Source organism: Papaver somniferum, chromosome 2 (genome assembly GCF_003573695.1).
Source record: "Papaver somniferum cultivar HN1 chromosome 2, ASM357369v1, whole genome shotgun sequence".
NCBI lineage: Eukaryota > Viridiplantae > Streptophyta > Magnoliopsida > Ranunculales > Papaveraceae > Papaver > Papaver somniferum.
The window spans coordinates 119,840,643-119,912,731 of record NC_039359.1 but is presented as its reverse complement, the minus strand read 5'-3'; the positions used below and the strand labels follow the sequence as shown (position 1 = coordinate 119,912,731).

The window sequence follows — 72,089 nt, the reverse complement described above, 5'->3', positions numbered from 1 at the left end:
CCAAGATGTATGGGAATTCGCCGGGCACTTCTTCATGTAGTCTTGTTGTGTCTTCCCATGGAAAAGAAGCGAGCAAGTCTGCGACCGCTTGACCTTTGATGGATTTAGGTGGCGTGCAAGCTATGTCAAATTCTGACATCTGGAGTAGCCACTTCGCTGGTCTCCCTATCAAGGCTGGCTTTGATAGCAAGAACTTTATGTGATCAGCTTTGGAGATCAGTACGACCATGTTAGATAGTAAGTAATGTCTGAACTTCTGGATTGCATGTACCAATGCCAGGCATGCCCTTTCGGCCTTTGGATATCGGAGTTGAGCATCTCTTATTGTGCGGCTGAAGTAGTAAATCGGTCATTCGACGCCTTATTGTGCGCCGATGGCGACTTCACTGGAGGATGTGTAAAGAATCAGAGGTCGTCCCTGCACTGGAGACCTCATGACGGCCGGTGACAATAATATCTGTTGTATTTTATGGAAAGCTTCTTGTTTAACAGTTGTCCAGGTGAAGCTTGCTCCTTTCTTCAGCAAAGGTGTGAACGAAGCAATGAGTTGAGCTAATCCAGGAATGAAGCGTCGAATATGATTTACCTTGCCCATAAATATTTGTAGTTCCTTCACGGTACGGTGGTTATATATTTTGCCTTGTCTGCGTCGACTTTGATCCCTTCAGCCGTGACCAGGAATCCTAAGAATTTTCCGGAAGAAACTCCGAATGCGCACTTTAAAGGATTCATTTTTAATTTGTATTCTCTGCACCTTTCAAACACCTGCCTTAGAACTTCGAGATGAGATACTCGAGTCTTCGATTTTACCACCACATCATCAACATAGTCTTCTACTTGCTTGTGCATCATATCGTGGAATATGGAAGTCATGGCTCGTTGATAGGTGGCACCAACATTCTTTAATCCAAAGGGTATCACAGTGTAGTGAAAATTCCCAATGGGAGTACTGAACACAGTCTTGTTGGCGTCATGTTTATACATCTTGATCTGGTTGTACCCACTATAGCCATCCATGAATGAGAACATACCGTGACCACTGGTTGCATCGACGAGCATGTTAATGTTGGGTAGAGGAAAATCATCCTTTGGAAAACATTTATTCAAGTTCCTGAAGTCGACACAACATATGATTTGACCATTTTTTTTCTTAACAGGTACCGCATTTGCTAGCCACGTTGGATGAAGAATAGGCTTGATGAACCCTGCTGCCAACATTTTCTGGATTTCGACCTTGATTTGCTCCTCGACTTCGTGTCTAAATTGTCTGGGCGATTGTTTGACATCTTTGGAACCAGGGACGATGTACAGGTGATGGGTGACGAGTTTGTCATCCAGACCCGACATTTCTTCGTACGTCCAGGCGAAGACATCTTGATATTCTTTCAATAATTTTATCAGCTCGGTTCGCTCCTCTGGTGATAGCGCTGAACTGATCAGGATAGGCCTTGGATCTTCTTCAGTCCCAATGTTGATTGTTTCAAGATCGTCAGTGGTAGAGTCAGTTCCGTCCTGTAGTTGTCGTGGGGCATCTTGGACTTCTTCTTCAAGTGATAGCTCACTCTGACACGAATCTTCATGGTGGGGAGACTTTTCATCGTTCTCCCCGATTAATTGCTAATCTTTCCATCGGCGATAAATGACTCTCCCTTCTACGTCTCGATCGGTTATGAAGTTTGTCCCTGGAGTTGAGACTTGATCATTATAGCGTTTAGTCGGTGTAGTAGGTGACTTGATCATTTTAGCAGCTGAGGATGACAGATCGTTATCAGCCTTCTCGATAGTATTCCATATTGGAAGTGGAGTACTGCGAATCCTGCTTGGAGGTTCCAGGACGCCTTTTTGAGATTCAAGGAACTCAGTGTCATAGACGGGAGCATAAGGAGATGATGCGAACGATCTTGTTGTCGAGAAGGGCCTTCATGCATTGATGGTATGTTGAAGGAACAACCTTGTTATCATGGAGCCATGGGCGTCCCAGTATTATGTGGTAGTCAGGTTCTTGCTCGATCACATGAAACTTTGCTTTCGATCGAATCGGCCCCACCCTCAAATCTATGTATGCATATCCATATGTATGGCTTTGACTTCCTTCAAATCCTGTCATTAGGATGGGATAGCGAACGATTTTTCCTTGTGGGAATCTGGCCATCCTGAGAGTTTTCATAGTGACAATGTTGGTGGAAGCACCAGTGTCAACAAGAGCTCTTTTAAATTTGGTGCCTTTGATGAAACCAGTGACATACAATGCTCGGTTGTGTCCTTCATCCGTCATGCGATCTTCTTCTCCAAAAGAGATGTTGTCGATCGAGTGCCCAGGCACTAGGGAGACTTCTTCAACTGATGGTGTTGGTGGCGTTATTTGCGCGCTGGATGATATCTGGTTGAGTGCTGAAAATGTGTCTGTGCGCTGATCCATGGAGAAGTGCAGGAGTTCACATAGATTTTAAATCAAATGTGTGACCTCTTGTTCCACCAGCTTCTCGTATGTGGTGAAGATGTTGATTTGAGGGTCAGATGACGCTTCAGTCCCCGATGTTGAGGCTTCTGGAGCGGAGATACTGCCTAACTCGGATGCTAATATGATGAGAAAGTCGAGGATGTGGTTTATCGTCTCCTTCATCAGGTCCATGTTCCTGGTATGAACCTCTAGGATTTGAGCCAACTCTGCCAAATTCGGGATCCCTCTGCCTTCCATGCCGCCAGGTGTAACATGAGGAATGTTGTCGTTTGAAATATTCTGATCTGAATTAGTTGAATTAGTCCTAAGAACAACCATCTTGTGATATTGTTAGATTGCAACCGAGAGATTAATCTCCCACTGTGGTCGCCAATCTGTAGATGGGGAAAAACGATTTGCTGGTTTTTAAGGAATTGAGGAGACGACCGTACGGAGGAGACTCCTCGAACCGAGAGAAATGTTAAACCCCACACAGATGCACCGCTGCAAAGTGGGTGCTTTAGATTCGAGAGATCAATATGTAGTACTCCGGCCTAAATCAAGACAATGACCGTTCCAGAGTAAAATCCGTCACAAGAGAGGATGTGTTGATCTGTAGGAGGGAAGCTGGGAAATGTGTGGAATCAATGGTAATCAAAGATTGTGGATGTGTGAATTCTGAATATGATAAGCTCTGAATGATTGAAATTGCTCAATTGAGAGTAGTTGCTCAATTGATGAGTTGATGATCTCGTGTTGTCGATGAGACGTGAGATTGATAATACTGTTGATGCTGATGATTCAATCATGATTCAGAGACTTATTTATATTGCTGGAATTTTAGACACCATGATCCGATGAAGTGTGACAATTGATGGAATCAAGGAGTGGGGAAGTGGAGATCGTGTTTGAAACCAGTTTCTCAACGTGTGGAGACTTGGTCGATTTTCCACCCACTACCTCGTGAATTCCTTCAACTGATTGCACGACTTGCTCACATTCCATCGTGTGTTTGAACACACGTGCCGTAGACCGCCAGACCAAAACCCTAAGTGATATCCCCCCAAAGTGACACGATTGACGTCTCGTGGTATGTTAGTCAATTGATGACTTCGTGGTTTGATGGGACGATGATTCCATGTAGTTGTTGAGTTGAACATGATGTTCTGAAACTCATGAATTGAACATGTCATGAGACAGAGGTATAATTCTTACGATGAAGTGAGCAAGTATTGCTCATTCGATGGATCTTTGAATATTGATTGTTGAACCAATATTCCTTGGTTTGAGAACATATTTATCATCTGAGAAAGTGTTGCTCATGTGATGAATTTTTGAATATTTGATCGTCTGAGCATGTGTTGCTCATCTGATGGATTATTGGTAGCGCACCGAAAATATTAATTAGAATACTGGTCGTTGACCCGAGCATAATTAATAAAATTAATGACCACGAGGCCGTCGTAAAATTATTAAGGTTGGAATCTGGAATAATGATCCTTGGATTCAGAAACCCTAATTTGATCAATTGATGATCAATTCATGGTTCGTCAGAAGTTTAACCATAGGACGAAGGAGGGAGCGACTATATGGGACCGTGGGTCAACCATGTAGTGTCCATATGCTCACGTGAGCAAATACGAAGAACTCCTAAAGAGTTGACGATTTGTTGGTGGAAGAATGATTAAATGCTGGCTTAATCATTTATTCAAAAATGCTCGTCTGAGCCTTAGGTGAGAAAACCTAATTAATTGTGACGAGGCGAAGGACCGACCATGGAGTCATGAAACCAGACCTGGGTTGTCACGTGACCTCCTGACGATCACTTCATGAAAATCCAAATTGTTTGGAAGAGATTTGGACCTAATACGAGCAATTGTGCAAATTAGGTCAAAACTGTGAAAATTGATGGGACCGGATTCCGTGAGCCAAAGAGCCAATCTTGGTCGGTCAAGATAGCGTGCTCGTGTACCCAAGGCGTCCACATCTCAGTCCTGAGAATTTTGATATTTTCTGGCGTGCAATTGAGCATCCATTCGAGAAAATATGCCAAAATTAGTGTTTCGACGAAACTGAGGAAAACACCATGATATGATGAAAAATAATTATAAAATAAGGAATGAGGAGGCGTGGGACCGCCGTGGTCAAGGCATGGTCGGCCGGTCGTGACCTTGGTCTCGTGGTTCCTTTTCCTTAATTTTATAATATTTTGATGATTTTATGAAAAATTCATGAATTTTGAGAAATTTGATGAATTTAGGGAGTTTCCATGAATTGAAGGAGTTTTCATGAGTTCATGGAAGCAAAATATTAAAATAATAAAAACACGGGCGTGTGGGACCATGGAGGCATGGCCGGCCGGCTATGGACCGGTCCCACGAGTTTTTCATAATTTTTTAAATATTTTTAGGTATTTTTGATGATTTGAGGGAATTTTTCCTAATTTGAGAGAAATACCATAAAATCAAGGAATTTGATGAATTCAAGGAAAAATAGGATAAATAATAATAAAATAATAAAGCAAAGGGCGTGTGGGACCGGCTAGGGCATGGCTGGCCGGCTAGTGGCCCGGTCCCACAAGTTTTCATTATTTTATTTTATTTTATTATTATATGATGATTTGTGTAAAAATACCATGAAATCAAGGATTTTTTTTATGAAATTAGAGAAATAATAATAATAATAATAAAATAATAAGGAACCGTGGGGTGTGGGGCCAGCTGGGACCAAGGCATGGCCGGTTGGCCAATGGTCACGCCCCACACTCCTTTTCTTAATTTTATATTATTTGTTATGTATTTATGGAAGTACCATGAAATCGAGGAGCTTCCTCGAGACGAAGGAGATTTGATCAGATGAGAGAATTTTCATCAAATCATGGAAAATAATAAAAATGTATTAAAAATATAAAACTGGCGTGGAACTGACCACGGCACGGTCGGTAGGTCGTGTGTCCGTGTTCCCAGCACCTTGGTCAATATTTTTAATTATTTATTATTTTCTTCCCTATTTTGCATAGGTTCATCGTTTCGTTGTATTTTGAAATACTCGTTCGTGCGGTGACTCTTAGTGTATCGTCGTTGAATACACTTTCACCATTTGAATCGGGGCTTACTTAGACGTAGCTCAGACGCCCGGTTGTTGATTATTTATTACTAACTGTGGAATTCAGTGGAGAATAATTCACAAAACTGAGTAATAAGATGTTTATTATTAATTCATAGGATCAGCTGAGGATTCGACTACGAATTCAGAATAATAAAGTGAGCATTACCATTCCATGGGATCGTAGATTCGACCATAGAATCAGAGTAATTAAGATTTATCTATTACCATTTATGAGACCAGTTGTGGATTCGATCATGAAATCGAAGTAATGAGATAATATAGTTATTGTTATTCTATGAGATCAAGCCGTGGATTCGATCATAGAATCAGAACAATTGTTTATTGCCATTCCGTGGGACCAGTCGCAGATTCGACCATGGAATAGGAGTAATTGTTATTGCCATTCCATGGGACCAGTCGTGGATTCGACCATGGAATAGGAGCAATTGTTATTGCCATTCCATGGGACCAGTCGTGGATTCGACCATGGAATATGAGCAATTGTAATTAGGAATGATTAACTTTGTGGGTCTATACTAGCAGAGCAAGCTGTCTAGGAGCATTAATTATGCTGATATGAGCTTGTCGGTAAGTCATATCCTTTATATAGTCAGGGTAAACTCGTTGTTTGTTCCTGAAGACGTTATCGCTCTATACTAGCAGAGCAAGCTGTCTAGGAGCCTTCCATCTCGTGATACTATATAGAAATAATCACTGAAAGTATTCAGTATTCATGAGATATGTCGTTGTACAGTCGTGAGACTACATATCTACATGTACTCTGAGAGAAAGTACTCTCCGTTGAGAATTCCATGAGAGACCCGTGTATCGATACTCACGTCTGATTGCTGGATCATAGCTTCGTATAATTATGATTCTACGATTTTAGCCCTTGTCGATAATCCACCATCTACACCTCCCAATCAAATAGTCACTTAGACGGGTATACCACATCCGCCTGATTGTTTAAATCAATAAGTGAGTGTTCAAGTGTAATTGCAAACACACTCCGTGGTTTAGAGTCATTTGACTTGGGAAGAAAAAGGCCATCATGCACTTTTGCAAATATCTTTGAGTCTAAATCTTCAGAGATATAACCACATTTACTATGTTTCAAGTTCTTTTGAAACTACCAAGCAAACTAATTAATTGAACATTATAATGTTCAAAAGAGTAAGCGATCCAGGGGTCTGTGACAAGCCTCGCTCCACAAGGTGATTCTTTATACTTTAAGACCTCATTCTTCTCACTACACTTTGTGACAAATAGCCACATATGTCCCACAGGATTTACACTAGGTTGGTTAGCACTACCACACCAAATACCCGTATATTTGTCAAAGAACTAAGTTCTACCTGGATTGTGTAAGCCAAATATGCTATTTATTTGAAATTAATCAAAATAAAGCATGGTTCGATCTCATTGTGCTCTACTTATGGAGAAACTATTTATGGATTATATCATCATTGTGCACGCATGATCCTTCCATTGACTCATATGCATTCTCAAAATCCGTCAGGATTTCATTTTTCTCTAGAATCATTTAAAAACTTCGGAGCGTCCTCCAGTTTGATTCATGGACATATTCAGAGACAATCTTATGAGATGATTTCTGATGATATAAATAAGTTGTGCCTTACTCACCTACTTCCTTTCTAGGTGAGGATTGATCGAACCAAGTGGTCTCTCCAACTTCCTTTATGGAGCCACAACCTCAACCACACTTCCACTGAGTGAAGTTGCAACACCTTAGCCTATGATGTATATCAAGTATTGAGGATTTGTAACTTTGAAGGTAGGTTTTCAGCTGGTATGTGTGATCTCATCACTTTAGCAACATCAATGTACATTCTGAAAATCGAATATTCTTTATCACTTCACATACATTTGTGGAGTACAAGAATCAATATGAGACACATTTGGGAACACACCACGATAATTCCCGTCGTTCTCTTAGAAAATACTTTTTCTTATCTCCCCCTAACGATGGGAAGACTATCTCATTAAAGTGATAACCTGCAAATCTAGCGGTAAGAGATCTCCTGCCAATCGGTTTAAAGCGCGGATAATTGTTGGGAACTCATTTTCAACATAACTACTTAACAGTTTTGAAAACCCATCATAGTACGATATGTGGATTCGTAATGGTACATATATAGTGCAACCAAAAATGCGTAAGAACACGAATGTCAGGCTTAAATCTCCAGTTACCATCTGGTATGCAGAAAAGGTTGACTAATATTAGGTTAAAAAAACTAATTAAGTAAAGATGCTTGTAACATTGCATATCCCCAAAGAAATAAAAGGTAGGTTGGTACGCATAACATATTCCTTAGACACCATCTATAACCTTTGATGGCAGCCTCTGCGAGATCATTGGGTATAATATGTTCCATATTGATCTTATTTGAAAAAGCGGGGGTCTAACAACACCACCCAATATTTAGATTAGAAATATGTATGGACTAACTCCGAAATACTTTGCTAGAGAATAAACTAGACAATCAGACTCAATCTAGATAAAAAGTACCTCAAGGAGTTATTGTCTCAATCTCTCAATTTGATATTTACTCAAGCAAATATAAATCTGCGAGTCTTTATCAAATAGTGATAACTTGGACGGTACCAAAGACCAATGTCCAAGGATCAATCAACTACAATCAACAACCAAAGGTTGGATTAGAGAAGTTGATGATATTAACGCACAACCTGTATTATTTTAATTATATAAAATATAATGCGGAAAAGAAATAACACATACACCAGAAGTTTTGTTAACGAGGAAACCGCAAATGCAGAAAAACCCCGGGACCTAGTTCAGATTGAATACACACTGTATTAAGCCTCTATAGACACTAGCCAACTACACGCTAACTTCAGACTGGACTATAGTTGAACCCCAATCAGTCTCCCACCGATCCAAGGTACAGTTGTACTCCTACTCATCTGATCCCAGCAGGACACTGCGTACTTGATTCCCTTAGCTGATCTCACCCACAACTATCGCAGACTTGATAATAAACAAATCTGTCTCACACATAAAAGTCTATCAAAGAATAAATCTGTCTCCCACAGATAAACCCTAGGTTTTGTTCTGTCTTTAGATATAAAATCAAGGTAACAAGAACCAATTGATAATCCGGTATTATATTCCCGAAGAACAACCTAGATTAATCAATCACCTCTCAATAATCCTTCCTGACTACACAAGCGGATTATCGAGGAATCACAAACAGTGAGACGAAGATGTTTGTGACTTCTTTATCTTGCCTATCGGAGAACTCTCACGATCTCAAACCAATCACAAATTGTACTCGTACGATAGAAGATGCAAGATCAGATCACACAACTACGATAAAACTAGTATCGGTCTGGCTTCACAATCCCAATGAAGTCTTTAAGTTGTTAACCTGATTTTAGAGAAGAAAATCAAAGGTTAATGGAGATCGACTCTAGCGGGCGCACTAGTATCACACAGACGCGTGGGGATTAGTTTTGCACAATGCTAGATGTATCCTTTATATAGCCTTCAAATCAGGGTTTTGCCTTAGTTACAAAGCAATCCATATTCACCGTTAGATGAACATCTGATTTAGATTCAAGCTAATATTTCTCAACCGTTAGATCGAAAAAATAGCTTGTCACACACACTTGGTAAACGTTTACTGGGTTTGTGAAAGCCATGCCCAAACGTGTACGCGTATGTTGGTTCAACATAGTAACCCAAAAGGTTAACCATATGAGCATTTTATATTAACCTTGTTCTTCTTCACCATAACTAGTTCAATTGACTCAAATGAAATAGTTAGAGAGTTGTTCAGTTGCTATGAGATCTTATGTAACTACACAAGACACAATTGAAACAAAGATGATTCGGTTCACAGAATTGGCTCATGAACTTATAGCCACGGTTTGCATAAAGCATTCCTTAGTAATTTAAGTTTCATGTTCAGAGCACATCTTTATATCATATCCACTTAAGCTCACAAACAAGTTCGCGGACATAAGTTAATCGGTCAAGTTTTCCAAACTCAGCAGAAATTCTCGGAAAGAAAACTTCCGCCAGTTCGCGGACTTAGCACACAAACGAGTTTTGGAAAATCCAGCAGAAATTCTCGGTCGAGAACTTTCGACAGTTAGCAGACTGAGTCTTCGGACTAGGTTCGCGGACTTGGCAAGCCAATTCCACAATCCTTCCGATTACTCTTGATCAACAAAGTTTGAAAAACTTCGGTTCAAGGAATACATGGTTATATAATCTAAACTCTAATTCCAAACATTGAGACATTCTCAGAGGACGCTTGTACAGATCAGTTTAATATTCACCATGGATTTAATCAATTGATTATGAGATACACAGATTGACTTGAACAGGCATATAAAATTAATTTTCACCACGGGAATTGATTATGGGATATGCCCATATCAAAAACAGGTGACGAAAAAAAAATATAGGAGAAAGTAGATCAACTTAGCTTATTTGATTCCAGTAATTTCATCATTAGTTTGACGATAATCCGTGTACAGAAAAGGAAAAAAATCAATCAATCCGATATAGCTCCGTGGTATAGCATCGTGCATGATAACATGATTTAGGGGAATTATAGATGGAGGAAGGAGATGTAGAGACAAGAAGGAGAACCATCATATTAGAGAGATTAGTAGTACAATTACATAGGTTACAATATATACATATAAAGGGGTAACTAGATGGACCGCACATCCATTGGCCGTAGGCCCTGTAACATCCATCAGTATATACGTTTATTCTTACACAAATTTGTTATTTGTAAACAATTTATTAGCATTTTCGAGAAATTACATTCATGATATATACATTTTAGTGGGAAATATTACTAATTCATAATGTGTCCTCATCCTAATTTTTTGAGAATTTTTCATGTTTGCGTCCACGTCAGTGTTACCCGTGATATTTAAGAATTTTGGTGCAACCCTAAAACGTGAGATATTGTCCAGCCTTTATCACTTTAGCAAAAAAAACAAAACACATCAGGAGTGAGTTTTTCGTTGATTTCGACCATTTAACCAGTATAGTCGAGACTACATCTATGTGGTAGACATTTACTGAAATATTTGCAGGTTATCGATAAAAAATAGATAGGACTTCACACTTATAACTTAAGCTTATGAGAAGTTGGACCAAAATGTAGAGAAACTGAGAAATGAGGCTGTTGAAATAGAAAAAGAGATGCAAAGAGTTAGCAATTCAATGTCCACCAAGATGGAAAATCTGCAAAACAAAGCTAACGATATCGGAAACGTTGCAGGACTTTCTTTAGATAAGCAGAAACAACTCCTGGATGGACAATCTACAGCTCTGGAAGGACTTGATTTTTTGACGAAATTCCAGTCCCAAGCGCTAGAAGAGAGCAGGGCTTCTCTGCAAACACTTGCCGAGTTTGGCCAAAAGCAACAAGAAGAACTTTTAAGACGGCAACAACAACTTCAACAGCCATTTGATAGAGAATTCGAAATCCATATTGGCAGCTCAGGAGGAATTCGAATCGAAGCAGGCTAGCATGTTTTTGGCACTTGACAAACTCTTCACCTTGCATAATGCCATCTTGCTCGAATCGCGTTCTATAAAAGCTTTTCTCTTCTACTCTTTTGTCATCTTTTTACTCTACATGCTAACCAGTGCTAAGCAGACGTACGGCATGAGGGCATGGCTCTATTTAGGACTGTGTGCCATATTCCTTGTTGAATTCATAATGTGCCGGTTCGGAGTAGACCTGAATCAACAAGTATGGCTAGCGTCAAAAGTTACGCTTGCCAGGTCATCGTTTCTAGTTGCTGCGGCTGTTCAACTTGTATATTCCATTTTCACTCACAGGGATTATGAAGTGCTAAACCATCGAATGCTAGAGACTCTGATAGACAAAGTTAATACAATTGAAAGGAAAAGAGCCATGCCCTTGGAAATTGATGAGAGCAGTGATGATATCGACTTTTCGACTTGGATAGATGAAGATTTGCCAGAAGATGAAAATTTCTGTAAAGATCCTGACTTCTTGTTACCAGAGGAGGTTGCAGAAAATTCAGTGACAGCAAGTTCATATTCAAGACAATACCATCTTCGGCCTCGCCGTGTATGTCAATGAAGTAGATTCTCAAATAAGTTGTTCTTGATCAATTTTTTTTTCGTTGCGTCTACACCACAATCTCTTGGTTTGGCAATACGACTTCTAAAAGTAAACTCAAATATATAGAAACCCTATAAATGGAAACACCGTGTCCTATAAATAGTTCATCTTTATTTTCTTTCCTCTCAATCTCTCTAACTGACGCCGTTAACAAAACACGAACCCTGTTTAGGTTTTCACAATGGCAGCCATGAAAAGCCATGGTAATACTTGTTCGTGCATCTCATGCATAGAAAAACGGACTACAAAACACTATGTGCCGCAAAACCTACAAGAACCTTACGTACGGCAGCAGCAATTGCTCAATTATGAATCGCTACAGCAGCAAGAATTCCAGCTACAAGAAAACTACATACGGCAACTGCAGCAGCTAAGGCAATTTCAAGAAGAGAGCTCAAGGCAACCGCAACAGCAACAGCAACAAATACAGCAGCAGAAACAACAACTATCGCATAGATATGGCGTTGACGATCCTCATGGAACATATGAACGGCAAACGCAACAATTCAACGAAGAAGAATTTCAAGTAAAGGAACCTGAAGAACCGTTGCAGGATAAATATGCAAAATTGACTTCCTTTTTGCATTCATTAAGTCGGAATCCTGGGAGACACGTAGCAGTACCTAATGATAGTAGCTATACGGTGAGTTCTAATTGTAAACGGATGAAATTCGAACCAGGGTCATTCTTCGACAAGCAAGTTTTGGCTTTGCCAACTTGCCCACGCAATCATCCAAAAAGGAATATCAGGAGAGTTGATCAACCAAAAATTGCAAGATTAAAAAATTATCTACCCCTCTTTAATGCAAGCTAGCAAAATCAAAAATATTTACCCATTTTTGGTTCACCAAACGGAATATAACCAAAATGCTTAACGGAATAGGGGCCATTTGGTTAAAAAATTTCAATATGGACTGAAATGTTTAACAGAATAGAATAGGGACTTAAAAATAATAATATGTGAAATTATTTATTTACAAAAATACCATTTTTATAAAATTGATGATAAATATTTTAAAACTTCGTATCTTTCAAATGGTACGTCGGATTTTTGTGAATTTTATATATTTGGAAATCTCTTTGAATCACCTACGCAACGAGTATAAACAACCATATCAAATTTTTACTTTTTAATATATTTGTAGTTCTCCAAAACAATAGTTATAATTTAAAGGTAAATTGAAAGAACCTATATATATATACTTTTTACATGTTGTCTATATGATGTTCAAATACTTCATTAATATACTATAAAATTACTTATAAATTTTAGTTTCGGATACGAAAGATTGCCCAATAATAAACCAAATTGAAAAATAAAATGAAAGTACTACTTTTTCAGAAATGGAAAGAAAAATTAATGTTACCGACGTGCATCACACGTGCTCACTACTTGTCAACTGTAGAATGATTTTATTTATTTTACTTTTTCAAATTTGAATATACTCCGTGCAATATAACATGTATTTTCATGTGAACAATATCTTGAATTTCATAGTAATGAACGTTCTGATTCGCCTTTATTGAATGTACTCATTCCCTCGACCTAAACTTATTTGTTGAGTATTTGATCACTCTCTGCAACTAGTTTTAGGATACTCTCAACAATTTTTTGGTTAAGCTCTCCACATGAAGTTGATGTTAGATGACTTGTGTCACACCAATTTTTATCATATTTTGCCAAATAATCTCGGTTCTCCACAACTCTATTTTCTTCATACCGAAAATCAAGGATTCTTTTTCTTCTTAGCAATCTCGAAATCTTTTCCTTTGTTCTGATCATGTTTTGTACTCTTATTTTGGCAGTGCGATAGCTAAGTTATTATGTTGTACTGTTTTTGTTTATTTTCTGGGAGATCGGTTTTTGCTTATATACTCTATTTTTTCGTGTATTTTGACATTCTAAAAAGTATACTTTTGCAGAACTCCTACATATCCTTCCTGCCGGTTGAATCCCGTTGGATATCTCGATATAGAGAGTGAGGTCGGATCTCTTGCAACACGGTGATTTAACAGGGGGTAGGTTTTGTGTGAGTCTCACCCATTCTTTCTATTCGGATAACCGCGGGAAATAAACTATTTTCGATACTTTTAAATGAAGGAGGGGAAAACTACCCATAGTGGACTCTAATCAGAGCAAATTGGTAGTTCACTCCTTCAAATGAAGGAGTGACACTACTCATAGGATTTGCTCTTACAAGAGTAAGGAACAACAAAAAGGAAAACTAACATCTCAGATAAGATTAGATAGTTAGAAAATCATCTAAGACTTTGGTTTAAACAGTGATGTCCAACAGAGCAATATATCTCTTGAATTTTGACATCATTGGATTTTTCTTCAAATGTTCGAGGTTACTTTCATTCCAGATAACCAAAGGGTTATTATAGGAATCAACGATCATACTTTTTTTGTCATCTGCAGGTGCTTTTAGAGACGACCAAGATGGTAATAGAGAAACCCAAATTCTTCTTTATAACGAGCATTTAAAAAACAAATGTTTCACACTCTTCTCAGCATTTCCACATAACAAACACTTGTTGACACGATAAACTTATCAATTACGACAATTCTGTCGTGCGCAGCAATCTACAAGAAATTGATTTTGGTAGGAACTTTGTTATTCCATATATCTTTACGAGGAAATTGTGGGTAATCGAGAGCTTGATCTAGTGCAGTGTATATAGAACTGGTAGAGAAATTAGGGGGAATCCATCTTTGCCGATCATTAGAATCACACAGCCGTGGATGAAGTTCTTACCAATACTATCCAACAGAGATATCAAATTCTCAGCCTCGGGGTGGGAAAGTGCCATCTTAAAATGAAAATTCTAGTTACCATAAACGATATGAGATGATATTGTGCCTTTTTTTTTTACTGTTGTTGAGCTTGTAAAGAGAAGGGAATGTGGACTTGAGAGATTGATTTCCACAACAAACATAAAACTAAAAATAGATTGGTTCACCATTTTGAACTGTCGGAGAAGAGTATTTAGATACCATGCCAGCATGAATAACATTTTCTTTCTAGCAGGAACATCTATAAGAGATTTTAATTTTGTTCGGAAGCCATGAAGACACAAATGAACCATGTGTTTCCAAAATAACATAACTATAGTGAATCTTTTTCATTATCAAATCTCCAAATCTATTTAGCTAACTTAGCTTGATTAAATTTTTTTTTAAATTTCTCAAGCCTAAACCACCCTTTGCTATTGAAGTACAAATCAACTCTTGTTTTCTTTTAGATTAGTCACAATCATTCCAAAGAGAATTTCTAACTCTTTTTTCAAGTAATTTGATGATTGAAGATGGTGCTTTAAAGGTGCTGAAATAATATAATGGAAGGCTAAAGAAAACATGTTTAATGAGTGTAATTTTACCTCCTTACGATAGTATGATTCTTTTCCACGGAGCAAGCTTACTATCTAACCTATCCACAACAAGATCCCAAATGTCCTTTGAATTAGATTTGGCACCAAGTGGCAGTCCTAAGAACAAAAACGGTATCTTATCAGTCACACATCTTAATTATATTTCCCAAGAGTCTAGTAGAGGAGTATCTCCCAGTCCAACCAGGCTTGTTGTTGAGTTGTTAGCCCTAAGACCATAAACAACTTGGAAGCACTTTAATGCACTAAACACAAAATGAAGCTCATCCCAATCGTATTTTACGAACAATATCGTATCATCAGCGCAGTGAAGATGTGAAATACTTTGACCACTATTATGGACAAGAAAACCACTAAGAAAATCATTGAAAGAAAGCTTAGTACAAAGAGGATTACCTTTTGATTAGTTGTGTGATTATTATCGATGTACAACAAAGCTTTTTAAGGATTGTCTTATACTTTGTGCAGTGCGGTTAGTGTTGGTGTACAATAAGGATGGATTGGCTTAAATATATGGACATTTAGAATGTTTGGGGGTCAGTTAAAAAAATGTTTTACGACTTCTAGAAACAGAAGACAATTACTAAATACAATCCATATTTGGATTAAACGCAACCGAGATACCACGCTTAAAATTTTGATTTTTTTTTTAGTTTTAAGAATAACTAAATACAATCCTAAAAAGTCAAGTCAAATTCTACTCATAGCCCAAAAAGTACTAACAAAATATAACTAATCGTAAGGTTTTATATAGGGTTTATCCCATTTAATTTCCGCAAAAAGAGGGTAACGAGACTGTTGAGGGATGTGGGGGGATGAATATCCCAAAATAAGTTTCCGAGGTTTTTTTGATTGATTAAAGATGTTTTTTTTCTGCCTTAAGCTTCAATTACGAGCATCTTGGTAATTGTTTCCATTATAAAAAATGCCCGGTCTTTAACCATACAAAAATCAGTAGTACGAGGTAGCATGGAGCATTTAGAAAACCAGTTAGAGAGATGTATCCACGTCAGACTCACGGTCGACATATGGAAGCGCGTGTCTCTGTGTCAGACACATCGATGATGTCACATGCAACTGTCCATACTATTTTAATATAAATGTTTAAAAATTCCTGAAGTTTTTTGCATATATATTATTCCATTAGTATATATGTTTATTCTTACACAAATTTGTTATTTGTAAACAATTTATTAGCATTTTCGAGAAATTACATTCATGATATTTACATTTTAGTGAGAAATATCACTAATTTATAATGTGTTCGCATTCTAGTTTTTTGAGAATTTTTTCATGTTTGCGTCCACGTCAGTGTTACCCGTGATATTTAAGAATTTTTGTGCAACTCTAAAACGTGAGATACTGTATAGCCTTTATCACTTTAGCAAAAAAAAAAAAAATGAAAAAAAAAGCAGACCAGGAGTGAGTTTGTCGTTGATTTCGACCATCTAACCAGTATAGCCGAGACTACATCTATGTGGTAGACATTTACTGAAATATTTGCAGGTTACCAATAAAAAATAGATAGGACTTCACACTTATAACTTAAGCTTTTCTGGAAAACATTCGACTAACAAAAATTACGAAATTAAGAAGTAAAACTATTATCCAAACACACACACATAATACCCTTCTCAAAGAAATCTAAATTCATGCACTGTAAGGTGAGGTTCCTGAATAATATATCCATACTAATTTATCATTTGCGTAGTGTGTTTGAAATATCAAAAACCATTTCGGAAGTCATGATTGAACTCGTTTCACATGGGTTATATTTATATATTTTGAAAAAGTTTGTGATATGAAACTTGTAGATCATGAACTTATTTTCAAAATATATTGTGAAATTTTCTATTTAGAATAATAGATTGAGATACACGTTGATTTCAAAATCGAAGTGCATGTTTATAAAAAAGAAAATATCAGATGTGATTCTGGACCTTAAAGATTAAAGATATAAATGTTGGCATTTCAGCTTCATAATCAATATACTTAATCCATAAACATGATTATATAGAACTCATAGGCTGAAATCATTATACACCCTAGTATTTACATGCTCTATAACATCTGAAATAGGTATGAGAACAAGCATTACTTCCTGTCAATCAACACATAGTAATTTCTGAATTGATTAACATCAGTAAGAGCAGAATAAAGCATGATATATAATTCTATAAGTATAAGAAGAATAAAACATAAATCATCAATTGGATGATTAATCATCATGTGTGATGGACTGGCCAGGGTAGCAAAAGGGGACCGACCATGGTTGGTTCACGAGCTACTATGTCTGTCTGTCTACCATTCCCGCGTTTTGTATTTTGTGTGATCCTTCAAGCATTATTTTTATATTTCTAAAAGAGTTTGATCTTGACTGAAACTCTTGATTTTTCTCCGATGAGGAATATTTGAAAATATTAAAACATTTTACTCATGTGGATGTTAGCTTCGGCTGAACCACATTAATTTCTTGTGTCATTTACATTATCAGCCCTTTACACTATTTGCATTTTACTTTATCAGCACTTATGGTTTCTGGTTCATCTACATTGATCTTTCCTATACAAATGAATTTACATGAACGTGCTATCGACCTTGCTAGATCCATTAGTTAGCGGTTACATGTGCCTAATTGTAAAGCCACCTTTATTTTAAACAACTTTCCGTTCTCTATCTTTTTCCAATAGTTGTTCTTCTAATGTGGACTCTATTGTCTCTTCTAGTAATTGAAAAGAACGAGCAGAAGCTCGATACATTTCGAAAATCACTCCGTTTTGTCCACCAAGTTCCAAAGTGTTTACGATGGTCGCCATTGCTCCAGCAGTGATACCGATCAACACAGCAAGTGACCCACTAGATGGTGATTCAGCAAAAGCTGAACCTAATGCACCATTTCTTGTTAGAAACGGACCAGCGATTGCTAGAGCCTTGTTAATTTTCAGCATCATATTACTTAGTCTTATTATTCTGCAGTATCCCTCGTTCTCAACAATTCACCGATGCCTCTCATTTATTTCTTAAGCTTACTATTCCAACCATTCTTTCCCGTTATGAATGACTTGTTTTTCTTCTTTTGGACTTTGCTTTGGCCACCAATTTGCTGGCTCGACGTTCTTTGGGAACTTTTGGATCTACACCTTCAAGTAATTGGAAGTGGGTAGCTTTATCAAGTTCCAAGACCTTCTTCACTGCTTGGTTTGCATCCCTTTGAGTAATAGGAGTACGACTAAGAGAAAGTTAAGTTTTGATCTGTGCGTGAAGTTGTTTGAACAATCAAGTAGCTTTTCGTTATTCTTCAGCAAGTTGTGTGATTACTGGAAATCCAGCAACACACGCAAATGGATAATATGCAAGATCTAAGACATAATAAACACTAGAACTTAAACTTATTTATTAATCTCAAGCGAAATACAAGTTACACTCGTGGGTTACAAGGAAACCCTAACTCTCTCTCTCTCTCCTATGCTAGACCTTTCCCTCTCCAAAAAATCTCCCCCTTTACATTGTCCAAAGGTCTCCATTTATAGGCCTAAGCAACCTTAGTGGCGTAGAACTCATATTATCTCGCCGAGGTTACTTTATGCTTCGCCCGGAGCATATTCCATAAAGTTTTTCCCCACCTTTCGCTGACTTCACGTGGTCTTGTCGGGACACCTGTCCTTTTTTTTGCGCCCTACTGCTCCTACTTTGTGGCTTATCTTCTTCGCCAAGTAATCTTTTCGCGACTTCGCCTTAGTATCTTGATGGTCCTTCTACTTTATTCGGGGTGGAGAACTATCTCGCGCTTGGGATTTGTATTTCGCCTTCTGATGTTGACTGATTTGACAGGTCACTGACACGGATCTTTGACTAGGATTTCCTTACCTTACTTGGTATGACACGTGGCAATCCTATTTCGTGTACCTAAATTTTATCTTTTCTTATTTTGTCCAAGTTGCTGCGAGGATGGAATAAGAACCGTTTTAGTTTCCTTAACCGTTACGTTCTCCATACCCATAATTCCACGTGGCCACGTTCCCTGGGTAACCGTCCGTCATCGGTCACCTTTACTTCGATCATGCCGCTTCAAGGTTTTACCGGTCCCTTCTTCTTGCTATAAATACACTTGTTCACCCTTACTTGAATTTCTTTTATGCCTCTTCCAATCTCTGCTCTTTTCTTGTTTGATCTCTGCTCTTACTTTTACCTTATTTTCCCGAAATCCTCTACTTTCTTCATCACCATGTATCCTAAAGGTGTTTCTGCATCTGCTTCACTTAAAATTCTCGAGGAATTTCAAGCCGAGCTCCAGGAGTTAGGTTTAACCTTAACTCTAGCTGTTGATTCTTCCCCAGATCCCGCTGTTCTTGCTACCCAAGAGATGGAACTGAACTACCGTTGGCTTGGTTCGAACACTTGGTCTGCTGATAAGGTGATAATCTCTCTAGGTTAGTTTAGAGCGGGACTATCTTTCCCCTTGTATGATCCCTCAAACCCCATTTTCTTGGAGATTCTCAGTAGGCTGCAGTGCGGGGTTTTCCAGCTTACTGGTAATGCGATTCGGATCGCCAACGAGTTCAAAGTCCGTTCTCGCGATGGTATCTCGCAAATCCCTTCTTCAGCGGACGAATTTGATTCCTTGGATTTCAACATAGACTCTTTCATGAACAACTATTCAGTTGTGTTTACAAGCACCAGGGAGCATCAGGAGTGGGGTCTTGAGCTTGTTAGGAAGGTGGTTTCTGCCCCCATTAAGGAGCTTCTACTGGATGTGGATTCCCAACTTCGTCTCTCTGTTGATGACTGAGCGAGGTTTCCTTTAGTAGTTGGAGGTCCCTTCGTCTGGGGTTACGACGAAAAGGGCTTTCCTCGCAATGTTCCCCTTCCCAGACATTGTTACCTCGCGGGATGTGATCCCTGGAGACTTCGCTGGACTGTTCCTAGCGAGGTATGATTTTTCCTACTGCGATTTGTATCATTTGGAACTATCAATTGGACTTATGTTTATCAATTCGTTTTAGTATGTGATGCCTGCTAATGGACTTGTCAAGGCGCAACAGGATAAGAAAATGGTTGTTAAGAAGATTCCCTCTAAACAGGTATCATTTTCGTCTGTTGTTAACGATTTTGTGATAATTGTCCATCCTGACGTCACGCCTCTTCGCAGGGCGAACCACCCACTTCTGGGGTATGATTATAATTTTGATTGTTGTTGTAGTAATGAGGTTCAAACTCTCGAACTTGTGAAGATTAAATTTAAAGATTTAATAAAATTATATACAAAAATATTAACAAAGTGGGCGAGAGGTAACCAAGACACTAGAATCCACTATTACACATGAATGATGTCAAATATTTCATAACTCTAATTATCCTTTTAATACTTTATTTCTTAATCCACAAATAATCAAACATATTCTCAAAAATTAATTATATCCCTTAAGCATAGATTATCTAACCAAAGCATAACCTATCTAATTGAATCACAACTAATGAAGAAAATTATGTAAACTTTTAAGAACTCTGCAAAAGCAGTGATTGAGTGAATTATAATTAAATATTAGAGAAAATTAAATAGTTACCCATTGTTCATGTGTGAATAAATTCATCCATTGCCTTGGTTACGAGAGAATTATCCGCTCATCATGTTGGAAAACCTCTCAAAGAATTTCATTGATGCTCAAAAATGGTTTACAAATGATGAGAATATGAGAAATAAAATAAAACCGGGTTTGTAACAATTATATTTGTTACAAACTAGAGAACTACGACCCTCGGTGACAAAATAAGACTGCTTGATGTACGACCCACAGGTGTGAGTCGTTATTACTGTAGGAAACGACTGTTGTTGCAGGTCCGTTCTTCGTGTTCTTCATGTTCATCAGCAGAAGCAACATCAGAAACCGAGTTTGGGAAAACTCGAATTTCTTCTTTTATGGCTCTCCTCATCCCCCCAGACTTTCGACACCCTTTATATGAGTCCCCAGCACTCTATATACTCCACAGGATCAAGAAGTCTCGCTATAACTCGAGATAATTCTCTCTTAACTCGGTTTGATGAAAAAATATTCTGGGAATATTTTCTTCCCTGATTTAGCTTCTCACGCGTAGATTTCCATCCTGGTCACTCCAGAAATGTTTACGCACGACCCACAATGTTGCTAGAGCCCTCATGCATGAGCAGAACACGCTCAAATCTTCTCCAATCCCGTGTTTCCCTGTTTTGCATTCCGTGAATTATCCAGCTAATTCTGGCCAAATTTTATCGAACCAAAAGCCCAAAACGTGTTTGCTAGGACATATCACAACTTCCTACCAAAAATCAGCCATTGAATCGCCCTAGAACACGTTCAAAAATTCCAACAAAACATCTGCCAGTTGATAGTATTTTTTTCCCGCCAATTTTTGGTTTTTGAATTTGGGAAGAAGATGTCCTCCCCCCTAACCAGAACTGGGGTGCGAATAGCAGCTGCCTTTGGGGTGACCTGGGGTGCCCCTTAGTAATTGAGGTGCCCTTTATCCAACGGTGAGAGTCCGAATAACACGTGTCCTCCGGGGCTTTTACCAACTTTTCGAGCCGAATTTTCCAAAAAATGTTTATTTTCCAAAGGTAGCTACAAACACATAAAACACCAAAATTAGTACAAACTCGAGTGCCAACAATATATAGTATTGAGATCAAATTAAACACAAAAATGTGTCTATCAAATACCCCCAAACTTATTATTTGCTAGTCCTCGAGCAAAATTTATTTTTGAAAAGATAAAAAGACTACACTTAGCACGTGCAGCATGCCGTTAAACCGCTAGGTGGCCCTAGCGGCGGAGTGTTGTCTCCGGAGGGTTTACCAGAGGTGTACCCACAAAACCTTTTCTCCTAATTAGTCACAAGTATCCAAAGAGCTATGAGGACATACATATTCTCAACCTATCTCCAAGTAAGTAGAATTCCAGAGAAATTAAAGGTGTCAGCTCTAAAGCTGACTGAAGAAAAGGGGAGACACATCCACACGACTGCTAGATAAAGAGATATCCGCTACACAGCTAGATAAACATTGTAAGATGCGTCCGCTGCTTTACAGCTGGATAAAATTAGGAGAGAGATAAAAATGAGAGGGACATCTTCTACACAGCTGGACTAATTAAGTGTGATGAGTTAAACCAGTGCTAGAAAGATTTTGTGCCATATTGAAAGCAGACTAACAAAGCAACCAAAATGCATCTTTCTTCGACTCTCTCACAGTGCTCAGTAGAAACAACGCCTTCTTCGGCCTTCAACTGTTGATGATAAACTCTCGAACCTCATAGAACCTTGACAATTAACTCTTCTCTTCGATTTCTTGCTTGACTTATAAATTTCTTCTTCCCTATGGCCTTATTGAACAAAAAGAACGTAATGATGTTTCATTTTTTTTTTTTTTTTTTGTTCATTTTTCATTTTTTTTGGAAACAAAAAATTACAAGACAAAAATTTACATGGCCATGAGAGAAGGACTTTCAAAACTTGGATCTTCGCAACTTGTGATGTCTTGGTATCATGGATTCTAACAACTTATATCATTTTCTCTTATAACTTCAACTTTGATTCTTGAATTATTTTCTTCTATTGTTGCTTCTAAACCTAAAACGTCTTCAACTTTCTTCATAGATTTTGATGTCGCTCTGCTTGTTGATGATGATAAGTTTCTACTGAGAGAGAGTCGCAATCCAGTAACTAAGACTACATTGTGAGGTTGCTTTGTCTTTCTGGAATTTCCCTGACCTACTTGCCTTTCCATCATGTATGGTTAGGTCCATCACGGTTACCCTCTAAAAGGAACAAGTTCTCTCCTGAATTTCAAGGATCTCAATGTCTTTTTCTCTAATGTCTCAATAAGTTGTTATCTCTAGCATTCCAATTTCTATATTTTCGGTGAGAAACAGTATGTAAACTTAGCTAACCGGATACCATGTGACACTAGAAGTTTCAAAAGTGCAACTAAAAAGTTTCTCCCATACCCCCAAACTTAAATCTAACATTGTCCTCGATGTTCTGAAGATAAAATTAAAAGCATGAACAAGGAGAAACGGTTACCACTTGAAGAAAAAGAGTTAAGGAAAGATATTACCATGTTGCATGAGCATGGGTTACCTCCCAAGAAGTGCTAAGTTTAAAGTCTTCAGCCAGACTTAGGAAAGGATTAGTCAACTCGAACCGTATAACAGTAGCCGGAATAACTGCGGGTCTTCAAAACCAAATAGAGCTGACCAAAGGAAACTGCAGTAAACCAAGAAAATGAACAAGACTAGCATGCCCTTACCTATTTTCCTGATTAAGACAACTACAACTAATTGTGGTTCAGGTTCTATAAAAGGGTCTAAATAAATTTCTTTAGGATGCAACTCTTCAAAAGTGAGATCCGAATTATTAGGTCCTAGAGTCTGTAAAAACTCAAATAAAAATTTAGAAGCACATAATAACAACCTGAATAATTGGGGATCCTCTAAGTCAATTAGTTTTGACTCACAAAGTTGACCATAATAATGGTCATTCTTAAGAAAATGTGGTCGACCCTAATATCCTAAAGTAATTAGGTTTAGTCTCAAAACTTAATATCCGGCACATCTGAAAATCATGGCCTGGGTTAAACACATCAACCAGAGGATGTGTTTCTAACAACTGAGCTTCTCTATGGACATCATTAGGTTCGGGAAAACATGTATGGAGATAATCTTGTAATATGGTTGAGGAATAAATGTCAAGTCCTACACGAGGGAACTTTCTAAGAGTTAAAGCACATGGAGAATGATAATCACCCCCAAACTTAGAGTTTTCTGTATCTCTAGAAAGACTAGTCACAACTTCCCTAATTTATAGGTCATCAGATTCCTGGAAATGGTCAATTGATTCTTCTAAGTCAGGTTCACCCTCACTCATCTCTACGAGTTCATCTTCTTCGTCTAAGACTATTGTTTCTAAATCGCTAGACTCTAAAACATTATTCTCAGAATAAACTCGTTCCTCTAAATCATTATCGGCTTTGTAAACAGGAAATACTACATCGTCTAAAACGAGGGTATCTCTAGTCAAATCCTCGTCCTTTTGAGTAGGAGAATAATTATTAAAATTATTTGCATTTGAATTAGAAATAATATTATCATTGTAAAGCTCAATTGGAGTAACCATTTCCTGATCACCATGCCTACATATTTCATGTTCTTCATCGATACTATCCTCATCATAATCATCATTATAATAACATGAAAATGATCAAACCTCATCAAAACAAGTAGTGTTACCAATTCTAACCTCGTCATCTTGATTATGCAAATAACTATCCTCATTTTTAAGGGTATTATTGGAAACACTATATTGGAAAGTAAGATTATTTCGAGCAAGTCTTTCGTTCGTCTCAGCCATCATCTTGAGGGATTCCTCTATAGAAAGTTCACTCATTATTGTAGTTCTTTCGTCTATAATTACACTATTCATCTCAGCTAACTTACGCGTCGACTCAGCTAACTCCCTGAGGGACTCTTCTAAAGGAGGAATAGGAACAGAGGGATCATAAAAAGGACTACTTTTCAATAGTTTGATTGTATCCTCTAGAGACGAAGAACTAGTACTATAATCTTCTTGCTCGTAAGACTGATGCATGTGTGGATAGTAATTGGGCTCACCAGGGTATGGCCCATATCCTTACAAAGGATGGCGTTCCCAACCACTATTCCCAACATGGTCATAAAAAGGATGATGTCCATATTCAAATTCAGGTCGATAATCATTGTATTGGCTTCTATCATACCAGTTCGACATTCTTAATTGCAAGGGAATTCTACACAATCACAAGCAAGGCTGACTCGACCAAATCAAACCTATAAAATCTAGCAAACAACAAGCATGATGGCTGCACTTAGATTTTTTCTAGACCAGCTTCTAATCCTTCGAAAGGGAATTCGTTACAATTTAAGCAAACCCCTCTGGAATCAATCCGGGTCGAAGTAAGTTGAATTGAGGCGAGGGAAGCTCAGTGGAGCTTTGATACCCAAGGCCTCACCGCTATCACAAGGCGGCACAGTCACGCATTCAACTCACAGAAACCATCATGAACTTCGAAGTATGCTAAAAGAGTAACCAATATTTTTCGAACGACTTTCCTACTAAGCTCGTTACCCTATAGGTCTCGTTCTTGTCAAAATTTTAAGCTTAGGTTCGCGTTTGGTTTCGTTTTCCTAAAGCGGGCAAGAAGGAAACAGTGATGAAATCCGAGTCCTTATCTTAATTTGGCCAGGCCTTGCCGCTTACTAGGAAATTAAAACAACCGTATTCAAATCCTCAGCATATATTCACCTTAAGGCATACAATAAACCCGCTGACAGGGGATTCGCGTGTGTTTCGAAAGATTACCTCCCGTACCAGACGGGCGCAGAACCGCTGAAGTCGACTCGGGCCACGACTCCTATGTCATGTGCGAACCCGAGGAGCCGAGACGATATCGTAATCGTCGTCCTTCCCTGCAAGCAGTTTTATATTTAATGTACCCTTCCTTAGGGTTTAAAAAAAATAAAATAATTGTCCAAGTCCAAAGTCCAAATAAAGTGCAAAAGAAAAGAAATAAAAAAATAAAAATAATAATTACAAAAAATGGAAGGTCTCTAAAAAAGAAAAATAAATGAATAGATTCTCTCTCTTTTTTCTTTTTTTTTTGCTTTGTCTTTTTCCTTCTCTTTTAGTTTTAAGCTTTGATTCCAAGTCTTTAGTATCCAACTTCAAACCTGTAATACAAAGACACACCCAAAGAAACGTAAAAAGAACAAATGAAATAAAAAAAAAAAAACCTAAAAGTTCTACCTAAGGACAAATACGCGTCGGCGGCGCCAAAATGATTATAATTTTGATTGTTGTTGTAGTAATGAGGTTCAAACTCTCGGACTTGTGAAGATTAAATTTAAAGATTTAATAAAATTATATACAAAAATATTAACAAAGTGGGCGAGAGGTAACCAAGACATTAGAATCAACTATTACACATGAATGATGTCAAATATTTCATAACTCTAATTATCCTTTTAATCCTTTATTTCTTAATCCACAAATAATCAAACATATTCTCAAAAATTAATTGTATCCCTTAAGCATAGATTATCTAACCAAAGCATAACCTATCTAATTGAATCACAACTAATGAAGAAAATTATGTAAACTTTTAAGAACTCTGCAAAAGCAGTGATTGAGTGAATTATAATTAAATATTAGAGAAAATGAAATAGTTACCCATTGTTCATGTGTGAATAGCTTCATCCATTGCCTTGGTTATGAGAGAATTAGCCGCTCATCATGTTGGAAAACCTCTCAAAGAATTTCATTGATGCTCAAAAATGGTTTACAAATGATGAGAATATGAGAAATACAATAAAACCGAGTTTGTAACAATTATATTTGTTACAAACCAGAGAACTACGACCCTCAGTGACAAAATAAGACTGCTTGATGTACGACCCACAGGTGTGAGTCGTTATTACTGTAGAAAAACGAATGTTGTTGCAGGTCCATTCTTCGTGTTCTTCATGTTCATCAGCAGCAGAAGCAGCAGAAACCGAGTTTGGGAAAACTCAAATTTCTTCTTCTCTGGATCTCCTCAGCCCCCCATACTCTCGACACCCTTTCTATGAGTCCCCAGCACTCTATATATACTCCACAGGATCAACAAGTCTCGCTATAACTCGAGATAATTCTCTCTTAACTCGGTTTGATGAAAAAATATTCTGGGAATATTTTATTCCCTGATTTAGCTTGTCACGCGTAGATTTCCATCCTGGTCACTCCAGAAATGTTTACACACGACCCACAATGTTTCTAGAGCCCTCATGCATGAGCAGAACACGCTCAAATCTTCTCCAATCCCGTGTTCAACCCGTGTTTCCCTGTTTTGCATTCCATGAATTATCCAGCTAATTCTGGCCAAATTTGATCGAACCAAAAGACCAAAACGTGTTTGCTAGGACATATCACAACTTCCTACCAAAAATCAGCCATTGAATCGCCCTAGAACACGTTCAAAAATTCCAACAAAACATCTGCCAGTTGATAATATTTTTTCCCGCCAATTTTTGGTTTTTGAATTTGGGAAGAAGATGTCCTTCCCCTAACCGGAACTGGGGTGTGAATAGCATCTGCCTTTGGGGTGACCTGGGGTTCCCCTAAGTAATTGAGGTGCCCCTTATCCAACGGTGAGTCCGAATAACACGTGTCCTCTGGGGCTTTTACCAACTTTTCGAGCCGAATTTTCCAAAAAATGTTTATTTTCCAAAGGTGCCTACAAACACAAAACACCAAAATTAGTACAAACTCGAGTGCCAACAATGTATAGTATTGATATCAAATTAAACACAAAAATGTGTCTATCAGGGTACCCAAGGGTCACAAGAAACGTTCTCATCCTACTCCTTCTCCTTCTTCTCAGGTATCATCCTTATCACCTTTTATTTGTAAATTTTAGCCTTTTTAGTTTTTAACTTTTGACTTATCAGACGAGTACTCCTCCGTCTGGTGCGTCCAAGAGGTCGCGAAAGACCATGGATGTGGATGCCTTAGCTGAAATACATCCCTCCGCTCTCCTTGGTCGTCTCGTTCGCATTAAGCAACAGTCCCCTTCAGTTAGTGCTCCTGCTCCTCCGAAAGAAGCTGATTCTGTTACCCGTTCCAAGGTCGCTGATTCCCTTGTTCAGCCAGGAGTTGAACATCCTAAGAGTTCTCCGGAGGTACCTCCCTCTGGCGAGAAGCGAAAGCAACCTGTCCGGCCTGTAATGTCAAATCCTCTCTTCGACCCTGACATGCAATTCCTTCGAGGTATCTACCACAAGGCTCAAGAAGATCCGGCTATGAGATCTCGTGCTTTGGAGTCTTTGTCCGCCTTTGTTTCTGACGACTTCCTCTCCCAAGACTCGTCTGCGCTTTTGAGTGCTTCAATGAAGTGATTTCTTTGTGCCTTTTCTGCCATTTTTCCTTTTCGTCTATGAGATCTATTTTCTGATTTCAAGTTTGCTTCGCAGGAAGTCTACCGTCACATGGCCACCCTCGTGGAAATTCGGCTTGTTCGCGAGATGGCTAGGAAGGATGAAGCTAAAATCAAAGCTTTATCGGAGGACCATCAGAAGGAAAAAGATCATTCCCGCAAGCAAGGCCAAAAGATAGAGAAGATTTTGAGTAAGTTCTTTTTTCTTGTACATCCCTCTATTGTTCTTACCTTTGCTTCCATTATTTTCTTATTTTATGCTTCTTCAAGCTCGATGCATGCAACGTCAAATGAGCGCCGACGAAGCTTCCTCCTCGCTGGAAGATATTCGCGCTGAGATGGTGAACCTTACAACTAAAAATGATATTTATGTTTCTGAGAACTCCATCCTTAATGAAAAGTCCGAGACCCTTTGCTTGCAAATGGACCGTATGTTAGTTGAATGATCCCGTAACGAGGAACTGAACCTCCATCTCCACAAGGACAATCTACGCCTTAAGTCAGAGCTTCAACGGGTCTCTAATTCTCTTACTACCTCGCGGAGCCTCCATTCTTCGTCGATGGCCAACTATAAGAAACTAGAGGAAGATTACGATCGAGTGATCAAAAGCAAAACCGAGCTCGCAGCTACTCTTCGTAGGTCTCGGAATACTGTGGGCGGTCTAAACGAGGAGGTTGATTGTTTGAAGAAAAAGGTGGAACTCTTGCAAGCTAAATTAGTCACTTCCTATCATCCAAAACCTTCGGAATCCTCTCCTCCGATCAATCCTGCAACTCTCCGTGGAAAAAGCGCTCTCACCATTCATTCTGACAAGAGCACTTTGAAATCCTCTCATGGTGAAGGTTGGGATAGAATGTATCATGAGTTATGTGTTCAACTTGAAGATTCCAACCTCAAAGTCGCCAATCTCGATCATCTATACTCTGATGTTCAGAGTACTTTAAATACTACTATCCTTACTGTGTGTAGTTGCAGGAAATCCTACACTACACCCCTCATATAATTTCATTAATACTCAACCCATTTTTAGGTTTTCAATCTTAATTTTATTGATGAATCTTTGAATATTATTACAAGAAAATATAAAAGAATCAAGAGTAACCTCTGCTCTAGACTTTCTCTCTCCTCTTTACTTATTCCTTACTCAAAAAAGATCTCTCTCCTCTTCTCAGTTGAACGACTATTTATAGGGAAATACATAGTGGATGACAGCTGATCTGTCCTTTATTTTCGGATACGGCTTGCGACATTCTCGCAACCTTACAAATGTTAATCTCGCAAACTCTCTAATTTTCGCAGGATCATCATATCTTTCTCATGATTTTAGCTGATGTCGTTTATTACATCATTTCTAAAATTATTCTGCGACGCTGTTGTGTTGTGTTGTTGATAATTTCGCTAAGATATTATTGTTGTGAGATTCTGATCCTACACGGAAGAAGGTAGTTTTTAGGTGTATTATTATCTTTGTTTGACCCGGCTTACTTCCTTGTTTCTAATGTAGTTTCTCTTATCTTCGCAGAATCAGATGAGCGTCATAAGAGTCAGGTCCTTCGTATTACCAGGGAGAGAGATGAAGCTCGTGGTGACGTTTCTCGTCTTAATGAGGAGATTGAAAGTATAAATGATAATATGGACGATATCATCGATTCTTCCAAGAAGGTAGCCAAGACGGCCTGCAAGAATACTCAGAGCTATTTGGTTCCACTCTTCAATGACTATTGCGCTGAGCATGGCATTCCTCCTCCTTCTTTTCCTTTGGAGATTTTTCTGATGATGAGAAGCCTCAGGATGAAGCTGCTGACCCTACCAACGAGGAATTGTCTCTTGATGACGACGAGGAACCAAAGGTTGACACCGCGAAGGACAACGAGGGGTCCAAGGGAGCTTCTACTTAGCATTACCGAGGCAGACAGAAAGATCCCTGAGTCAACCATCATCGATAGTGCCATTCATCAGTAGCAGTTTTAGTTTTGTCTTCTCTCGTCTCAGATTAGTGTTTTATGACTAATAATTTTTATGGGCGCTCCCAAGCTTGGGGGGAAAACGCTTTATTTTGGGAATCATCACATTTCATGATATTATGATTCTGTTTTATCAAGCGTGTGTTCATTTGATTTCCGCCATTTGCCTCAAGTATATACTGTCCATGGAAACTCTCAAAAGAATAGTGAAGCCTTAAGTATATACTTTCCTTTTATTCTTTTGCGAGTTTTCATCTTCGTTTCTGCCTTCATCTTTCACATCACCCTCAGTTCCGGCTTTCTTTCTTCACTCATCCCTGCTGCCTTTTGCTTTTCGGCGAGGTTGAGAATGCTAATTTAAAAGAGTGAGGAGCACTGGTTGCTAAAAGTATGCGCCCGGTCTTTGTTTTTTTCTTCAGGTTCCTTCTTGCCCTGTCTTGTAGCCTTAGATTGTATCTTAAGCGCTTTGTAGTTTCGTGCGGATAATGCCAAAAGAACAAAAAAAAATATAAAAGTATATACTTGCCTCTTGTTCTTGTTGGCATTATCCAATCGAGACGAGATGGTTCTGAGAATGCTCTTTATAACTTTGTTGTTTTAGTAGTTGTGTCTATTTCTTGCTTATGAGGTCTTATTGCGCCTCCTAATTAAGGTCTTATTGCGCCTCACCCTGTTTTTAAGGGTATTACTTCAGCAAAGTCTCAGGCGCTTGCTATTTTTGCGAATAGCAATCCATCAACCTCGCCTTAACATTTTTGATAAGTTTTCTTTCTGCGACAATATGACAGGCCTATCTATTCCCATGAATAGCATCCCCATGACATTGCCGTCTTTTTTGGCCACACAACTCCCTAATCTGGAGGGTGCCATCCCTTTATATTCCCCCTGAGTGCCCCTTCAAGGAGGTTAACCCTAACATGCATGTTGGTATCCTCCCATCCGGTTATTACGACATTCAGTTGTTTTCGTGACTTCTTATCATCTTCGCCGATAAGGCTCGGAGTTACGAAGTCACACCCTAAGTGGGGTTTCTTTGGGATCGAGTGCATCGTAGCCAAGACTTGCCAGACGGACATGTCCGGTAACACTCCAGACGTCCCAGGCACCCGAAGCTCAACCGAATACGTCGGCGCCTTGGTCATATTTCTGCACCCGTTACCGAAGGCCATCATAAAAGGGACCCTCAGCGGATAGGTCTTATCATTGCCCCTAGCTTTCTGCCTGAGAGTTGTCCACGACATGCGTTAGGTCTTTGCCTCTTGCATTTTCATGCGAACTAGGGTGCATGCCGTGGGTTCCTAGCCTTCCTAGGCGAAGGTTTTAAGTTTCCCTAGAAACTTTTTATTTCATATTCATTATTTGCCTCCTAATCTTGAGGTCTTACTTTCTTTGTTTACTCGGCGAATATTTATTTCATCAATATTTCATCAAATTGTTATTGCTATGCTCTTGAAAATTGAGTACATCAATCGTTTCATTTTTATCATCAAAATAAAGCGAATACATTTATCTTATCTCATTGTATCTTTCCTATTCTTCTTCCATACGAATGTGCTCGGCTTGGTATTTTTTCGACTCCTTCATTTGTACTGCATTTCTTATCTTGAATAGTGTGGAAAATAACGGCTGCCCGGTTGATAAAGCATAGATGAACGATCGCACCAATTCCTCTTCCGAGATTCTCCCCTTCAATTCTTTGCATACTTCTTCCCATCTTGCGACGAGAATTCGCAATATCTCATGCTCCTTTTGCCTTAACGAGAAAAGAGCTGCTATTTCTGGCTTGCACGGTTCATTCCTTGAGCATTTGTTTACCATTTGCAAATCACTTTATTTCCTTTCCTTTGGGATATTGTTTCTTCATCGATTAACTGCTATTGATTGTTGCATTCGATACTCCCTTTCCCTGAATTCTCTTATGCTGCTTTCTATGGCCTTCTTCAAGTCTTCTCGCTCTTTTTTCTCACCTCGTCCCAGGCCTTCTCGTTTTCGCGTGTAATGTCCTTCTTTAGTCCGTGCTTCTCCCATAGCATATCTCTCCTCCTGCATATTACTATCTGTCTGCTTCCTTTTCAAATGATTATTTCTGATGATCAACTTCTCATTTTCCCTTTCAAACCTTATTCGTTCCCTGACCAGATCTTCTTTCCTTCTTCTCTCTTGGTAAAATTCTTCCTTTAACTGGGTCATCTCCTCGTCTTCGCGACTTTCTTTCAATTTATTCTGTGAATTTTGTATTTCAACGCTTTCCTCGGCCTCTTGTCCCTGTGCCTTTTTGCCTCTTGACCAATTCATCTTCCCTCCTTCTCGTGGAATTTGCTTCTCCTTTGTCGTGGGAGTTTCCTTTTTATTCTTTGTCATTTCATTTCCTTCAGCAACCTTCCCCTTCTTGGCCTTTCCACCTTGTTTTGATTGACCTGGCCTCCTTCCTCGGGAATTGCGTTATTATCTTCCTCGATACGAATTTTTTCTTCATTGGTTTCCTCCTCATCCTCCTGTTCTGCTCAGTTCTTTGCTAGACTTTATCGTAAACACCATCAGCTGTTCGGCTCTTCTTTCTTCGCTGACTTTCTTCCTTTGTTCCATCTTCTTTCTTAACTTTTCCTCGTAGTTATGCACGTCTTTTGTTATAAATTCTTTTGCGTCTCTCAGATCTCCTCTTATCTCGCCGATTCCGCTTGGCATTGGGAACCGGATCGCCTGGTGATATGTCGACGCAACTCCCTTTATTCCATGTATGCAAGGCCGCCCTATGAGAGCATTGTAGGGAGAATCGACATCTACGACACAGACTGTGACCTTCGTCTCTAGTTCGCCAGCGAGAATCTTCACGGTCAGTTCCCCCTTTGGCTTACACACTACCCCGTTGAACCCATATATGTTATATGTAGAAGGTACAAGATCCGAGTCCTTGTATCCCATGGTCCTAAAGGTATGGTAAAAGAGGATATCGACTGAACTCCCAGTATCAACTAAGATTCTATCAATTGACCAAATTCTCCTTTCCTCAGCTTGCTCTTCCTCCCATCTGGAATATTTTCCGAATCCCAAGGTCACGACCAGAGGATTTGTGTGCGAAATTTACCCATCAGGTGCATCCTTCGCCTAGAAGGTTATCTCCCTCTTCTGCCATTCCTCTAGCGGTTCTTTCGTCATGACGCTGAATATTTCATTTCCCTCGAAATCCCTCTTGTGTACTCTTTTAAGCACATTGTCATGAAAGTCTTGGAGACTTCTTACCGCGTGAATTATCGAATTACAGTTTAATTGTTTCTTTCCTCGGTCTATCTCGATCCGGTATATTAGCTGATTCTCACGAGGTGGCGGGGGTGGCACATAACCCTCTAGGAAATGCGCGAGTTTCCATTGGTCTATCAAGCGAAGTATAATTCGCCGAACGTTCCTGCAATCACCTGTTTGGTGTCCATGGAAGCGATGATACTTACAAAATTCATGACTTCGAGACCCTGGTGGGGGCTCTTTTCCGAAATTTGGTGGGGGCGGGATTTCCTCCGTCAGCACTATTTCCTCCCCCACTTTTTCCACAGTTGTGTTAAGTCGTGGGAGTTTCACATCTTCAAAGATTGGTCCATTGGGCCTCCTTTCCCCGTATCTGGGTCCCTGATTATTCCTAGGTTGGTATCCCGTATTGTAGCTTCGTGGCTCATGATTTCTTCGTTTTGACTCCTTTGTTGATCAATCCACTCCTGATCTCCACTCGAGACGGCCACAAGCTTCGTTGGGATGGGAACTGCTGACTCTCCCTTTCCTCGCCCGAGTTCATCTTCTACTGCGTGCACCGTCCTTGGTAATAGCCTAGAATTCCCTTCTTTCACTGGGGCCAACGTCATATCGCTGACCTGCCTCTGCTTTTCATCCAACGCTATGTATTCCTCCTGTTACTCCCTCAGCTCATTCATCGTTATCGAGTTTCGAATAATGAATATCTGTATGTACAGCAGGTCCGTTGGGATCAAAGCATTCACGAAGGCTAAGATGAAGTTTCGTTCATCAACTCTCCCGGCTAACTCGCTGTACACTGTTCTCCATCTCGTGACCAACCCCCGCAAGCTTTTTGTTGGCCTTCTCCTCAAGTTGAACAGTGTATCTATCCCTGGTCTCAACAAGTTGTTGCTTATGTACGTCGTCAATAATATCCTCTGCAAATCTTTGAATGATGATATTGACTTTTCTGGGAGTCCATCGAACCAGGCTAATGCCTCCCCTGTTAAGCTCGCGGGGAAATATTGACAAAGTACTGCGTCATTTCTGCCCCATTGCATCAGCGAAAGGGTATATTGTTTCAAGTGTTGCACTGCACTTTTCGATCCACTGAATATGCTTGCAAGCGTTGGTAATACGCATTTCTCCGGGATGTCCGTATGCATGATCTCATAGGTGAATGACGATTTATCTGCTTCCTCTATTTCTTCTACTAGCTGTACTCTTACACCTCTTCGTGAGTTATTAATTAAAGCCCTCATGTCTCTCAACTCGTTCATGACTACTTGGTTTAAGTTTCCTCCATCCTTCTCATGGTGACGGCCTCCCATCACGCTAAGCCTCTCTTCGCCTAGTCGTCGCCTTTCCTTCTCGTCTCGGATAAGGTTCGCCCGACGTTGCAGTTCGTCCTCCTTCCTCTGTTCCTCTTCATGTCTCCGCCTCTGATCTTCCCATTGTGAAATCTCCAGTGCTCTTTTCAAGTCTATTTCTTCGTCTTCATTCATTCCTCGTCTTCTTATTCGTCCTCCTTCATCTTCCTCGTGGTCATATCTCCTTCGCCGCAGTTCATCTTCCTCTGAAGATACAGTGTTTCCTTCCGAATCTATGGCATTCATCTCCACATTTTCGTTAAGTTGCCGGTTTTGTTGCCTCAACCTAGCATTATTCCTTTCCAACTGCACCTGTTGTTCCGCCAAGTCCCGGTCCCGTTCTCGTTCACCATGGAGCGTCTCCCTTAGCTGGTCGAACGTCGTGTTTTCTTCTCCGATATTCTCTTCCATCTCCTCGCGAGTCATCTCCTCCTCGACAACGGTGTCTGTATCGGATGTGTGCATTGAACCTTCCCTGAGGCCATCTTCCTCCATCTGCCGCTGGTTCTCTTCTCGTCTGCCTCCTACAGCGGATGTTCAGGCCCGTTCCATCTTTCCTCTCCTCGCTTCTATACGTTTGCTTCTTCTTATTGCTATCACATGCCTTTCTCGATCTAGTGTCCTGGACATCTAACAATCTTCAACTTCCACGATCTTTCTCTGCTCTCCACGCGAAATTCCAAGATCTCTTCTTATTCTATGTCCCTAACCTTTTCTACGAATGTAAAAACTCAAGATCTACAACCCTAACTTCAAACAACTCGCTAGATCTATAATCTCTACAATTTCTAAGACAACTTCTTTCCTTTTCTAACTCTTAGATGAGGATAAATCCCCAATCTAAGTTCCCTGTTTCTGGACGCCAAAATGTGATTACTGGAAATCCACTATCATTGACAAGAAAACCATTAAGAAAATCATTGAAAGAAAGCTTAGTACAGAGAGGATTACCTTTTGATTAGTTGTGTGATTATTATCGATGTACAACAAAACTTTTTAAGGATTGTCTTATACTTTGTGCAGTGCGGTTAGTGTTGTTGTACAATAAGAATGGATTGCTTAAATATATGGACATTTAAAATGTTTGGGGGTCAGTTAAAAAAATGTTTTACGACTTCTAGAAACAAAAGGAAATTACTAAATACAACCCATATTTTGATTAAACGCAACCGAGATACCGCGCTTAAAATTTTGATTTTTTTTTTAGTTTTAAAAATAACTAAATACAATCCCAAAAAGTCAAGTCAAATTCTACTCATAGCCCAAAAATTACTAACAAAATATAACTAATCGTAAGGTTTTATATAGGGTTTATCCCATTTAATTTCCGCAAAAAGAGGGTAACGAGACTGTTGAGGGATGTGGAGGGATGAATATCCCAAAATGAGTTTCCGAGGTTTTTTTGATTGATTAGAGATGCTTTTTCCTGCCTTAAGCTTCAATTACGAGCATCTTGGTAATTGTTTCCATTATAAAAAAATGCTCGGTTTTTAACCATACAAAAATCAGTAGTACGAGGTAGCATGGAACATTTAGAAAACCATTTAGAGAGATGTATCCACGTCAGACTCGCGGTCGACATATGGACGCGCGTGTCTCTGTGTCAGACACATCGATGATATCACATGCAACTGTCCATACTATTTTAATATAAATGTTTAAAAATTCCTGAAGTTTTTTGCATATATATTATTCCATTAGTATATATGTTTATTGTTACACTAATTTGTTATTTGTAAACAATTTATTAGCATTTTCGAGAAATTACATTCATGATATTTACATTTTAGTGGGAAATATCACTAATTTCATAATGTGTTCGCATCCTAGTTTTTTGAGAATTTTTTCATGTTTGCGTCCACGTCAGTGTTACCAGTGATATTTAAAAAATTTTGTGCAACTCTAAAACGTGAGATATTGTCTAGCCTTTATCACTTTAGCAAAAAAAAAAAAAAAAAAAAACAGACCAGGAGTGAGTTTTTCATTGATTTCGACCATCTAACCAGTATAGTCGAGACTACATCTATGTGGTAGACATTTACTGAATATTTGCAGGTTATCAATAAAAAATAGATATGACTTCACACTTATAACTTAAGCTTTTCTGGCAAACATTCGACTAACAAAAATTACGAAATTAAGAAGTAAAACTATTATCCAAACACACACACATAATACCCTTCTCAAAGAAATCTAAATTCATGCACTGTGAGGTGAGGTTCCTGAATAATATATCCATACTAATTTATCATTTGCGTAGTGTGTTTGACATATCAAAAACCATTTCGGAAGTCATGATTGAACTCGTTTCACATGGTTTATATTTATATATTTTGAAAAAGTTTGTGATATGAAACTTGTAGATCATGAACTTATTTTTAAAATATATTGTGAAATTTTCTATTTAGAATAATAGATTGAGATACACGTTGATTTCAAAATCGAAGTGCATGTTTATAAAAAAGAAAATATCAGATGTGATTCTTGACCTTAGAGATTAAAGATATAAATGTTGGCATTTCAGCTTCATAATCAATATACTTAATCCATAAACATGATTATATAGAACTCATAGGCTGAAATCATGATACACCATAGTATTTACATGCTCTACAACATCTGAAATAGGTATGAGAACAAGCATTACTTCCTGTCAATCAGCACATAGTAATTTCTGAATTGATTAACATCAGTAAGAGAAAAATAAAGCATGATATATAATTCTATAAGTATAAGAAGAATAAAACATAAATCATCAATTGGATGATTAATCATCATGTGTGATGTACTGGCCAGGGTGGAAAAAGGGGACCGACCATGGTTGGTTCACGAGCTACTATGTCTGTCTGTCTACCATTCTCGCGTTTTGTATTTTGTGTGATCCTTCAAGCATTATTTTTATATTTCTAAAAGAGTTTGATCTTGACTGAAATTCTTGATTTTTCTCTAATGAGGAATATTTGAAAATATTAAAACATTTTACTCATGTGGATGTAAGCTTCGGCTGAACCACATTAATTTCTTGTGTCATTTACATTATCAACCCTTTACACTATTTGCACTTTACATTATTAGCACTTATGGTTTCTGGTTCATCTACATTGATCTTTCCTATACAAATGAATTTACGTGAACGTGATGTCGACCTTGCTAGATCCACTAGTTAACGGTTACATGTGCCTAATTGTAAAGCCACCTTTATTTTAAACAACTTTCCGTTCTCTATCTTTTTCCACTCGTTGTTCTTCTAATGTAGACTTTATTGTCTCTTCTAGTAATTGAAAAGAACGAGCAGAAGCTCGATACATTTCGAAAATCACTCCGTTTTTTCCACCAAGTTCCAAAGTGTTTACGATGGTCGCCATTGCTCCAGCAGTGACACCGATCAACACAACAAGTGACCCACTAGATGGTGATCCAGCAAAAGCTGAACCTAATGCACCGGTTCTTGTTAGCAACGGACCAGCGATTGCTAGAGCCTTGTTAATTTTCAGCATCATGTTACTTGGTCTTATTATTCTGCAGTATCCCTCGTTCTCAACAATTCACCGATGCCTCTCATTTATTTCTTAAGCTTACTATTCCAACCATTCTTTCCCGTTATGAATGACTTGTTTTTCTTCTTTTGGAATTTTCTTTGGCCACCAATTTGCTGGCTCGACGTTCTTTGGGAACTTTTGGATCTACACCTCCAAGTAGTGGAAGTGGGTAGCTTTATAAAGTGCCAAGACCTTCTTCACTGCTTGGTTTGCATCCCTTTGAGTAATAGGAGTACGACTAAGAGAAAGTTAAGTTTTGATCTGTGCGTGAAGTTGTTTGAACAATCAAGTAGTTTTCGTTATTCTTCAGCAAGTTGTGTGATTACTGGAAATCCAGAAACACACCCAAATGGAGAATATGCAAGATCTAAGACATAATAAACACTAGAAAAACTTATTTATTAATCTCAAGCGAAATACAAGTTACACCCGTGGGTTACAATGAAACCCTAACTCTCTCTCTCTCTCCTATGCTGGACCTTTCCCTCTCCAAAAAATCTCCTTCTTTATATTGTCCAAAGGTCTCTATTTATAGGCCTAAGCAACCTTAGTGGCGTACAACTCATATTATCTCGCCGAGGTTACTTTATGCTTCGCCCGGAGCATATTCCATAAAGTTTTTCCCCACCTTTCGCTGACTTCACGTGGTCTTGTCGGGACACCTGTCCTTTTTCTTGCGCCCCACTGCTCCTACTTCGTGGCTTATCTTCTTCGCCAAGTAATCTTTTCGTGACTTCTCCTTAGTATCTTGATGGTCCTTCTACTTTATTCGGGGTGGAGAGCTATCTCGCGTTTGGGATTTGTATTTCGCCTTCTGATGTTGACTGATTTGACAGGTCACTGACACGGATCTTTGACTAAGATTTCCTTACCTTACTTGGTATGACACGTGGAAATCTTATTTCGTGTACCTACAAGTTGTGAAGGTTGGATTGTGTTCATCACCACCAATACGGTAGATATAACCTGCAGAGCCAGAGGAGATGACGAAGATCCAACTACACCGGTTGATGCAAGTCCTGTCATAGTTGCTGCAGCAATAGTGATAAGAGTTGATTGAATTGAGAAGAAGCCTATTCCAATTGTTTCTTTGTTCTCCTATATTTTGATGTATCTCAATTCTCTCAGTAATAGCTTCCATAATCATATATAGCTCTCCAGACAACGTCGTCGGACTAAGAGTTGGACTGGCACCATGTCCAGGGCTATTAATAAAGGTTTACATGATTCTGAAGTTTTTGTTGTTAAGCTGGGAAGGTTAACATCATAAGGTTTTCTGATATTATTCAGTTTTGGAAGTTGAAATGCAGCCTGAACACCTTTCCGTGACTGTGAAATGATCGATCAAGGGCGAGAAGAAGAAGATAAGAGATTTGAAACTACTTGGAAGGGTTGCCATTTTGTACCGGAAACTTGGTACATTCTGTATCATCTGTAGTTGTAGAAGTGATATTTTTGGTTGTGGTCTTGTGGATTTTGCAGTAGTAGGACTAATGAAATGCTATGTACGTTTGGTTATCTGCATCTCTCTGGCATAGGGAGATACAGTCCATGTTTAGGGTCTAGCTAAGACCATACCAACAATAAGTTATATACTGTAATTATCTAAAGCTTAAGAAAGCAGTAAACAGAACCAAAAAGCACCAAAAAAAACAAATAAACAAGTCTGCCAATCTTCAAAGGATTTCCATGGGAAAATATTGTTTTACTTACAAAGTAGGAGCTACTCTATTCAAAAAAGTGTACAGCTAAATTTGCTTAAAACGCCGTTATATTCAAGTTTCCTGGAGTGATCCTAAGTAACAAAAGAAAGATTTGAACCAAAATGAACGGTGACCCACCTACTCTGAGTTCACCTATTATAAAACCTGCCTGATGCAATGAGATCTGAGCTGATATCTTCAAGTTGCTTTTCAATCAGATCTTCAGATTCAGAACCTTGCAGGTTTAACCTGTAGAAGCATGTAGCCGATGTAGGATATCCGGGGGTTACTCTTTTGACAATCTGCAATTTAGACTTTAGTGCACCAAAACCTCCAGCCGGTAGGTATCTCACTGATGTCCAGAAGTAGAGGAGATTCCTTCGTTGCTGATCTGGCCACCTTCTGATGAGCTGCAACAGGATTATCTTGTTTAAGACAGTAAAAAATAATACCAAGCATAAATCTGTAATCTTTAAGAGCTTACTCGTAACTATATGCTTATCCTATCAAGAGTATAAATGTATGTCTATTTTTTAGTTTATAAACTAAACAACATAGTAACTGCAACCAGGAGGGATAACTCGTACCTGCCAGAGAAAGGTGACCTGATGATCAGTTGCCTCGAATCCATTATACACCGTATGCTTTTCCCAATCATCGACACATATAGGAATATCCGAACCCAACATCAGATCTAACTGTTCGAGCTCTAAATTTCCGTAGAAGAATGAAATAGGGGTCGCATTACCAAGTATTTCTGAAAATCCATTTTGAAGGCCTCAATTTGAGCTGAGACCAAGTTCACAAAAGGATGTTGTATGTAGAGATCAACGTATTCTTGTCGATTCTGGATATTGACATCTTTGTCCGCTCCTACTGGACTGAGATCAGAAATTTCAGTAGCAGTAGATCCTGGCCTGCGCAAACCGTAGGTAAATGTCAAGAACATTTTTTCCACTCCTTCAGCGTCCGCTTCTAGAATTTCCTTGCAGATCTTGTAAACCTTTGGATCAGCGTCTCTAACATCTTCCCAAGAAACAGGCTTTCCAGACAGTTGCAGGAAAAATGTGCGATCGAATACGATACCAACTTGCACATTGTGCATAAATGCTAAGACAATTAACCTTCCAAAGAATTTGAAACGGTGAAGCTGCGCTGTGCTATTTGATGTTGGGCTTGGAAAAACTCTGCGAAGGTCCTCTGTACAAGCTACAAATAAGTGATTGTCTGGATTACATATAGTTTGGCTTAACGAAGAAAACCATTCTCTCAACACCCACTACAAGAAACCTAATATATTGCAGCACCTTGTAGTTATGTCATAAACCCCTACTAGTGTCGCGATAACCTATGTAGCAAGAAGTCTTTTTTACAGCACCAATCTTATTGCTGCAGCAAGAGATTATACTTTTTTGCCACACTCTTTTCATATCATTGCTATAGTTGTGTGGCAAAAGTTTCATTTTGCAGCAGTAAATTATACCTTTTAGCTGCAGCTGAAAAATACTGTGACTAGAAATTTACTTTTACAACACCTATATTGAAGGTGTGGCAATATATGGTGTAGCAATGGCTATATTTTCTTGTAGTGACCCCACTGCCAATGCCGAGCTCGTTTCTAAAAGTGATGATGAGCTGACCAGACAGCAATTGTTGAACATTAAGATGAGCTACTTGTGTGAAAGAATCTTCGAGCAAACGATCCCTGTCGATTACTATTCCATCCGGATTCAGAGGATTGTATTGAGTTCCCAGCCCAGGAAGCAGCATGAATGTCAGATGTAGCCTTGATTCTAAAGAAATCAAGTGGTTGCACTTCACAAGAATCCATTTGTGCCCATCACTTCTAGCAGACTTCAGAATTAATAAGTCCAGAGGTTTCTTTTGTTTCTCCATAATATGTGAAACAATTTCTGTAAGTTCAGGACCCAAAGCACCAATGGCCTTCAGTAATAGTAGATGCTGCCCCCACTCTCCCCTGACCACCCTGTTGTTCTCTTCACACTTGTTCTTTTCAATGTGACTTACAATTTTAGTGAGGCATTTATTTATCTCAATTAGTAGTTTTTTAAGAAATCAATTACCCAACTAGGAAGCTCCACATTCTGAGACGCATAGTCTAGTATATGGCAGAGATGATTTGTTAACACTACAAAAATTAATGCAGTGCGACATGGCTCAGATGGCTTGCTCTCTATCTGTCTCACCTCGTGTCCCATGTAAGACACAAACTCAGCCAACTTCTTAGCTAAGATTACGCCCTTTCCGTATTCAAATCCATATTTTCTAGGCATCTCTACCATATGATTGCACATCATCCTTAGCTCGTCAATGCAACAACCATAAATTGTTGGATTTGTAATCCAAACACGGTTTTCCTTAACCTAATATTTAGGAGTTTTTATTGAACGAGTTCATGTAGGGTTTCATGAAGTTAGACGTGTGAAAGTGAAACTGGTAGTGTGTCCTAGTATTATGGAAGTCCTAGTATCGTGGAAGTGCATTATGCACGCATTGGTGTTAATGGGGTTAGCAATTTGTAGCCTATAAAAGGCACCATCTAATGTTAATGGAAATATGTAAAAATTTTTAATCAATGTAATTCTTATGAGTTTTGTCTTTGATCTCTCGCTCCTCTCTTGATCCTTGATGGGAAATCCATCATAAATATGATCGTCCTGGGACGTGGATTGATACAGCAAATAAGCAAACTCTAACACTATGGAAACAGTATGAGCATCTGTATTTTGCTTGTTTAAAAATTTATTAATAGCCCTAATAGCACAAGCTTTGTTGCCAGGAGTTTGAGAAGTATATAACCTTATAATAGATTCAGCAGCACATGATGTAACGAATGCGGTCCAACGAAAAAGCTTTCCTCAGCGTTGCTACCATGAGCAATCCCAATAAACTCTTGTACAATCTCCACAACACTTTCCAGATCTTGCTTCTCACCACCATTAACACTTCTACACAGTTTGTTTACTAGCGCGATTAATCGATTCAGAACTTCCCATACTTTTGAATAGTGGCGATCTCGGCACCAATATATAAAATGAACCTCGTCATTTCCTTCTATCCCGTGGAGACCCAGGTTTCTACTGTTCTTCCTTTGAACATCAACACTAAACCATCGGCATCACGTACACCAACCCGTTTCTGAATAATTTCGGTACGAAATGAGTGAGTCGGCATCCAACTCAAAACCATTTGACAATGAGTGGAGAGGCCCAAAGGATTATAAACCGCAGGATCTTAGAAACCCAACCCAGACAATGTGAGACTAATAATTTCAACACGGAGTAAAGGTGCGGTCATTTGACTCGACACAAATAGCATGCTCTGATACCATGTTAGAATACGGGCATCCAACTTAAAACCAATTGGCAATGAATGGAGAGGCCCAAAGGATTATAAACTGCAGGATCTTAGAAACCCTGACAATGTGGGACTAATAATCTCAACACTTTGAAATGCGATAGTAACCTAGGGTTTTATCCATTTCGAGACGAACATCTCCATAAAACAAAGCTCCTCCCCCAATACCAGTTTTCTCAACAGTTTCTCGAGGAATTGATTGAATTAATGATCCGATTGTACTTTCCGAACTTGTACTCAATCTTATCAGTCTCTCTCTTGGAGAAACGCTAATAAAAACTTCAAAAGTTTCCATCAAACCCTAACTCAGAAGTTTGACAAGCAGTAGTGAAGTGAGGGGAAAGAGAGAGATTCAAAATCGGGGGAAAATAAAGCGAGGGGAAAGAGAGAGATTGAAATTTTGAATTTTTAGTGAAAATCAAGTGAGGGAGAGAGTTGAATTTCAAGTAAAGTGAGGGAGGAGAGAGAGATTCAAAATTCTGAGAAAAAGTGAGGGAGGAGAGAGAGAGAGATTCAAAATTTAAATTTCTCAAAATTGAAACGAGTTAGATGCAAATGGTTCAACTCGAACCTTCCATTTTTCCCGATTCGAATCACACCCTCAAATCGAGTCTTCACCGAGCCGCGTAGAATAAATGCAAATGGTTTGAGATCGATCCTCTTGTAAACTCTTACTCCCCTTCCTATGGGTGTGGCAAAAAAAAATGGTGTTTGGCATGGCAGGTGACATGGCAAACCATTTCCGTCACTATGGGAGAACCGATTAGCGCTAGACTTTCTAGCGAGCGATATTATTAAAATCGCCGTCGATATAAACAATATCGCCAGCGTTTGGTATTCTTGTTGGAAAAAAAGGGTAATAGAGCATGAAAACAAAGAACGAAAACTATGTTGTATCACTGGAGCTTCAAGGCCTTGCGATTCTTTTCAGCAATTATTTCGACCCTTCCCAATATAATTGGCGAGTACAATCGGTCAGCGAAATATTGTTGTCAGAATACAATGAAGCCCTAACAACGTTGTTGGATTAAAAGGTTATACTCCCTTGACCCAACCAAGAGCACACTGTATTTGTTTCTGAAGATGCTTAGAGAGAAAGAGTTTTTGATGATATTAATGGGAAGAATCCTTCGCTATTTATAAAGGGTTTCATGCCTTTTGGAGATGTCGTTTCATCTCCAAAAGACGTTATCAAAGGTCGTCATCCATTAATGGGAAGAGACGCCACTGTAGAAAATTCTGGTAACCGAATTAGGTCGAACACAGCCGGGAGGGGCTACGCCCCCCCGGACCCCCCAGACAACGACAAACAATATTGAAAATATCCAACAATTCTGCCGCCTATAAATTCCGCACCAACACCATTCTACTCTTCACAATCCCTTTTCCTATTCTTTTCCCTTCTCAACTCTTCTTCACTTCTCAAAAATAGAGAGAAAAAAAAAGAAACAGAAAAATCAAAGGATGTACTAGTACCCCAGCCAGTGGAATAAATTTTGTTGTGGATACAAATTATGAGTTTAATAATGTTAGACAAATAATCGGTGAATGTATCTTCTCTAATCACCTATCTAACCATGGGGAACGAGTTAATTCGGTAACACTAAGAGGTGGATGGACTGAGTTAAAAGTGATTTATGAATTACTTCCCCCAGTTATTCAAGAAAGAGTTAGAAGATATCCTTGGCGACATATATATCTTATTCAGCCCAGAAACCACCGGACTCAAGGAGTTCAAGTTATATTTGAAAGACGGTGGAAAACTACAAACACGTTCTTTTTCAAGGACTTTGAATGCGGTAAGTTTTATAAAAATCAACAAACGCTAATTATGAAAAGTTTTTTATGCTAGGAATATGCATGAGAACAGGGAAGCTGGTAATCAATATTTGTTCCTTGGCCATTATGAGGAGCTCGAAAGGGTGTTTGTCTTATGGACACTAGACCAATGTCTAATTCCAAATGCTAGCTCAGTGGTCTTAATTGGTTTTCTCGAAGCATTAGAAGATTTAGAGCAAGCACCAGCATATGATTGGGGATATCCTATTTTATCAGAGATTTACATGGCACTTGGTGATAACTCGACCTGTGTCAAAGATAGTTTTAATGCTTTACCAACACACGATTCCGAGAAAAGATAAGCAATGAATACTCAACTCGAAATGTCAAATGTGTATGATCCAGTCTATATAGCATACGAGTTTTTGTCTCATAAGAAGTAGGAGATAGAATAGATAGACTTTTGAGTGATAGATAAGTTCAAGTCTCCACATACCTTTTTGGTGATGAAGTTCCACGGTTCCTTGTATAGATCTTCGTCGTTGTATGATGAATCACCATGAAGTCCTTGAGCTCAACTACACTTTTCTATCCTAGTCCGAGACTTAGCTATAATAGACTAGAAATCAAGACTTATAGTTTTGATCACTAACATTGACAAACATGCTTGATATAGCAACGCATGCGAGGTCGACCGAGCTATGCTCTAACACATAGTTCACGGACATAAACACCAATATCCCATAACAACTTGCAATATAACAAATCATAAAGATTAAATACTGCAAAACATCATCCTTCAAATAGTTTTAGAATTTAAACCAAAAAACCTAAAAACATGAAGATGAAAATAATAGTCACAATCATTGCTATTCAAAGCACTAGTTATTCTTCCAACTAAACCAAAAAGAAGACTTACTAGGCATTGTAGATCTTTCTCAGAGCATCTACAGTAAATTCCTTCTTATCATTGAAAAAACCATTGATTATGAGATCGTTCAATTCCTCCAACTCTTTGGAAATAACTGTCAACTTACTAAGTTTTCTTTTCAGTTTATGTACGGTGTTCGTTGTTAACATCCGTTCATAGTGAAAAGGCGAGGGTACCCACATATACCTCAAGCTAAAACTTTTCCTACCTATAAGTCCTTTCTCCGAAAGTGATTGTCTACGGACTGAGTCGAGACAATACAACTAATCGGTTCACACTTTCTGTGATCGTCTATGGATACGAGATCGAGACAATACAACAACGAAGTATGTTTACTTGATACAAAGGTTAGGACTTAACCAAACACAATAGGATTGCTTATCAAGTAAATAGGAATTAACGTTTGTGTAATTTACTTTAATTATAATAAAACAATTATAATGCGGAAAATAAAAGTAAATGACACAACAAGATTTTGTTAACGAGGAAACCGCAAATGCAGAAAAACCCCGGGACCTAGTCCATAATTGAACACTCTCAGGATTAAGCCGCTACACAAAATTACACCTAACTTCATATAGTTGAGACCAAGTACCTAACTCTATAGTATACCTAGTTCAGTTTGCATTCCCACGCCTCCGACTTGTGAATAAGTCACGTACTTGGAACAATCCCTTTGGTTCGTATTCCAAACATTAAAGGAACAAGAAATATGTTTGGTATCAACTCTATTCAACCAAGTGATATGAGTCAGACAAAGACTCTTTCGTTTATCTCAACATAAACTCCTTCGTCGGGTCTAGATCTATCTTATGTTCAATCACCCAAAGGTAATCGGTTAAGCCAATCAATACCTTTAATCGCAAGGAAACATATTGATGCCGATCTACTCAATTAATCAATCCAATCTACCACAAGGATAACCCGATTATTAATTGGATCCTCTTTTCCTAAACAAGTATTGTGCACACCAAAGATTATAAAACCCAAGTCAGATCTTCAATATCTTCTTTGTCTTCAAATCTTCTTAAATCTTCAATAAACACCTGCACACAATCACTTGAGTCTCTTGTGATCAATCACGCACAGAACGGAGTCTGTTATTCATAAATCCACAGATTCGATTTTCATAATTCCTGGAAATGCTCTATCCAAAAATATAATCGAAATCTCTCGGAAAATTTAATTAGTAAATGCACATTACTAATTCCATAATTTCCCTACCAAGATAAATTAATAACCTTAATTAAAAGATTCTTAACTTACTTATGTTTCGATCCTGGGATTTTTTTCCATTTATCCTTTAAGGAATATCTTTGAACAATTATAGAAATAAACATTCTCAGTACGTGTTCAAAGTTTGTCGACATCTTTACTTTGTAAGTTCTGTTCCACACTTACAACCTTGAAACCGATTTGCCACACTTCCAAACAAGTTTAGGATTGGTTCATCTGACTTTCAAGAATTATGTGATTGATCAAACCAACATTCAATCACAATCATGGGTTTACGGTTCTACCAAAACAAGTTTCGGTTTTACCTCCATGTGAGTACTACGCATAGTCACACTAGCTTCCCAAAAGATTCGTTTGACTAGGTACTAGGATCGGTTCCCCACATATATATGGTATCTAACTTATATGTGTTGCACACGTTCACAGGATCAGTTCCACTTTCTTCTGTAAATCAGGTTCACCCCATACAAGGATCGGTTCCCCCTTGATGTACTGCACCCCTTACAAGGATCGGTTCCCTTTTCCCATGACAGACATAAACCGATACATATCAAGGTGATTACTTAAGATTGGTTTTACTAATAAAAGTTATACCAATACAAAAGTCAGGTCTTTGTGAACAGTTCTACCAAGTACACAACAAGTTGTGAGCGGTTCTACTTTATCACACATATTGGTTGTTCATAAGATATGCAATGAATAACAAAACCGATAACACCTGGCAATTTCCTTTTCGGTTCACAAAACAATTTTATGAACTTACTTCCTTAGAACTTATGTAAACATTGTTCCCTATGATGAAATCCTCACCTTATACCCATACATAATAACAATAGCATTCAAATGATTATGGCGATGTCTTATCTACAAAGTTTAATGGTTAAGCAATAAACCTCGTATTGTATTCCTTAATACTATGTCTATCTATAGTTAAAACATGCTTCGCAGTTATGTTTTCAACATGCACGACTTGAAAGATACGTTAGGGAATGAAACAGTTCAAGTCAAATATCACTAACCTTAAGTGGAAGGATGATTGTTGTCGTTGTAGATCCTTGCTTCTTCACATCTTCAAGACTTCACAATACTTGTAATGTATCATATCCTCATGCTTTCAAGCTAACCTATACGAAGTTTAACTCTAGTACATAATCAAACGACTCTTAACATGAGTTTTGATTTACCAAAATATGACAACCAAACTTGACATACCAACGCTTGGTGGGTTCAACCGAGCAATGCTCTAACAATCTCCCCCTTTGTCAATTTTAGTGACAAAACTATTACATCATATGGATAAACAAATTACAAGAATTCATTACACTCCGCTTGATTCCCGATTCAACAGCACAGTAAAACTGTTTACATTCAATCCTTGAAAATGTCGTTGTTGACATTATAATAAGAAAGCTAATACTCCCCCTAAGGAAGATAGGTAGATATTCAATCAACACGTCTTTGTTATACCAATCAATATGACATTTTACTCCCCCTTAGTCTGTGTTCTCACTCTTTCGTTAGATATAACATTTAAGCACCAATGTTCTTTTCCCTAGTGATGCCAATTAATATAAAATCAATGCCAGTATAACATGTTTACTCCATATATTTCTCCCCCTTTTTGTCACAAAAATGACAAAGAAACGAAAAAATAAAGGGCAACACGAAAAGAATCTTACAAATCTCAGAATAGACTTGCAAACCTGTAGAGTTAGGCACGAGGGTTCCACACATCACGTTCTGATAACCAATATCAAAACCAAAACTACAAGTAGTCTTATTTTGATATGTTACCAAGGAAACAATTGCCCGAAACAATTTTTCCCATTTGGTTTAGAAAACCAAAACGACTAATCACGTTAGTTCATTTGCTAAACAGATTGTTCAAAAACAACTGCTTAATTCGATAAGACCAAAATAAAGAATAAACTCCATTTTTCTCATCAGGTTCTAATTATCCATAAACTTAGACCTTCCAATTTTAAACAAACCAAATACTAGGTTATTTAACTAGCATTTCTTTGCTTAGGCATTCGATTAAACTTGAATAACCGAAACCTCACTTCGATAAGACAAACTAAGATCAGAATTAACTTAGTTTCTTATCCGGAATCGAATTGGACTAAACAACTCATCCCGTACACATATTATTTCGTTAAGCCATAAATAATTCATACAAACCAATATAAATCAACTTGCAAAATTATTCACCTCAACCGGAAGCAATTGAATCAACATAAGACATTATAAGCACCGCAATTGCACCGTAATTTTGTAAGCCTAAACCGTTGATACTATACAAAAGCAAAATACCAAAAGTTTTTCTTAACCGGCACCAATTGAATCACACACATATCAATTGTACCGAAATTTTGTAAGCCTAAACCATTGAAACTATACAAACGCAAGATAACAATAGTTTGTCTTAACTGGAACCAATTGAATCACACACACATCAATTGTACCACAATTTTGTAAGCCTAAACAATTTATACCACACAATAAAGTAAGATAACAATAGTTTTTCTTAACAGGAATCAATTGAAACACACATCCACACACACACATCATGGAATAAAAATCAATTGAACCTAAATTTCGTTAAGCAAAAGCAACAAATATATACAATATAAACTCAGGTTTTTCTTAAACAGGAAAACAATTAACACACAAGATTTTTACCTCAAATTTCGCATCCACTTCTCCAATATGATTGCATCTTCGTCCAGGGAGAATTGATATCGAAATATTCCCACATTGTCATCCTTATGCGTAAACAAAAGAATAACAACATACCTCAACCTTTACTAGAGAAAGGTTGAAAACCGGTTTTAACTATTGCAAGAAAAAGTTGAAAACCGTCGAAACACATATGCTTTTATGCTAAACCAAAATTGATTCAACATATTGTGACTTTTTCACATACTGTTTCTATCAGAACCCCTCATAATCCTTTGATAAAGCCTACCTACTAGGGCTAGAACTTAACCCCGCTAAATCAAAAAGTCACCCAAACCATGAGGGTTCACAACATATGAGATCGAACATTAAGGTAGTAAAACCAAAAACATACATCTCATAATCATTCATAGCAATAATATAAAAGCAATTAAGCACGGGCTATGTAAACCAAAAAAATATCACAAGAAAATTACTCAAAACAAATAATTTTATTCATAATAGTTTTATTCATAATAGACCAATACAATCAATGAAAGATATCACAAATTGATGTCTATTATACTTTGCAACCTAATCTTTCATATCAGAACCGAATGAAGGTGCGTTACTACTTTTCAGCTTTTGAATTTCTTCAAGTAGAAAGCCTTGTTGCTTGACCAGAATCTCTTTCAGGTGAGAGATCTTTTTGAAGGATTCTGCATGAGCATGTAATTCCGTCTTCGATTGAACACAAAAGTGTGTCAATGCCTCAATACACTGATTTATCTTCAGAGTATTCTCTCTTTCCTTCTTGATAAGCCAACCTCCCTTTATGATTTTATCCTTAATGTCGAGAGATACTCCAGACTTAGTTTTAAGATGATCTTTCTGACCTTGCATCTTCTCCATAGAAACCATTTGATCCAAACCCATAGTTCGGACAAGGAATGGTCAAAATGGGAGAAGAGTCTTTTTATATTTTTCATACTACCGAAAATATAATATTCCTATAAATACGAATATATCAAATATCTTCAAATGCTAGATATTATTTCCATAATCTACACAAAAGTGCCTTGATTTTTCTTCTTCCTCATCCAAAATTCGGCACACAAGATGAGGAAAGAATCTAACACCGATCAAGTGGCATTAGTATGAGATTTTCTCTCATTATGGAATTTTGAACAAACAGAGTGTTCTTGATCTAGTATAGTATGAAACGATCTTCTTTTGTTACCCTGAACTAACAAAATATCTTGAGATAGATCGGAATTGCACACGCAACTTTTAGCAATTCTGTGTTTAAGACAGTTTTTGCATCTTGTCTTCTTTTTCCTTTTACCATTAGATGATTTAATAACATCAGAAGACATGTCCATTTTTAAAATGGGTAAATCACTAATGGTGGAAGGAACAATACTGATAATCAATGCAATATTAGCTGTTTCCTCTCTTTCAGAATCATATGAATCAGATGACTCATCTAGAGTTACAGCCAATGCCTTGCTTCCAGTGTATTTCTTAATATTGGGACAGTCTTTAGCAATATGACCAAACCCTTTACACTTGAAGCACTGCGGCTGATATTCATCATCTTCTTCCTGATCCTTCTTGACAGGAACTCGATCATACGGTCTAGAATATCGATAAGTATCCTTAACGAATCTCTTGTTTCTTTTCTTTAAGAGATCTCGAAACTGTCTAGTAATTAGAGACAAAGATTGTTCAATCTCATCATCAGAATTTTCTGCAATCTGTTCATTTGAATCATCCAACTGTCTATTCCTTTCCATTGAAGCTTTTGGAACTTTTGCTTTGAAAGAAATTCCTTTACTTTGAATAGACTATGATTCGTGATCAAAGATCTTTAACTTACCAACGAGTGTACTTCGTGAGAGAGTTGAAAGATCGTTTGATTCTATGATTGCATGTTTCTTAGAATCGTATCTAGATGGCAACGATCTGAGAATCTTGCATACTATATCCTTTTCAGAAATAGTCTTTCCTAACGAGAAAGAAGCATTAATTATTTGAGATAGTTTAATGTGAAACTCTTCAAAAGTGTCGTTATCATCCATTCGAAGGTTTTCCCACTCGGAGGTGAGGGTTTGAAGTCTAGCTTCTTTCTCATAAGAGTTTCCTTCGAATACGATCTGAAGATTATCCCAAGCTTCTTTCGAAGTTTGACATGTAGACACATGATGTTATAGGTCGCGACTTACAGCATGAACAATAGCATTCAAACCATCTGAATTCTGCTTTTCTAATGTCTTTTCTTCGCTCGAAAATTCCGCTAAGCGTTTAAACTCAGTTTCTGAATTTTCTCTCTTTGGAAGAGTATAACCATCGACGACTAATATCCAAGTATTAAAGTCTCGTTATTGAAAAAAAGATCTCATAGTAGATTTCCACCATAGATAGTTTGTTCCGTCAAATATTGGCGGCACGTTAATTGAAGTCGATTGATGAGAATGCGAGTTCATTCTTATAGGTTGGATCGCACCAAACACAGATTGTTAGATATTTTCGTGTTTGCCTGCTCTAATACCAATTGAAAAGGCGAGGGTACCCAAATATACCTCAAGCTAAAACTTTTCCTACCTATAAGTCCTTTCTCCGAAAGTGATTGTCTATGGACTGAGTCGAGACAATACAACTAATCGGTTCACACTTCTTGTGATCGTCTATGGATACGAGATCGAGACAATACAACAACGAAGTATGTTTACTTGATACAAAGGTTCAGAATTAACCAAACACAATAGGATTTCTTATCAAGTAAATAGGAATTAACGTTTGTGTAATTTACTTTAATTATAATAAAATCATTATATGCGGAAAATAAAAGTAAATGACACAGCAAGATTTTGTTAACGAGGAAACCACAAATGCAGAAAAACCCCGGGACCTAGTCCAGAATTGAATACTCTCAGGATTAAGCCGCTACACAAAATTACACCTAACTTCGTATAGTTGAGACCAAGTACCTAACTCTATAGTATACCTAGTTCCGTCTGTATTCCCACGCCTCCGACTTGTGAATAAGTCATGTACTTGGAACAATCCCTTTGGTTCGTATTCCAAACATTAAAGGAACAAGAAATCTGTTTGGTATCAACTCTATTCAACCAAGTGATATGAGTCAGACAAAGGCTCTTCCGTTTATCTCAACATAAACTCCTTCGTCAAGTCTAGATTTATCTAATGTTCAACCACCCAAACGTAATCGGTTAATATTAAGCCAATCAATACCTTTAATCACAAGGAAACATATTGATGATGTTCTACTCAATTAATCAATCCAATCTACCACAAGGATAAACCGATTATTAATTGGATCCTCTTTTCCCAAACAAGTATTGTGCACACCAAAGATTATAAAACCCAACTCAGATCTTCAATATCTTCTTTGTCTTCAAATCTTCTTAAATATTCAATAAACACCTGCACACAATCACTTGAATCTCTTGTGATCAATCACGCACAGAACGGAGTCTGTTATTCATAAATGCACAGATTCGGTTTTTATAATTCCTGAAAATGCTCTGTCCAAAAATATAATCGAAATTTCTCGGAAAATCTAATTAGTAAATGCACATTACTAATTCCATAATTTTCAAATTAATAACCTTAATTAAAATATTCTTAACTTACTTATATTTTGATCCTGGGATTTTCTTCCATTTAGCCTTTAAGGAATATCTTTGAACAATTATAGCAATAAACATTCTCAACACGTGTTCAAAGTTTGTCGACATCTTTACTTTGTAAGTTCTCTTCCACATTTACAACCTTGAAACCGATTTGCCACACTTCCAAACAAGTTTAGAATTGGTTCATCTGACTTTCATGAACTATGTGATTGATCAAACCAACATTCAATCACAATCATGGGTTTACGGTTCTACCAAAACAAGTTTCGGTTCTACCTCCATGTGAGTACTACGTATAGTCACACTAGCTTCCCAAAAGATTCGGTTGACTAGGTACTAGGATCGGTTCCCCACATATATATGGTATCTAACTTATATGTGTTGCACACGTTCACAGGATCAGTTCCACTTTCTTCTGTAAACCTTGCTGCACCCCATACAAGGATCGGTTCCCCCTTGATGTACTGCACCCCTTACAAGGATCGGTTCCCCTTCACCCCTTACAAGGATCAGTTCTCCTTCACCCCTTACTAGGATCGGTTCCCTTCACCCCTTACAAGGATCGGTTCCCTTTTCCCATGGCAGACATAAACCGATACATACCAAGGTGATTACTTAAGATTGGCTTTACTGATAAAAGTTATACTAATACAAAAGTCAGGTCTTTGTGAACAGTTCTACCAAGAACACAACAAGTTGTGAGCGGTTCTACTTTATCACACATATTGGTTGTTCATAAGATATGCAATGAATAACAAAACCGATAAAACCTGGCAATTTCCTTTTCGGTTCACAAAACAAGTTTATGAACTTACTTCCTTAGAAAACATGTAAACATTGTTCCCTAGGATGAAATCCTCATCTTATACCCATACATAATCACAATGGCATTAATGGTATTTTTCAATGAATGATGTTGTAGTAAGATGATTCGTTCACTCAGATTTGTTGAGAATTTATTTTAAGATTTAATAAATAAAATAAGGAAAAATATATATACAAAATTTGTCACAGGATGAAGAGATACAGAGACTCGGGATTCCACTGCTTTTCATATTGTTGTGGTTCAGTCATTAACTCTAAGCAATATAGCTCAAAAAAAAGAAGTTGTGACTCTAGTTCTTTGCCAAAAATAGATTTCGTAAAATAATATTTGTAAGTTAAAAGCATGATGCATCTAAAGTAATTAAAACTAAGCATGCGGCATCTAACAAAATAACAAATAATTAATTGAAATCATAAAACAATTAAATCTATGCAAAAAGTCAATAAAAGAATTAATTCATTTACCACAATCATGAAAAGTTGCTTCCTCCGTTGTCCCAGTGATGGGGTCTAGCTCCGCATGGTGAAAACACACTCAAAGGAATTTTTCATTGCTCAAAAAGGTGTTTACAAGGAGAAAAGGTATAAAACAGGGCCTTTGTAACAGTTATATGTGTTACTGTTTCTCTAAGACAGCTGCCGCTGTGTCGCAATAACTGTAGAAAAATAAGATTGCTGCCGCTGTGTCGCAAAATTTGTAGCAAAATAAGACTGCTCAGTGTGGGTCTTATGTTCTTGGTGTTCTTCATCAGCAGCAGCAGCAGAAAAATGGCAGCTCTGCAACTCGTGATTTCTTCATTCTGTAGCCTCCAAAACTTCCCCAAACTCTCCACACCTTTTCTCTGAGTCCCGTAACACCTATATATACTCTCAGCACCTTCAAATATCACATTAAACAACAAAATATTCTCTCATAACTCGGGAATATTTTGTTTCCCCCTTTTTTTATTTTCTTCATGATTTCGTGTCTGCAGCTGTCAATGTGTACTCAATCACGCATAAAATGAATGTGTACACAAATCAAAAATTTCTAGACATGCTCAAGACGCACGCCAACCTTCCAAAAATAGAACAGAATAATCCTCAGAATATGTTTTCACGAGAAAGCATGCATCTTCGCTGCTTTACTTCAACAACGGGTTCTGGATAAATTTAATCGAACCAAAGACCTATACCAATCCTGTTAGGCTCATTCAAGTCTTCCCAAGCAATTCCAGTTATTGAGTCTGGATAAATCATCACCAAAACTCGAGCCCTAAATCTTCCAGTTGACTGCAACCCTGTTTTGTCTAAACCAAAGATTAATCCCTGTTTTGTCGAAACTGATGAACATACATTCCATGTTTGACTGTGACACGTCATTCCCAATCATACTCTGACCAAAATCCCGATTAAATATCATGCAAATCATATCAGGAAGCTATGCAGGAGAGGAAACTATTTTCCCGCCAAAACCATGATTCAAATGTAGGGGACGACCTCCTCTAACAAAGATGGGAGTGCGAGTAGAAGGTGACGCTGTGGGGTGCAAATAACCATGGGATACCCCTTATCATTTAGGTGCCATTTATCCACACCGGGAGTCCGAATAGTAGGTGTTCTTCGGGGTTCCAAATAGCACGTTTTGAGCAACTTTTTCCACACAAGTGTATTTCTCGTAAAACACCTACACAACACATGAAAACACCATAATAAGTACAAAATCAAGCACTAACAATAGAGACACTGGGGACAATTAAGACACAAAAATGTGTCTATAAAATTCCCCAAACTTATTATTTGCTAGTCCTCGAGCAAATCTAGAAAATAAAAAGACCGAGTTGTAAACTCGGGAGGGTTTACCAGAGGTGTACCCACAAAACCATGACTTCTAATTGGTCACAGGTATCCAAAGATCTATGAGGACATACATATTCTCAACCTATCTCCAAGTAACTAGAATGCTAGAGAAATTAAAGGTGCCAGCTCTAAAGCTGACTAAAGAAAAGGGGAGACACATCCGCAACACTGCTAGATAAAGAGATATCCGCTACACAGCTAGATAAACATTGTAAGATGCGTCCGCTGCTTTATAGCTGGATAAGATTAGGAGAGAGATAAAGATGAGAGGGACATCTGCTACACAGCTGGACTAATTACGTGTGATGAGTTGAACCAGTGCTGGAAAGATCTTGTGCCAGATGGAAAGCGGACTAACAAAGCAACCAAATGTATCTTTCTTCGACTCTCTCATAGTGCTCAGTAGAAACAACGTCTTCTTCGGTCTTCAATTGTTGATGATAAACTATCGAACCTCATAGAACCTTGACAATTAACTCTTCTCTTCGATTTCTTGTTTTACTTATAAATCTCTACTTCCCTTTGGCCTTATTGAACAAAACGTAACGATGATTTTTCATTTTTTTTCATTTTTTTTATTTTTTCATTATTATTTTTTTTTAAATTTTTTTTTTTTGTTGACAAAAATAACAAGACAAAAATTTAAATGGCCATGAGATAAGGACTTTAGAACTTGGATCTTCGCAACTTGTGATGTCTTGGTATCATGAACTTCAACAACTTATATCATTTGTTCTTATAACTTTTTGTAACTAAGTCTTCAACTTTGATTTTTGAAATATTCTTTTCTATTGTTACTTCTAAACCTTAAACGTCTTCAACTTTATTCATATATTTTGATATCGCTCCGCTTGTTGATGATGATAAGTTTCTACTGAGAGAGAGTCGTAATAATCCAGTAACTAAGACTACATTGTGAGGTTGCTTTGTCTTTCTGGCATTTCCTCCTGCCCTACTCGTCTTTCCATCATGGATGGTTAGGTCCATCACGGTTACCCTCTAAAAGGAACAAGTTATCTCCTGAATTTCAAGGATCTCAATGTCTTTTTCTCTAATGTCTCAATATGTTGTTATCTCTAGCATTCCAATTTCTATCTTTTCGATGAGAAACAGTATGTAAACTTAGCTAACCGGGTACTATGTGACGCTAGAAGTTTCAAAAATGCGACTAAAATGTTTCTCCCATACCCCCAAACTTAAATCTAACATTGTCCTCAATGTTCTAAAGATAAAATTAAAAGCATGAACAAGGAGAAACTGTTACCACTTGAAGCAAAAGAGATAAGGAAAGATATTACCGTGTCGCAAGAATATTGGGTTACCTCCCAAGAAGTGCTAAGTTTAAAGTCTTCAGCCAGACATTGGAAGAATTAGTCACCTCATAGAATCATATAGAAGTAGCCGGAATAACTGTGGGTCATCTGGATCAAAAAGTATTACCCACAAGAAGAGGAAACTGCAACAGACCAAAAATATACCGAACATACCCTTGTTTAAGACAAATACATCTAGTTGTGGCTCAGGTTCAGGTTCTATAACTGGGTCTAGATAAAAGGTTTTCATCGGTTGGATTTCCTCAAAGCTAAGATCCGGTTCAGGTATTAGAGTCTGGAAAAACTCAACTAAGAACTTAGAAGCACATAACAACAACCTGAATAATTGGGGATCCTGTAAGTCAATTAGATTTGACTCACACAGCTGACCACAATGAAAGAGGTGGTCATCCTTAAGAAAATGTGTCGACCCTAATATCCTAAAGTGATTAGGTTTAGTCTCAAAACTTAATAATCGACACATCTTAAAATCAAAAGTTCTCACAATTGGAAGAAAAGGTTTTGGTGGGAAAACAAAGTCAATCTTGGTATCATAGCCTGGGTTAACCACATCAACCAGAGGATGTGTTTCTAACAACTGAGCTTCTTTCTAGACATCATTAGGTTTGGGAAAACGTGTATGAAGATAATCTTGTAAGATGGTTGAGGCACAAATGTCAAGTCCTACAGGAGGGTACTTTCTAAGAGTTAAAGCACACGGAAAATGATAATCACCCCCAAACTTAGAGTTTTCTGTGTTTCTAGAAAGACTAGTCACAACTTCCCTAATTTCTATGTCATCAGATTCCTGGAAATGGTCAATAGATTCTTATAAGTTGGGTTGATCTTCACTCATTTCTACGAGTTTATCATCTTCTAAGACTAGTGTTTCTAAATCGCTAGATTCTAAAACAGTATTCTCAGGGTAAACTCTTTCCTCTAAACCATCATCACAATCATATAAAGGATTATCAGAGAAAGTTTCATATAAAGGCTCATCAACTAAGGTTTTAATCATAGTTACCTCCTCCGATTCACTGATAGGCACATCAAATAATGGATTATCCAACATACTGCAGGCTAAAGAATCATGAACTACACCGTCTAAAACGGTGGTATCTCTAGTCAAATCCACATCCTTTTGAATAGGTGAATAATTATTAAAATTATTCGGATTTGTATTAGAAACAACAGTATCATTATAAAGCTCAATCGGAGTAACAAATTCCTGATCACTATGCCTACATATTTCATGTTCTTCATCAATACTATCCTCATCATAATCATCACTATAATAACATGAAAATGATCGAACCTTATCAAAACAAGTAGTGTTACCAATTCTAACCTCGTCATCTTGATTATGTGAATAAAAACTATCCTTATTTTCGAGGGTGGTATTGGGAAAACTACACTGGAAATTAAGACTATCCTGAGCAAGTTTTTCCACAATCCTATTTGTATTCTCAGTAAATTGCTTGAGGGTCTCTTCTAGAGATAACTTAGTTGACCGCTCTACGGACTCTTCTGGGAGAAGAATATTATAAGTATTTTTCATAAATAACTTCCGTGCTGACTCATTGAAACTCTTGAGAGACTCTTCTAGAGAAATAGAAGGATTTTTTTGCTCGTATGACCTGTGGGTATGTGGATAGTAATTGGGATCAAAATGGTATGGACCATAACCTTCAAAGGTTTCGCGTTCCCAATCACTATTCACACTATGGTCATAAAAAGGATAATGTCTAAGCTGCTCAGTCGGATACTCATTGTATTGGCTATTATAATACTAGTTCGACATCCTAACTGCAAGGGAATTCTAAAGAAACACAAAGAAGGCTGACTCGACCACAACAAGCCTATTTTATCTATCAAACAAAAAGCATGATGGATCCACTTAGATTGTTTCTAGACCAGCTTCTAATCCTTCGAAAGGGAATTCGTTACAATTTGAGCAAACCCCTCTGGAATCAATCCGAGTCAAAGTATGTTGAATAGAGGCGAGGGAAGCTGCGTGGAGCTTTGATACCCAAGGCCTCACTGCATTACAAGGCGGCGCAGTCACGCAATCAACTCACAGAAACCATCATGAACTTCTAAGTATGCTTAAAAGAGTAACCAATATTTTTCGAATGAATTTCCTATTAAGATCGTTACCCTATCGGTCTCGTTCTAGTCAAAATTTTAGGCTTAAGTTCGCGTAGGTTACGTGTTCCTAAGGCGGGCAAGAAGGAAACGGTGATGAAATCCGAGTCCTTATCTTGATTTGGCCAGGTCTTGCCCTTTACTAGAAAATTAAATCCGATTTCAGGTCCTCAACATATAGGCATACAAAATCATCCAGTAAACCCGCTGATAGGGGATTCGCGGGTGTTTAGAATTCTTACCTCCCGTTCCAGACGGGGGATGAACCTTTGAAGTCGAGTCGGGCCACGACTCCTATGTCATGTACGAACCCGAGGGGCCGAGGAGATATCGTAATCGCCGTCCTTCTCTGCACACAGTTTATTTAAAAGTACCCTTCCGTAGGGTTTTTTAAAAAAAATAATAAATAAAAATGTCCAATGTCCAAAAATAAAAATGTCCAAAAATAAAAATTTACAAAAATAAAAAAAAACTTAATTACAGTTTCTAAAAAAATAAAATAAAAATTATTTACAAAATCTTCTTCTTCACTCCTTTTGGATTTCTCTTTTCTTTCCTTTTTGGGATTCGCCTTTCTTTTCAGCACTTCTCTTTTTCTTTAGCTTAGCTCAAAATCTAAAAGCAAACAAAAGTACCAAAACGCGTAAAAAAGAACAAATAAAAAAAAAACTAAAAAAAAATTTATAAACAAATCCCCGTCGGCGACGCCAAAAATTGATGGTATTTTTCAATGAATGATGTTGTAGTAAGATGATTCGTTCACTCAGATTTGTTGAGAATTTGTTTAAGATTTAATAAAGAAAATAAGGAAAAATATATATACAAAATTTGTCACAGAATGAAGAGATACCGGGACTCGGGATTCCACTGCTTTTCATATTGTTGTGGTTCAATCATTAACTCTAAACAATATAGCTCAAACAAAAGAAGTTGTGACTCTAGTTCTTTGCCAAAAATAGATTTCGTAAAATATTATTTGTAAGTTAAAAGCATGATGCATCTAAAGTAATTAAAACTAAGCATGCGGCATCTAACAAAATAACAAATAATTAATTGAAATCATAAAACAATTAAATCTATGCAAAAAGTCAATAAAAGAATTAATTCATTTACCACAATCATGAAAAGTTGCTTCCTCCGTTGTCCCAGTGATGGGGTCTAGCTCTGTATGGTGAAAACACACTCAAAGGAATTTTTCATTGCTCAAAAAGGTGTTTACAAGGAGAAAAGGTATAAAACAGGGCCTTTGTAACAATTATATGTGTTACTGTTTCTCTAAGACAGCTGCCGCTGTGTCGCAATAACTGTAGCAAAATAAGATTGCTGTTGCTGTGTCGCAAAATTTGTAGCAAAATAAGACTGCTCAGTGTGGGTCTTATGTTCTTGGTGTTCTTCATCAGCAGCAGCAGCATAAAAATGGCAGCTCTGCAACTCGTGATTTCTTCATTCTGTAGCCTCCAAAACTTCCCAAAACTCTCCACACCTTTTCTCTGAGTCCCGTAACACCTATATATACTCTCAGCACCTTCAAATATCGCATTAAACAACAAAATATTCTCTCATAACTCGGGAATATTTTGTTTCCCCCTTTTTTTATTTTCTTCATGATTTCGTGTCTGCAGCTATCAATATGTACTCAATCACGCATCAAATGAATGTGTACACAAATCATAAAGTTCTAGACATGCTCAAGACGCACGCCAACCTTCCAAAAATAGAACAGAATAATCCTCAGAATCTGTTTTCACGAGAAAGCATGCATCTTCGCTGCTTTACTTCAACAACGGGTTCTGGAAAAATTTAATCGAACCAAAGACCTATACCAATCCTGTTAGGCTCATTCAAGTCTTCCCAAGCAATTCCAGCTATTGAGTCTGGCTAAATCATCACCAAAACTCGAGCCCTAAATCTTCCAGTTGACTGCAACCCTGTTTTGTCTAAACCAAAGATTAATCCATGTTTTGTCGAAACTGATGAACATACATTCCATGTTTGACTGTGACACGTCATTCCCAATCATACTCTGACCAAAATTCCGATTACATCTCATGCAAATCATATCAGGAAGCTATGCAGGAGAGGAAACTATTTTCCCGCCAAAACCATGATTCAAATGTAGGGGACGACCTCCCCTAACAAATATGGGAGTGCGAGTAAAAGGTGTCGCCCTGGGGTACAAATAACCATGGGATACCCCTTATCATTTAGGTGCCCCTTATCCACACCGAGAGTCCGAATAGTAGGTGTTCTTCGGGGTTCCAAATAGCACGTTTTTAGCAACTTTTTCCACACAAGTGTATTTCTCGTAAAACACCTACACAAACATAAAAACACCATAATAAGTACAAAATCAAGCACTAACAATAGAGACACCGGGGATAATTCAGACACAAAAATGTGTCTATCAAGCATTCAAATGATTATGGAGATGTCCTATCTACAAAGTTTAATGGTTAAGCAATAAACCTCGTATTGTATTCCTTAATACTATGTCTATCTAGAGTTCAAACATGCTTCGCAGTTATGTTTTCAATATGCACGACTTGAAAGATACGTTAGGGAATGAAACAGTTTAAGTAAAATATCACTAACCTCAAGTGGAAGGATGATTGTTGTCGTTGTAGCTCCTTGCTTCTTCACATCTTCAATACTTCGCAATACTTGTAATATCTCATATCCTAATGCTTCAAGCTAACCTATACGAAGTTTAACTCTTGTACATAATCAAGAGACTCTTAACATGAGTTTTGATTCACTAAAATATGACAATCAAACTTGACATACCAACGCTTGGTGGGTTCAACCGAGCAATGCTCTAACACCAACTGATAGAAATGATTACCTATTTTGGTTTGATACTGTTTACAAGACCAATATTGTTATGCAACCTCAAAGTTTGGGTCGATTTGATTTCCCAGCTTTAGGTAGGATGCCACTTGTTGATGAATATCTTCCTTCCCAACCTCCACCAGATACGGGCGACGCATTTGCATATCCTTCTCAAAGTGCATCGTCAACTATGCCACAATTTGGGAGGTACATACTATATCGACGACATCTGGAGAGGTTTTTACGTATCCAATTACTTCCAGTGCACCTGATCGGAGTTATCCATACTGGGGGGTCAACGCCACACCGGTGGAGTATCAGACTTGGTGTAACAATTATGAAGCTCTACTTCAGGGATTTCAGAGATTCCACTTGGAGGAGTTGCAAAAACAGAGGGACAACATGATGTTTGACATGATTCAAGAATTTGAATGTTATGATGGTTCAGGTTGTAGTAGGGGAATGAGTCCTGGTGGTAAAGGAATGAGTCCCAGTAGTAGAGGAATGAGTCCCAGTAGTAGAGGTGGTAGAGGAATGACTCATTTGAGTCCGAGTGGTGCAGGAATGAGTCCAACCGGAAGTCATCAAAGTCGTGGAAGTGAAAGAAGATTGAGACGTCGTATGTAGGAGGCACCAGAAAGTTCTACTCCAAACCTAGTGTTAGATACTCAAGTAGAACGTGGAGCTAATGAACACGTTTGCATGGATACAACTCCGGCACATATGGACATAATTACTCCCGGAGGTGGTGTGAAGTTAGAATGTATTAGGTAAACAAATTTGTTTACCCCAATTGCCTCAAGCTCATCAGCATTTCAGTTATATCAGCAAACTCCTCCACCATATCAACAACACCCATTTCAAGATTTGTATCGTGTTCCCTTCCAAGGTTTTGGTGATTCTGATGAGACTCAACCTCCAAGTCAGTCTCAAACCGAACCTGGCTCAATAACTGAAATGTTGAACAATACTCTTGATCCAGAAAATGAGGGTAATTGGGTCTTTGGTCAAGAAAGAAACGGTCAAGGAAATCAGTAGTTTATTTGCATAGTTTAGTTTAAATATTTCAAATGTAATTTTTTATTTTAATTAATGAACTAGTTTTATGTTTCAACATAATATCTCAAATCTATATCCCTTGCATCTGAAACCCAACATCGGGTGCTTATCATAATATTTTCATAGATTATAATCATGAAAAACTGCAGCTGTTGGATGATGAATTAATCAGCGATAATCATGGCGTCGAGCGACAGCTTGACTGACGCTAGCGATTTTTTGACTGTCTCTATCGCTCGATGGAAACTCTGTCGTGTATGCCTATATGCCAGAATTTGCATATATGCATACGAGTTTAGAAGTTTGGCATACCCATGGTGGGTGCATATATGCCAAATACCATGGTTTGGCATGTGCATAGGAATAGGCCTTAGGCCCCTTCCTATGGGTGTGGCAAACATTCATATTTTCCATTTAAGCACCCACTATGGAGGTGGAAATCTGGCAAACCGTCCAGGCCAGGTCAAGTTTCTACCGAGCGGCTCGACCGCTCGGTCTAGTTTACACCGTTAGGCGTTTACTACACTGCTAGCGACTCCTCTTAGACCGGCCGGCCTAGTTTACATCGTTGTGTAGAATCTGATCCAACGGTCATAAATCTTCCCCCTATAAATACCACATTCCTCTACCATTTTAACTCACACCTTCTTCCTATTTTCTTAGATTTTCCAATGGCTCAAAACATGTCTATGGATCAATTCATCGAAGAGCAACATGCGGCCGAAAATCAAAGAGATGCACTTCGAGCTAGTGTGAAAAATGAATTAAGAAGAGCAGATAGTTGGAGAGTTGCACAAAAACTCAATTTTAGCACGTCATAAGATGAATGTATCTGCAGGAATTATGTTTTCTTCACTAATCATCCAATCGTTGATGGAGCATTACGACTTATTCTGTTTTGGGGACGCGTTTTAATGAAATTTGAAGAAGAAACAACAAACCTCAACAATCGCAATTCGATGGTATTGAGTGCTTGGTTCTCCATAATTTCCAAGAATGTCAACAAGTATATTGGTATGATAAGGGAAGAGGCTCGAAACATGAGAAATGGTGAAACTCTGTTGGAGATTAATCAACGATGTCGTGCAAAGTGTCTATGTGACAACGGAGAGAAGTTACGATATGCCAGTTGTTATGGAATCTTAAAAGTGTTTCCCAGTTTAATCTAGCTTATTATTAGAGCATAGCTCGGTGAACCTCGCATGCGTTGCTATATCAAGCATGTTTGTCAATGTTAGTGATCAAAACTATAAGTCTTGATTTCTAGCCTATTAGCTAAGTCTCGGACTAGGATAGGAAAAGTGTAGCTGAGCTCAAAGACTTCATGGTGATTCAACGATAACGACGAAGATCTATACAAGGAACCGTGGAACTTCATCAACAAAAAGGTATGTGAAACCGCAAATGCAGAAAAACATACACCAGAAGTTTTGTAACGAGGAAACCGCAAATGCAGAAAAACCCCGGGACCTAGTCCAGATTGGATACACACTGTATTAAGCCGCTACAGACACTAGCCTACTCCAATCTAACTTCGGACTGATCTATAGTTGAACCCATACCAATCTCTCACTGGTACAAGGTATAGTTTTACTCCTACGCCTCTGATCCCAGCAGGACACTGCGTACTTGGTTCCCTTTGTTGATCTCACCCACAACAAAGAGTTGCTGCAACCCAAAATCACAGACTTGATAATAAAAAGATCTGTCTCACACAGAAAAGTCTATAGAGGAATAAATCTGTCTCCCACAGATAAACCCTAAGTTTTGTTCCGTCTTTTGATGTAAAATCAAGGTAACAGGAACCAATTGATAATGCGGACTTATATTCCCGAAGAACAGCCTAGATTAATCAATCACCTCACAACAATCCTTCCTGACTACACAGGCGGTTTGTCGAGGAATCACAAACAGTGAGACGAAGATGTTTGTGACTTCTTTATCTTGCCTATTGGAGAAATCTCACGATCTCAAGCCAATCAATCGATTATACTCGTACGATAGAAGATGCAAGATCAGATCACACAACTACGGTAAAAGTAGTATCGGTCTGGCTACACAATCCCAATGAAGTCTTTAAGTCGTTAACCCGATTTTAGAGAAGAAAATCAAGGGTTAATGGAGATCGACTCTAGCGAGCGCACTAGTATCACACAAGAGTGTGGGGATTAAGTTTTTTCTCAAGCTAGATGTCTCCTATATATAGTCTTCAAATCAGGGTTTTTCCTTAGGTACAAAGCAATCCATATTCACCGTTAGATGAAAAAATGATTTAGATTCAAGCCAATATCTCTCAACCGTTAGATCGAAAGACATAGCTTGTCACACACACTTTGTAAACGTCTACTGGGTTCGTGAGAACCATGCCCAAACGTGTACGTGGATATTGGTTCAACATGATAACCCAAAAGATCAACCATATGAGCATCTCATATTAATCATGTTCGTCTTTACCATAACTAGTTCAATTGACTCAAATGAACTAGTTAGAGAGTGATCAATTGATGTGACACAATTGAATCAAAGATGATACGATTCGATTGAATCGGCTCATGAACATTATAGTCACGGTTTGCATAAAGCATTCCTTAGTAATTTAATGATTCATGTTCAGAGCTCATCTTTAGATCATAACCTATTAAGTTCACAAACAAGTTCGCAGACTTAATTCATCGGGTTGAGTTTTCCAAACTCAGCAGAATTTCTCGGGAAGAGAAGTTCCGCCAGTTCGCGGACTTAGCAGCAAACGAATTATTTGGAAATCCCATCAGAAATTCTCGGGATGAGAACTTCCGTCAGTTCGCGGACTGGGTTCGCGAGCTTGGCAAGCCAATTCTACAATCCTACCAATTTCCCTTGCTAAACAAAGTTCGAAAACTTCGGCTCAAGGAATACATGGTTATGTTATCTAAACTCTCATTTCAACCATTGAAACATTCTCAGAGGACGTTATTCAGTCGTTATTCACAACCTTTCTCGTCAGAGCAATTTCCAAAGACAATTGAAATGTTTCATGACTTTCGTCACTAGGTAAAGATAAACTCGATCAAAGCGAAACGCTTTACCAACACACAATTTCGAGAAACAAGATAAGCATTGAATACTCAGCTCGAAATGTCAAGTGTGTATGATTTAGTCTATATATATAGCATACGACTTATGTCTCAACAAGTAGGAGAAGAATAGATAGACTTTCGAGTGATAGATAAGTTCAAGTCTCCAGATACCTTTTTGTTGATGAAGTTCCACGGTTCCTTGGTGTAGATCTTCGTCGTTGTCATTGAATCGCCATGAAGTCCTTGAGCTTACTACACTTTCCTATCCTAGTCCGAGACTTAGCTAAATAGGCTAGAAATCAAGACTTATAGTTTTGATCACTAACATTGGCAAACATGCTTGATATAACAATGCATGCGAGGTTGACCGAGCTATGCTCTAACAATCTCCCCCTTTGTCAATTTTAGTGACAAAACTATTATACATATGGAATACAAAAAAGATAAACTTTAGTGGCTCCTATTCCATAGTCCAATCTTCAACGTTCCTTGAAATATTCGTCCTTCCAAGTACTCCAATGATCCCAAAGGTTGTAAGTTTAGCATCACCGTTGTTGAAGATCCATATCTACAACAATGAGATAACTCGAGATTCTCAATCATCATTATACAGTGTCGTAGTATTATTATGAACATCAAAGTCCAATTGCATCACGACTTTAATAATACTACTACGGTGATATGTATAACTCCCCCTTAGTTAATACTCCATCTCGATCATGGAAACCACTCCCTCTTACACAATGATCCGAAAACCATATGTATATGTAGTGTGAACTATAATATTTCTCCCCCTTTTTGTCAATAAAATTGGCACAAGTACAAGAACGGGTTCATAATGAAATTTCCACAAGAGACATTTCATAAACTAAAAGAGAAAAACATACCAACTTAATTTAGATGCAATCTTATAGCCAAAGCTAACAGCATTCATCAAGGAGTTTAAAGATACAAGATAACCCCTATGAAATTCCACAGTCGCACTCCCCGCAAGATATTACCATTAAGCACAAGTTCAAAAGAACTCTCCCCCATTTGATGTCATTCCCGAATGAACAACATGAGCTACCTTAATTTCGAAAGAAAAGAAGGATTTTGAAACACTAAAGAGATACTAGAAAGATACCAACAACACTCCTACAGAAAATGAACTGGAAAGTACCTATTGGAGATTCAGACTCAATTGCCCAAAAGATAAGAATAAGCAAAGCGGAAAGAGTCAATGAAACATCCTAATGAATTAAAACAACACTAATAGACTGCCGCAAGTGTTGAAAAGTTGTAGTGTCTAAGGGTTTGGTGAGAATATCATCCAATTGTTGTTCAGAAGGCACAAATTCCATATTGATGATACAATTTTCATAAAGATCACGAATAAAATGGAACCTTATGATAATGTGCTTTTTTCTTGAGTGCTCAACAGGATTCTCAGTAATTCGAATTGCACTGGAGTTATCACAAAAGATCTTCATCATTCCAGTATCAATACCATAGTCAGCAAGCATCTGTTTCATCCATAGTAATTGAGTACAACATGATCCGGCACCAATGTATTCTGCTTCACATGTAGATAGGAATTGAGAATTTTTCTTCTTGCTATGCCAAGCTACAAGGTTGAGACCTACATAGTAGAATCCCCCTGAAGTACTTTTTCTGTCTTCTATGCAACCTGCCCAATCGGCATCAGAATAGGCAGAAATGTCAGCATTAGTATCAAAAGTGTACGAGAGACCATATCCAGCAGTGTGATTTATATATCGTATGATCCTCTTTGCAGCTGCAAGATGAGATTCCTTTGGATCCACTTGAAACCTAGCACAACAACCAACACTAAAATAAATATCAGGTCTAGTAGCTGTAATATATAAAAGGCTACCTATAATAGATCGATATAATTTTTGATCCACTTTTGCTCCTTTCTCATCTATGTGTAATTTACCAGTGGTAGGCATAGGTGTCAACTTAGGAGATGACTTATCCAGACCAAATCTTGACACAAGATTACGTGCATATTTCTCTTGGGATAAGTAAATACCCTCATTATGTTGTTGAATCTGTAGACCCAAGAAGAATTTTAACTCACCGACATTGCTCATTTCAAATTCTTTAGCAAGGGAGACTTGAAAGTCTTTTGCGAATTTTTCAGAGGTTGATCTGTAGATGATATCATCAATATATATTTGAGCAATGACAACATCTTTCTCACTCCATTTGGTAAACAATGTTTTGTCAGCTCCTCTCCTTGAAAATCCTTTTCTAATAAGAGAGGTAGGGAGTTTCTCAAACCAGCTCTTGGTGCTTGCTTTAATCCATATAAATCCTTTTTGAGCTTCATCACATGATCAGGAAAATCAGGATCTTCGAACCCTTTAGGCTGAGCGACATAGACTTCCTCCTTTAAAATCCCATTCAGAAATGTTGATTTTATATCCATCTGAAACAACTTAATTTTGAGAAAGCAGGCATGGGCCAATAAAAGCCGAATGGACTCAAGACGTGCCACGGGAGCAAAGGTTTCGTCAAAATCGATTCCTTCAATTTGTGAATATCCTTGAGCAACAAGTCTAGCTTTGTTTCTGACAATTGTCCCAAATTCACCAGACTTGTTTTTGAATATCCATATAGTGCCAACAATATTGATATTTGGAGGACAAGCTACACGTTCCCAGACATCTTGTCTTTCAAATTGATTTAACTCTTCATGCATGGCATTTACCCAAAAGGGATCTTTCAGAGCTTCATCAATATTCTTTGGTTCCACCTGCGAAAGATAACAACCAAAATTACATATATTTTGAAGTTGGACCCTTGTTTTGGCTGTAGAATCCCTTCCCCCAATAATACTGTTTGGGTCAAGATTCCTTTGAACCCAAAGATGTCGTTGAGGGACACGTTCTTGTTCATTAGGAATGGATTGATCAGTGCTCTTCTCCTCATCACTAGAAATGTCAGGATCAGTAACAGTTGGAATAACTTCAACTGATTCTGGAATTTCTTTGACTTTCTCAATTGTCTCTATTGGAGGCAACTCATCTGGAGTACTATCTTGACGAAAATTACTAATGTCGTCGATGATAACATTAGCAGATTCGATCATGACTTGTGTTCTGAGATTAAAAACTCGAAAACCACGACTATCAGAAGCATAGCTAAGAAAGATTCCTTCGTCACTTTTGGTGTCGAATTTCCCTTTCTGTTCTCGATCTTTCTGAATATAACACTTACTTCCAAACACCCTGAGGTAGTGTAGATTGGTTTTTCTTCCATACCATAACTCATAAGGAGTGTTAAGGGTTTAGACCGCAAATTCACACGGTTGATCAAGTAGCATGCTGTGAAGACAACTTCTCCCCAAAATCTTAAAGGTAAGTTTTTGTTGTGGAGCATTACCCTGGCCATTTCCTAAATGTTCATATTCTTTCTTTCAGCAACTCCATTAGCTTGAGGAGTAATGGTGGTGAGTATTGTTGAATGATCCCTAATTCGTCACAGAACTCAAAAACCTTGGTGTCTCTGAATTCAGTGCCCCGATCGCTCCAAATTTTCTTTAGTTTGCGACCTTGTTCGTTCTGGATCCTTTTAACAATAATCTTGAATTCACTCAGAGTTTCAATCTTATGAGATAGGAATGCAACCCAAGTGAATCTGTTGTAATCATCTACCGTAACAAAGGCATACTTCTTACCGGCAACAGTGGGTTGTTGAATTGGTCCGAAGAGATCCATATGAATTAAATCAAGTGGAGCTTTAGTGAGAATATATCGTGATGATTTGTGGTGAACTTTCGTTTGCTTACCCTTTTGACAAGCACCACATACACCTTCAATCTTTGCATTGATTTTGGGAATGCCTCTAACAAGTTCTATGTTAATGATCTTAGTTAGAAGACGGTAATTGATGTGACCAAAACGCTCATGCCAAAGATGTGTAGATTCCACCTTAGTCAAATTGCAACGGTTGTTAAACTGAGTATCGAGAAGATAACAATTGTTTTTACCACGAGTTCCTTGAAAGATCACTTCCCCGGATTGGCCCTTGTTGCAGATTTGACTAATAGAAAGAAGATTAGAAGTCATACCTTTAACGTAAACCACATCATGAATTTCTGGAACACCAGGTAGCTTGATCGTACCTTTTTTGCTAATGTAGCAACAACTTCCATCTCCGAACGCTACATGACCTCCTTCATAGTCAACGGATGAAACAAACCATGTAAGATCTCCTCTCATATGTCGACCGCATCCACTATCAAGTAACCATTTAAAAGGAGATGTAGATCTTAAAGCAAAGGAACCCATACTACTAGTACTCCTCAATTTAGAGTTTCCTGGTAGTGTTGTATGAACTTTTAGAGAGTCATACAATTTTTTAGCTTTCTTACAACGATTACTTGCAACATTAAGACTCTTTTGAAAAGACATACAAACTTTATGTATATGATCAGTTGGACCACAACATGAGATGATGCATTGAAGATTGACTGACTGGTTCCTTGTCATATCAGATTTCTCAACATCTCGTCATTGATTACTATCTGATATATGACATCTCTTGAGAGAGGAAAAACTGGGATTTTTTAAACCTTTAAAGAGAGTATTTCTAGATATCAAATCCTTGAGAACACCAATTTCTGCAACAAGATCACAGTTGATCCGGCTTTGTTCATCCAACCCTTTTTGAAGAGACACCAGTTTGTCAGCCCTTTTCTTGCGATTGTTTTTCAACCCTGATGAAGCGTTAATTGAGACTTTATAGTCCATATAGTCAGATCGCTACAAACACAGACTTGTGAGGTCTTTAACGTGTTTGCCTGCTCTGATACCAATTGAAAAAGCGGGGGTCTAACAACACCACCCAATATTTCGCTTAGCAATCTGTATGGACAAACTCCGAAACACTTTGCTAGAGAATCAACTAGACAGTCACACTCAATCTAGATAAAAAGTATCTCAAGGAGTTATTATCTCAATCTCTCGATTTGATCTTTACTCAAGCAAATTGAAATCTGCGAGTCATTATCAAAGAGAGATAACTTGGACGGTACCAAAGACCAATATCCAAGGAAAAATCAACTACAGTCAACAACCAAAGGTTGGATTAGAGAAGTTGATGATCTTAACGCACAACCTGCATTATTTTAATTATATAAAATATAATGCGGAAAAGAAATAACACAGACACCAGAAGTTTTGTTAACGAGGAAACCGCAAATGCAGAAAAACCCTGGGACCTAGTCCAGATTTAATACACACTGTATTAAGCCTCTACAGACACTAGCCTACTCCAAGCTAACTTCGGACTGATCTATAGTTGAACCCCTACCAATCTCCCACTGATACAAGGTACAGTTGTACTCCTACGCCTCTGATCCCAGCAGGACACTGCGTACTTGATTCCCTTTGCTGATCTCACCCACAACAAAGAGTTGCTGCAACCCAAAATCACAGACTTGATAATAAGCAGATCTGTCTCACACAGAAAAGTCTATAGAGGAATAAATCTGTCTCC

At 38.1% G+C, this 72,089-nt stretch overlaps 1 protein-coding gene and 1 pseudogene across 1 annotated transcript; one reads left to right on the top strand and one right to left on the bottom strand.

Moving 5' to 3' along the window:
• The first annotated feature begins 10,258 nt into the window (after positions 1-10,258).
• On the top strand, positions 10,259-11,670 carry LOC113351848 (annotated as a pseudogene).
• Positions 11,671-40,026: 28,356 nt separating this feature from the next.
• On the bottom strand, positions 40,027-42,171 carry LOC113351847 (E3 ubiquitin-protein ligase UPL5-like). Its single transcript, XM_026595765.1, has 4 exons — positions 41,962-42,171; positions 41,518-41,887; positions 40,626-41,086; positions 40,027-40,287 (listed from the first exon to the last, which is right to left on the bottom strand). The coding sequence occupies exons 1-4, from the start codon at positions 42,169-42,171 to the stop codon at positions 40,027-40,029; spliced, it is 1,302 nt and encodes a 433-aa protein (XP_026451550.1).
• Between the last annotated feature and the right edge of the window lie 29,918 nt (positions 42,172-72,089).

Coding starts and splice junctions, on each gene's coding strand:
- LOC113351847 (XM_026595765.1), bottom strand. CDS start 42,171: ATGCCTAGAAAATATGGATTTGAATACGGAAAGGGCGTAATCTTAGCT. Junction 41,888..41,961: donor ATGTGGAGCTTCCTAGTTGG/GTAATTGATTTC, acceptor CACATTGAAAAG/AACAAGTGTGAAGAGAACAA. Junction 40,288..40,625: donor TGGATTTTCAGAAATACTTG/GTAATGCGACCC, acceptor ATCCTGTTGCAG/CTCATCAGAAGGTGGCCAGA.